The following is a 72,089-nucleotide window of genomic DNA, read 5'->3' on the forward strand; positions in this document are numbered from 1 at the left end:
TCATAATGTTCATGGAGTTCTCAAGGCAAGAATACTGAAGTGGTTTGCCATTCCCTTCTCCAGTGGACCACATTTTGTGAAAACTCTCCACCATGACCCATCTGTCTTGGGTGGCCCTACATGGCATGGCTCATAATTTCATTGAGTTAGACAAGGCTGTGGTCCATATGATTAGATTGGTTAGTTTTCTGTGATTGTGGTTTTCAGTCTGTCTTCCCTCTGATGGAGGATAAAAGGCTTATGGAAGCTTCCTGATGGGAGAAACTGACTGGGGGTGGGGGTGGGGGGATGACTGGGTCTTATTCTGATGGGTGGGGCCATGCTCAGTAGATCTTTAATTCAATTTTTTGTTTATGGGTGGAGCTGTGTTCCCTCCTTGCTATTTACCAGGGGCCAAACTACGGTGGAGGTAATGAAGACAATGGTGACCTCCTTCAAAAGATCTCATGCATGTACTTCTACATTCAGTGCCCCAAACCCTGCAGCAGGCCACCACTGACTCACGCCTCCACTGGAAACTCCTAGACAGTCACAGGCAAGTCTGGTTCAGTCTCTTGTGGAGTCACTGCTGCTTTCTCCTGGGTCCTGGTGCACACAAGGTTCTGTTTGTGCTCTCCAAGAGTCTATTTCCCAGTCCTGTGTAAGTTCTGGCAGCTCCATGGTGGGGTTAATGGTGACCTCCTCCAAGAGGGCTTATGCCATTCCCAGGCCTGCTGCACCCAGAGCCCCCATCCCTGTGGTAGTCCACTGATGACCTGTACCTCCACAAGAGATGCTCAAGCACAGTTCTGTCTCAGTCTCTGTGGGGTCCTTAGAGCATGCTCCTTAGAGCAACCAAAATTAAAGACGGAAAATGCCAACTGTTGGCAAAGATGTCAAGCAACTGTAACTATCAAGCATTGCTTATGGGGGTGTAAAATGGTACAGCCATTTTGGAAAAGAGTGTTGCAGCCTCCTAAAATGTTAAGCATCAATCTACTATGTGACTCAGCAATTACACTCCAAAGTGTTTACAAAGTAGCAGTGGAAACATATGTCTATTCAAAGAACTGTACATGAATTTTCATAACAAAGGAGACAATCCAAATGTCCATTAAGAGATAAGTGGATAATCAAAAGTGGTATATCTGGATAATGGAATATTTACACAGCAATAAAATATATACACTATGAATACATGAAACAATGTGAATGAACCTCAAAATCTTTCTGCTTGGTAAAGGAAGCTAGGCACAAAAGAGTATGTACTCTATGATTCTATCTGTAAAAACATTAGAGACTACACTGCAATCTACAGTGACAGAAAGCATATCAGTGATTAAAATGTGAGGCTTAAACAGTATTGAGTACTGCTGTGCTAGAGTTAATTGTATACAGGTTCTAGGAAAAATAAAAGATGCTGGAGGCTAAAAAAAAAAAAAAAAAGATAAAGGTGGAGGGAAAGAATTATTGCTTAGGAAATAAGGAAACTCTGGAGGTGATGGAGATATTTGGGATCTTGATTGTGGTGGTTTCACCAATGCGTATATTTACCAAAATTCATCAAATTGTACACTTTAAATAGGTGCAACTTATTATGCATAAATTATTCAATTATTTATAAACAAAATAAATGTAAAGAAAAAATTATAATAACATCTTTAATCCTAATGCCTCAATTGTTGCCTTTTGACTGAAAGTGAAAATGTTAGTTACTCAGTGGTGTCCTACTCTTTGTAACCCCATAGACTGTAGCCCGCCAGGCCTCTCTGTCTATGGGATTCTCTGCACAAGAATACCAGAGTGGATAGCCATTCCCTTCTCCAGAAGACTTTCCCAACCCAAGGATTGAAACTGGGTCTCCTGCATTGCAGGAAGAGTCTTTACCAACTAGTTGGAAACAAAATTTCCTCATGAATCTTCTCCCAAATATTCCTTAGACACTCCCTGACTACTTACAGATACTCTATCTGCCTTCCATTTGAAGGCTTGTATAAGGGAGGAATGTCTTCCATACACTGGAACTATTCCATGGGCTTAGATCCCCTCTGGTGTCCCTCTTTCTTGTTGGCATTTCCTGATTCTCTTCATCTTAGATATTGCTGTCTTTGGTGCTGCTTGCACTTCTGGCTTGTACTCCTGAAGAATGACTCTCACTATCCATGGGAAGCTACTTCAACCCTGTCTTTCTCCCTTAGGGACTTTTCCCCCTATCAAGTCAATAGAGAAAATCTGGCTTTTGCCACCACTCTTAGATGGGCTTCCACAGCTAGATCTAGTGGCATGTTCCCTTTCCCCTGTATACTTTTATTCATTCTGGAACTCAGAGTGGGGAGACATTTGGAGCAAAATTTAGGCTCAGACACAGACCTGAATTCCCTGCTCTCGCTAAAGGCCAGACATACATTATTTTGGATTGTATAGTGTACGTATTAACACAGAACAAGACATGTTAAGTCCCTCTTTCATAATAAAAATATTTATTTCCTCTTTAAGAAGGTGATCATTTTTTCCCTCAGCAAATGACCTTACTCAGTCAGTCAGTTTAGTTGCTCAGCTGTGTCTGACTCTTTGAGACCCCATGGACTACAGCATGCCAGGCTTCCCTGTCCATCACCTACTCCCAGAGTTTACTCAAACTCATGTCCATCAAGTCGGTGATGCCATCCAACCATCTCATCCTCTGTCGTCCCCTTCTCCTCCCACTCTCAATCCATCCCAGCATCAGAGCCTTTTCCAACGGGTCAACTCTTCACATCAGGTGGCCCAAGTATTGGAGTTTCAGCTTCAGCATCAGTCCTTCCAATAAGTATTCAGAATTGATTTCCTTTAGGATGGACTGGTTGGATCTCCTTGCAGTCCAAGGGACTCTCAAGAGTCTTCTCCAACACCACAGTTCAAAAGCATCAACTCTTCAGTGCTCAGCTTTCCTTATAGTCCAACTCTCACATCCATACATGACTACTGGAAAAACCATAGCTTTGACTAGACAGACCTTTGTCAGCAAAGTAATGTCTCTGCTTTTTAACATGCTGTCTAACTGGTCATGGCTTTTCTTCCAAGGAGCAAGTGTCTTTTAATTTCATTACTGTAGTCACCATCTGCAGTGATTTTGGAGCCCCCCAAAATGAAGTCTCTCAGTTTCCATTGTTTCCCCATCTATTTGCCCTTAAATGGTAGAACTGGATGCCATAATCTTAGTTTTCTGAATGTTAACTTTTAAGCCAGATTTTTACTCTACTCTTTCACTTTCATCAAGAGGCTCCTTAGTTCCTTCTCACTTTCTGCCATAAGGGTGGAGTCATCTGCATATCTGAGGTTATTGCTATTTCTCCTGGCAATCTTGATTCCAGCTTGTACTTCATCCAGCCAGGCATTTCTCATGATATACTTTGTATATGTCAAATAAGCAGGGTGACAATATACAGCTTTGACATACTCCTTTCCCGATTTGGAACCAGTCTGTTGTTCCAAGTTCTAGCTGTTGCTTCTTGACCTGCATACAGATTTCTCAGGAGGCAGGTCAGGTGGTCTGGTATTCCCATCTCTTCCAGAATTTTCCACAGTTTGTTGTGACCCACACAGTTAAAGGCTTTGGCATGGTCAATAAAACAGAAATAGATGTTTTCTGGAACTCTCTTGCTTTTTCAATGATCCAGCAGATGTTGGCAATTTGATCTCTGGCTCCTCTGCCTTTTCTAAAGCCAGCTTGAACATCTGGAAGTTCATGGTTCACTTACTGCTGAATCCTGGCTTGGAGAATTTTGAGCATTACTTTTCTAGCATATGAGATGAGTGCAATTGTGTGGTAGTTTGAGCATTCTTTGGCATTGCCTTTCTTTGGGATTGGAATGAAAACTGATCTTTTCTGGTCCTGCGGCCACTGCTGAGTTTTCCAAATTTGCTGGCATATTGAGTGCAGCACTTTTACAGCATTATCTTTTAGGATTTGAAATAGCTCAGGTGGAATTCCATCACTTCCACTAGCTTTGTTCATAGTGATGCTTCCTAAGGCCCACTTGAATTTGCACTCCAGGATGAATGTGAAGATCCCCTTCTTCAGGGGCTCTTCCCAACCCAGGGATGGAACCCAGGCCTCCTGAATTGCAGGCAGATTCTTTACCAGCTGAGCCACAAGGGAAGCCCAATGATCCTGCTAGTTGAATTCATTCAGCTCAGTTCAGTCACTCAGTCGTGTCCGACTCTTTGCAACCCCATGAATCACAGCACACCAGGCCTCCCTGTCCATCACAAACACCCGGAGTTTACTCAAACTCATAACCATCGAATCAATGATGCCATCCAGCCATTTCATCCTCTGTTGTCCCCTTCTCCTCCTGCCCCCAATCCCTCCCAGTATCAGGGTCTTTTCCAATGAGTCAACTCTTAGCATGAGGTGGCCAAAGTATTGGAGTTTCAGCTTCAGTATCAGTCCTTCCAATGAACACCCAGGACTGATCTCGTTTAGGATGGACTGGTTGGATCTCCTTGAATTCATTGGTTGAGGATGAAAGCCTCAAGGCAGATTGTATTCTGATATATCTTATACTTTATGATGTCTAAGCTTCTGACACCCATGGGGAAAAACATAAAATTTGAAATACACAATACTTTTATGCTTGAATTGTTTTCAAATTTACTAAGTGTAGTTGCATTATTTATTTACAGTTATCAACAATGGCTGGTGTAAAATCAACAATGCCCATAAATCGTATCAGTTGAGGTGCATCAGTCCTCAGTGACCTTCTAGCTTCTTAAGTTCTGATTTTTTGTTTTAGAGGTAAAAAAACATTTCAGTATAACACTAGGTAATAGAAGCTAACAATTTTATTTATCCTTTTTCTGCCTCAGCAGGACTCATGCTAAAAGTGCTTCTGCCATTTTTTTCTAACATACTTAAAAAGATGTTTTATTCTTCATTGGTAGACACCCAAAGCCTGTCAGTCAATTGAGGAATTGATTAGGAGTCACTGAGAATGCAAAGACTGTCCGCCTTTGAGCCTGCTAATTACCTTCCATCTCTACACACGCTGCCAGCTCAGCTCAAGAGGGCTCCTGATTGTCACTAAACTTTCTCATCTGAGTCATGTGAATCACTGGCTCTAATGACTTTCCAAGATTGGTGCTGATGCTTCTGTAGACATCAAATAGGGGAAGCTGAATAATCAAACAATAAAATTGAGCTGCTACTGGTAGGAGGAATATTTAGTCTTATGAGAGAGGAAGTATCTTGAAGACCACAAATTCTGTGTGGGTTGGGCTGCACAAACACTGTCACACACCAGCATCGATCTTATCTATGTATCTAACTATTATCTGTCTATCTACCATAATTATCATCCTCAATCATCTTTCATCTATCTATGTATAAATCTGTGCTAGTCTGCTCTGGCTGTCACAACAAAATATCACAGACTTGGTGGCTTAAACATCAAAAATCTAGTTTATCATAATTCTAGAAGCCCAAGATCAGGTGCTGGCAAACTTGGCTTCTGCTGAGATCTCTCCTCCTGCCCTCCCTGGCTTTATAGATTCCTGTCCTCTTGTTTGTCTCCACATGGCCTTTCCTCTGTGTGCATGAAGAAAGAGAGGACTCTGTTGTCTCCTCTTCTTCTTGCAAAGACACCTGTCCACTTCGATTAGGGGCCACCCTTAAAATCTCGTTTAACAGTAGGTACCTCCTAAAAGGTCCTATCTCCAAGAATGTTCACACTGAACTTTGAGAGAATATAATTGGTCCATAATACTGTTTAATCAGACAGTTTGGAAGCTCTTGCCCATTAAACTGAAGAAGGAAATGGCAACCCACTCCAGTATTCTTGCCAAAAGAATCCCGTAGACAGAGGAGCCTGGTAGGCTACTGTCCATGGGGTCACACAGAGTTGGGCATGACTGAAGTAACTTAGCAGCAGCAGCAGCAGCCCACTAAACAGAATGGGTTGTTTTTGAACATCTTAACACTGATGTATATTTCATGAAGAGATAGCATATCTGTGGACAGAATGAAGCTTTTTGGTCATTTGCACTGGGTAGCTGGAACAATGCATGTGCACCAGAACATCATCAATGATACTATCAACAAAAAAGGAAAGAGAAACAATATGTTTAGAACAAACAAACTGTTTGTGTAGAGACAGTACCCTAAAAGTTTTTGATCCCTCTCAGATCAACTTTCAATGATTGCATCCTTGTGATCCTGGCTAGACTGCTTTTCCCTTCTCTTTAACAGGCTTAGGAGCTGAAGGCCTACCTGTCTTGCATTTACAAGTATTCCTATTGTGAAAAGACTGCAGAATTCACTCAAATGCTGCTCACTCTATTCCTAGAGAACACACAGACTTGGGCGCAGAGAAAGTTGGCAGAACTTTCACAGTCTCACGTCCCCCATTGTCCAGTCTTTTGGGATGCTGAGCACTGGAGGGAAAGAAGTATGGCTGAAAATAACCAAGAGAATGGCACAGGCTGCTTCACAGGGTCTCTGTGAGCCACTGTGGGTACAGAGCTAGTGGTCTAAGGCTGGTAATATGCATGGAACATTCTCATAGTTTTCTGCAGCATCTTCAAGGTCACTATCTCCAATGCTGGCTTGCCCTGCAGAGTCATCTGGATATGCCCTCTTCACATCTGAATAGATGACTGTGGGCTCCTAGTGGGAAGGGGAAAAGTACAAACAGTTAGTACCAAAATGTAAGTACGGAAGAGCAGAGGGGAAAGAAAGCCAGGAAATGTGACTCACTTTATCTTCCCGATGTTTCCTTGGTGAATTTGCTGTCGAATTGGAAGAGGAAAGAAAAGTATTAAATTGTGGGTAACATATTGTAACTTACAACATACTCATAAAGCATTCTAAACCAATTTTTCCTCTGCTGACTCATTTCCTAACTGTCTCCTCTGATTAATTCATTCAAGCCCTCACAGACCAAGTATTCTATCCTCACACACACACAATAAAGCCTTTCCTCTGCCCTTAAAATGTCCATAATGACTTTCCTCAATATATCTTTCTTTCTCCACTGCTCATCACAACTATAGCAGAGAAGCCCTGCTATTTCCACCTCCCTACCTCTATCCAGTGCCTCTATGCCTTCCAACAACACAAGAGATGACTCTACACATGGACATCACCAGATGGTCATTATGGAAATCAGATTAATTATATTCTTTGCAGTTGAAGATGGAGAAGCACTATACAGTCTTCAAAAATAAGACCTGGCGCTGACTGTGGCTCATATCGTCAGCTGCTTATTGCAAAATTCAGGCTCAAATTGAAGGAAGTAGGGAAAACCACTAGGCCATTCCTGTTTGACCTAAATCAAATCCCTGTGATTACACAGTGAAGGTGATGAACAGATTCAAGGGACTAGATCTGGTAGACAAAGTGCCTGAAAAACTATGGATGGAGGTTCATAACACTGTACAGGAGGCAGTGACCAAAACCATACCCAAGAAAAAGAAATGCAAGAGGCAAGGTGGTTGTCTGAGGAGGCCTTACAAATAGCTGAGGAAAAAAAGAGAAACAAAAGGAAAGAATACAAAGAAACAAAAGCAGATATACTCAACTGAATGCAGAGTTTCAGAGAATAGCAAGTAGAGATAAGGAAGCCTTCTAAAGTGAACAATGCAAAGAAATAGAGGGAAACAAGAGAATGGGGAAGACTAGCAATCTCTTTAAGAAAATTGGAGATACCAAAGGAACATTTCATGCAAAGACAGGCACAATAAAGGACAAAAATGGCAAGGACTTAACAGAAGCAGAAGAGATTAAGAAGAGGAGGCACTACACAGAATACACAGAAGAACTGTACAAAAAAAGCTCTTAATACCCCCCAGATAACCATGATGGTATGGTCACTGACCTAGAGCCAGACATTCTGGAGTGCAAAGTCAAGTGGGCCTTAGGAAAGATTGCTACAAACAAAGCTAACGCAGTTGATGGAATTCCAGCCAAGCTATTTCAAATCCTAAAAGATGGTGCTGTTAAAGCTCTGCAGTCAATATACCAGCAAATTTGGAAAACTCAGCAGTGGCCACGGGACTGGAAAAGGTGAGTTTTCATTCCAATGTTAAAGAAAGACAATGCCAAAGAACGTTCAAATTACTATACAATTGCACTCATTTCATATGCTAGCAAGACTTTGCTCAAAATCCTTCAAGCTAGACTTCAGCAGTAAATGAACCAAGAAGTTCCATATGTACAAGCTGGATTTAGAAAAGGCAGAGGAACAAGAGATCAAATTGCCAACATATGCTGGATCATAGAAAAAGCAATGGAATTCCAAAAAAAATCTACTTCTGTTTCACAGACTATGCTAAAGCCTTTGACTGTGTGGATCACAACAAGCTGTGGAATATTCTTAAAGAGATGGGAATACCAGACCACATTACCTGCCTCCTGAGAGAGCTGTATGCAGGACAAGAAGCAACAGTTAGAACTGTACATGGAACAGTGGACTGGTTCAAAATTGGAAAAGGAATACATGAAGTTTGTATATTGTCAGTCTGCTTATTTAACTTACATGCAGAGTACATCATACAAAATGCTGGGCTGGATGACTCACAAGCTGGAATCAAGATTGCTGGGAGAAATATCAATAACCTCAGATATGCAGGTGATACCATTTAGTGGCAGAAAGTGAAGAGGAACTAAAAGCCTCTTGATGAAGGTGAAAGAGGAGAGTGAAAAAGCTGGCTTACAACTCAACCAACATTCAAAAACTGAAGCTCATGGAATCTGGTCCCATCACTTCGTGGCAAATAGAAAGAGGGAAAGTGGAAGCAGTGACAGATTTCATTTTCCTGGGCTCCAAAATCACTGGGGATGGTGACTGCAGCTATGAAATAAAAAGATGTTTGCTCCCTGGAAGAAAAGCTGTGATGAACCTAGATAAGTGTATTAAAAAGCAAAGACATCACTTTGCTAACAAAGGTCCATTTAGTCAAAGCTATGGGTTTTTTTTAGTAGTCTTGTATAGATGTGAGAGTTGGACCATAAAGCAATTCTCTGGACACTGAAGAATTGATGCTTTCAAACTGTAGTACTGGAGAAGACTCTTGAGAGTCCTTGAACAGCAAGGAGATCAAATCAGTCAATCCTAAAGGAAATCAGTCAATCCTAAAGGAAATCAGTCCTGAATATTTATTGGAAGGACTGATGCTGAAGATGAAGCTGCAAAACTTTGGCTACCTGATGAGAAGAGCTGACTCATTGGAAAAGACCCCAATGCTGGGAGAGATTGAGGACAGAAGGAGAAGGGGGCAACCAAGGATGAGATTGTTGGATGGCATCACCAACTCAATGGCCATGAGTTTGAGCAAACTCAGGGAAATAGTGAAGGGCAGGGAAATCTGGTCTACCTCAGTCCATGGGGTCACACGGAGTTGGACACAACTTAACAGCTAAGCAACAACAACAGTGTCTATATTGGTCTTTTGGGAGAAGGAAGTAAATATGATTCATTTCTCTGCACAGAGAAATTGGAGGAGGCTTCTCCAATGGCAGCTTAGGATTCTAAGACCACAAAGAAAATTCCCAGTAAGCCAAAGATTTGCAGTGTTAACACAGAAAATTCAATGTGTGTATTTCTTCTATCCTCCCAAGAGATTATTTGGATTTCTTTCATTTACTTAATCACCCAGTGAGCATTCAATGAATAATGACCTACTATTAAGCATTAGTAATCTATAAGAAGGCAAAATTGACACAAACTCAGTGCATATGATCAGGAATCTTACCATTAAGGAGAAAAATAGAGATGAAAACAAATTCAACAAGTATTATTAGCACCAAGATAAAAATGCATATTAAACTATGCTGCTGCCCCTAAGAGTAATCAGTTCCTCTCATGTTTGGAGGTAGGGAAGACTGATAGGAATCATTTTGAGTTTCGCAGTGATAACTGAATTATGCCTTGAAATGTGACTAAGGGTTATAGGCCAACTAGAGGCAAGAACATTACAAGACAGATAAGAAGCACAAAATAGCTCATTTGATCAAGGAAATGCTGAGAGTCTAACATGGGTAAAGGAAGGACAGAAGGCAGAGCTTAGAGGAAGGACAAAAGCATGCAGGGAGGCAAAGGTCATGCTTTAAAGTGAAGAATCATTGAGGGCAGTTAATCTAGACAATGATGTGATCAACTGCGCATCTCAGAGGGATCATGCCGGAAACAGATTGTTAGAAGGTTGGAAAGTTAATGTCACTCAGTCGTGTCCGACTCTTTGCAGCCCCATGGACTATGCATTCTATGAAATTCTCCAGGCCAGAATACTGTAGTGGGTAGCCTTTTCCTCCTCCAGGGGATCTTCCCAACCCAGGAACCCAGGGATCAAACACAAGATTGGAAGGAGAACAATATTGGAAATAAAGAGACCAGTTAAAAGAATTACAATTGTTTACTCATTAGATAATAAAAGGCTTAATTTAGTTATTATGTGCATTCATTCACTAAAAGAAAATATTTGAGGAGACCTATAGTTTTCTAAGCATAACACTAGATGCTATTGACATATTAGCAAAGAAATACAGTATCTGTCCTTAAAGAATTTATGGGGTAATGACGGCAGCGTACACAAGTAAGAACAAATAGATATGATTATAGGATTTATGATATAAGAAGAGTAGTTAATGCCTTTCATATTGGATTCATATTTGAGATGATTCTTTGATCAAAACTCGCTTGCTGGATCTGATAAGACACTGCCACCTTACCTCTACTTATTTCAAGTTTGTCTTACCTGAATTTTCTTTTGTATGTTGGGTGCTCCAGATCTCAGAATAAACCAGGTCGCTATCTCTAGGATTCACTGTGAAAGAATAGATTACAGATGGCTGTAGTCAAGACCTCACACTACAGACTCTTCTTTCAGTCACCAAGTTTATAATCACCTTCTATTCCTGACATAGGGCCAGAAATGACATTTTAAAATTGAATGTGACTGAACTATGGACTATTGCTCAGTCTCTCTTCCCTCCCTGATTCAGTCCTGGAGCTCTCTGTCCCTTAGGAAGTCCTCACCATTGTCGTATACTGGCTGCAGTTGCACTGGGTCTGGTGGCTCTTGGGGATTTGTGTTGGAGGTTCTGGAAGGTTCCTGAAATTCCCTGGGACTGCAACTGTGATGAGAGGATGAGAGAAAAAAAGAGAAATGTATTTGTGGATTATATAGAATTTCAGGAAAATCAATATGCAGGGAGAGGCCAGCATGGTTATGTAAAATATCATGGCTGCTTACTCTAAAAGTCTGCATGGCTCTTTTGAGAAAATGTCAGAAGTATGATGCAAGATATAGCCAGGGCAACATTACAGAGAAGACCAGCTGAGGCAAGGTCAGAAGGCAAAGACTACACAGATCAAGATCCCTTTGATAGAGTAAGCACTTGTATTTACCTAATTTTAAAATTATTTTCAAAAGTTGAAATGCTTCAGCATCAATTAACAGAGGCTTCTACATTACCTCAGAAATTGGCCTTTGTCTTTTTTTTTAAGTTCCCTTTCAGTTTTCTACCTCATATTATAATGATCTACCTTTCCTGTAAAATACTATGAAAGCTCTTCAGGAAGAGTATTTTTTTCCAATTTCATTTCATTCCACAGTTAACATTGTGAGTTGAACACAGCCAGCATTCAATCATAGTCTTGTGAATAAGTATATGAGTGGGAAAATGAACAATAAGGGAACAAATAAATATAGCCTTAAGAAAGATGATGTCATTAAGTGGTCAGTTCTCTGCTGGAGCACACTTAAGGAAGAAGATAAATTAAGATGGATGGATAGTAAATAACATTAATTCCATATATAAGTAAGTATTTTGTTGTTCAGTTGCTCAGTCATGTCTGACTCTTTGCAACCCCATGGACTGCAGCATGCCAGGCTTCTCCACCCTTCACCATCTATTAGAATTTGCTCAAACTCATGTCTATTAAGTTGGTGATGTCATCCAACCATCTCATCCTCTGTTGTCCCCTTTTCCTCCTGCCTTCAGTCTTTCCCAGCATCAGGTCTTTTCTAATGAGTCAGCTCTTCACATCAGGTGGCCAAAGTATTGGAGCTTCAGCTTCAGCACCAGTCCTTCCAATGAGTATTCAGAATTGATTTCCTTTAGGATGGACTGGTTTGATCTCCTTGTAGTCCAAGGGACTCTCAAGAGTCTTCTCAAGCACCACGGTTCAAAACTATCAATTCTATGGCACTTAGTCTTCTTTATAGTCCAAGTATAAGTATGCTCATTCACAACTACGATTGAAAGTAGCCTTCCTAACCACATTTCAGTTCAGTTCAGTTCAGTCGCTCAGTCGTGTCTGACTCCTTACAATCTCATGGACTGAACCATGCCAGGCCTCCCTGTCCAGCACCAACTCCAAGAGTTTACCCAAACTCATGTCCATTGAGTCGGTGATGCCATCCAACCATCTCATTCTCTGTTGTCCCCTTCTCCTCCTGCCTTCAATCTTTCCCAGCATCAGGGTCTTTTCCAAGGAGTCAGTTTTTCGCATCAGGTGGCCAGAGTATTGGAGTTTCAGCTTCAGCATCAGTCCTTCCAATGAACACTCAGGACTGATTTCCTTTAGGATGGACTTGTTGGATCTCCTTGCAATCCAAGGGGCTCAAGAGTCTTCTCCAACACCACAGTTCAAAAGCATCAATTCTTCGGCGATCAGCTTTCTTTATAGTCCAACTCTCGCATCCATACATGACCACTGGAAAACCCATAGCCTTGACTAGACGGACCTTTGTTGGCAAAGTAACGTCTCTGTTTTTTAATATGCTGTCTAGATTGGTGATAACTTTCCTTCCAAGGAGTAAGCATCTTTTAATTTCATGGCTTCAGTCACCATCTGTAGTACCACATTTGTGTCATAAGAATTTGAAACTAAAAAAAAAATATTGGGATATAATCTGCAATGTTGTGTTAGTTTCAGATATACAGCAAAGTGAATCTGTTATAACATATACATATATCTATCCTTTTTTAGCTTCTTTTTCCATGTAGGCCATCACAGAATATTGAGTAGAGTTCCCTGTGCTATACAGTAGGTCCTTATTAGGTGTCTATCTTATTGATATATATTGTAACATGTGTGTGTCAATCCTGTTCTGATTTCTCCCTCCCCACCAAGCATTTGAAAATTTTAATAGGAAATCCAGCAAAAATACTTTTAAGTGCACATAGTTTCATGTTCTATCCTGGAAACATAAATAAAATGAAAAGGCTGGCAGCACCAGAAGCAGAAACCTTACCTAGGTGTCCCAGTGATGGAAGGTCTTTCTGAAAAACAGCAAAGGAACATTGATGATAAGTGATCTGTGTGGACAATGTGCTATATGTTAGAATGTCCTTTCCCAGAAATCAAATTCATTCTAGATTTCAGCTATGGCAAATCTGGCTCCACCCCTTAGGTCATGTTATAGAGAAGGAAGGTGGGATCTGAAGAGATGTTTGCACAGAATCACAATTATTCTCAGTCATTCAATCAATAGAATGAACTCTACATAGTTTGTAACTGAGTGGCAGAAGAGAGACAACTTAATGTTTAACTCTAGGCCAAGTGCTACCCCTCTTCCAATTCTCTATTCTGACTGCAGCCCCATGAGGGGGTGACTGTGGCCTACAGAGGGGTTAAAATTAATACTGAATTGTTACACAAGTATGGTTCAATGGGGCTACAAGACTCTTGTAGTCAGACCTTCCTTTGTCTATGACCTTGCAAGTCCATTTCAACAGCATTTGTTGCGTATCATTTTCTCCATATCCCTTCTTTCCTTCCTTTTCACCTAATCCCAATTTATCCTTCCTCCTCCAGAGCTTCCCCTGATGCACATAGAACCCTGCTATATTAAAATTACCATATTGCATTGTAATTATCAATTTCTGTGTTTGCCTCTAACACTGCTTCATGAAAGGGTGTGTTACTTGAGAGTATAAAACTCATCTTAATTATTTTTGTATTTCCTGTGCTTAGAAGTTTGAAAATATTTAATAAAGATTTGTTAAACAACTGAACAAATCAAACTATGTACTACAAGGACTAAAAAACAACAGTTGACAATTACCTGAAATGAAGTGAAGTGAAGTCGCTCAGTTGTGTCTAACTCTTTGCGACCCCACAGACTGTAGCCTGCCAGACTTCTTCATCCATGGGATTTCCCAGACAAGAATACTTGAGTGGGTTGCCATTTCCTTCTCCAGGGAATCTTCCTGACCCAGAGACCAAACCCATGTTTCCTGTGTCTCCTGCATTGGCAGGTGGATTCTTTATCACTGAGCCACCTTTACATACCACAAAAAATGACTGATTCATGCCTTCAAACCCTGTCTTTGGGAACCAGGTGTCCTGACTTAAACTAAAGGTGTGTAAGTGTGATCCTGGCCTGTATCTCTCTCCTCTGGAATTGTAACCTCATCAATCAACAACCAATATTCTTACTTGTAGACAGGTTATCTAAGTTCAGGGTGCATCTGAGAGTCAGACTATCTCTTCATTTGCCTGAAGGAAAACAGACCCCAAAAGTGGCTATTTATAATATAAGCTAATATTCACTGAAGATATTTTGGCCAGGCACTGTGCTAAGCAGTTTACATAGATTGTCTCATACTGCCTAAAATGTAGATACTATTATCATGACCATCACAGAGCTAAGGAGACTGGGGTTTGGAGGGCGTTACATTACCAGAATGCTAATCCAAGCAGTTACAGAGCTAATAAATATACCGCTCCTTTTGGTAACTTGGAGGAAACAATCAGGCTTAAGAAGCAGAATACTCCATTTTTAGAAGAATTTGGAAGGCCTGAGCTCTTCCCTGAGAAGACTGGTCAATAATGAGATGGAAGACTTTGCTTGGAGGGAAGTACAGTAGGTAAGATTTTGAGTTGTGATAGGCAGAGACCCTCTGATTGGTAGCCTGTCAGAATTTCTTAGTCGTGTTTGACCTTTAAAAAAATGATTTCCCCTAAATCTGGAGGACAGAACCCCCTGGGCCTCTGACCGCATAAAACAATGATTGGTAGTCTTTCCTTCTCTTGTGTTATTTGGTGTTGTACTGACAGCAATCTGTTTTTGTTTTTTAATATTATAAACTGCAATACTGAGTTTCTCATGTCTGCATGTCTAGTATATTATTGATTAATAAATGAAATCCAGACAGGCAATGATATAGAAAAGTAACTTTTTAAAGTAGGAGATACAACCAGCATTTTACAAGTCACCAAGATGTAATGGGGGCTTCCCTGGTAGCCCAGTTGGTAAAGAATCCAGGAGATCCCAGTTCGATTCCTAGGTTGGAAAGATCCCCTGGAGAAGGGATAGGCTACCCACACCAGTATTCTTGGGCTTCCCTTGTGGCTCAGCTGGTAAAGAATCCATTTGCAATGCAGGAGACCTGGGTTCAATCCCTGGGTTGGGAAGATCCCCTGGAGAAGGGAAAGGCTACCCACTCCAGTATTCTGGCCTGGAGAATTCCATGGACTGTATAGGCCATGGGGTTTCAAAGAGTCAGACATGACTGAGTGACTTTAAAAAGAAGAAAAAAGATGTTAAAGGAGAAAATATGGACTTAAGGGCTAGGGAAACCCCAGTTATGCCCTAACTCTGACTCTTACTAGATATATATGAATCTGGAAAGGTTGCTAACTTTCCGAATTCTTCATTACTTCATCTTCAATATAGTTATAATAATAGTGGTTGAATTGAAGTTAAATGTACACAAAACTGGACACCTTAAAAAATCACATGTAATAGATTCCAAATGAATGGTAGATGTTATGATGAGTACTATCAGGGTTAGACTCCTTGCATTGGTCATAGCAAATGCCCTCTTCCAGCAACCCAGAGAAGATTCTACACATGGACATCACCAAATGGCCAATACCAAAATCAGATTGATTATATTCTTTGCAGCCAAAGATGGAGAAGCTCTATACAATCATCAAAAACAAGACTGGGTGTTGACAGTGGCTCAGATAAACAACTCTTTATTGCAAAACTCAGACTTAAATTGAAGAAAGTAGGGAAAACCACTAGACCATTCAGGTATGACCTAAAACAAATCCCTTACAATTATACAGTGGAAATGACAAATAGATTCAAGGGATTAGATCTGATAGAAGGGGTGCCTGAAGAACTATGGACATGGAGGTTTGAGATATGGTACAGGAGGCAGGGATCAAGACCATCCCCAAGAAAAAGACATACAAAAAGGCAAAATGGTTGTCTGAGGAGACCTTACAAACAGCTGAGAAAAGAAGAGAAGTGAAAGGTAAAGGAGAAAAGAAAAGATATTCCCATTTGAAAGCAGATTTTCAAAGAATAGCAAGGAGAGATAAGAAAGCCTTCCTCAGTGATCAATGCAAAGAAATAGAGGAAAAGAATAGAATGGGAAGACTAGAGATCTCTTCAAGAAAATTGGAGATAACAAGGGAACATTTCATGCAAAGATGGGCTCAATAAAGGACAGAAATTGTATGGACCTAACAGAAGCAGAAGATATTAAGAAGACCTGGCAAGAACACAGAAGGACTATACAAAAAAGATTTTAATGACCCAGATAACCATGATGGTGTGATCACTGGACTAGATCTAGACATCCTGGAATGTGAAGTCAAGTGGGCCTTAGGAAGCATCACTACAAACAAAGCTAGTGGAGGTGATGGAATTCCAACTGAGCTATTTCAAATCCTAAAAGAAAAGATGATGCTGTGAAAGTGCTGCACTCAATATGCCAGCAAATTTGGAAAACTCAGCAGTGCCCACAGGACTGGAAAAGGTCAGTTTTCATTCCAATCCCAAAGAAAGGCAATGCCAAAGAATGTTCAAACTACCACACAATTGCACTCATCACACGCTAGCAAAGTAATGCTCAAAATTCTCCAAGCCAGGCTTCAACAATATGTGAACCGTGAACTTCCAGATATTCAAGCTGGATTTAGAAAAGGCAGGGGAACAGGAGATCAAATTGCCAACATCTGTTGGATCATCAAAAAAGCAAGAGAGTTCCAGAAAAAACATCTATTTCTGCTTTATTGACTATGCCAAAGCCTTTGACTGAGTGGATCACAACAAACTGTGGAAAATTCTTAAAGAGATGGGAATACCAGACCATCTTACCTATCTCCTCAGAAATCTGTATGCAGGTCAAGAAGCAACAGTTAGAACTGGACATGGAACAACAGACTGGTTCCAAATTGGGAAAAGAGTATGTTGAGGCTGTATTTTGTCACCCTGCTTTTTTAACTTATATGCAAAGTACATCATGCGAAATGCCAAGCTGGATGAAGCACAAGCTGGAATCAAGATTGCCAGGAGAAACAGCAGAAACCTCAGATATGCAGATGACACCACCCTTATGGCAAAAAGAGCCTCCTGATGAAAGTGAAAGAAGAGAGTGAAAAAGTTGGCTTAAAGCCTAGCATTCAGAAAACTAAGATCATGGCACCTGGTCCCATCACTTTATGGTACATAAATGGGGAAACAGTGGAAAGAGTGAGAGGCTTTATTTTGGGGGGTTCCAAAATCACTGTAGATGGTGACTGCAGCCATAAAATTAAAAGATGCTTGCTCCTTGGAAGAAAAGCTATGACGTAGACATCATATTAAAAAGCAGACATTACTAGGACAAAGGTCCATCTAGTCAAAGCTACGGTTTTTCCAGTAGTCATGTATGGATGTGAGAGTTGAACTATAAAGAAAGCTGAACATCGAACAATTGATGCTTTTGAATTGTGGTGTTAGAGAATTGAGAGGCCCTTTGACTGCAAGGAGATTCAACCAGTCCATCCTAAAGGAAATCAGTTCTGAACATTCACTGCAAGGACTGATGCTGAAGCTGAAACTCCAATACTTTGGCCAAGTGATGCAGAGAACTGATTCATTTGAAAAGACCCTGGTCCTGGGAAAGATTGAGGGCAGGAGGAGAAGGGGATGACAGAAGATGAGATGGTTGGATGGCATCACTGACTCGGTGGACATGAGTTTGAGTAAGCTCTGGAGTTGGTGATGGACAGGGAGGCCTGGCGTGCTATAGTCCATGGGGTCACAGAGTTGGACATGACTGAGCGACTGAACTGAACTGATCAGGGTTAGTGCTGCACAAAAATTGTATACATAATATTATTTGATATTAGGTGGCTGTAAATATCAGTCACAAAATGATGTGAAATGGTGCCATTTTTCATACAAAGAAGCAGAAAGATAAAAGACCATTGATTGACCTGAGAGTAGAAGAAGACATGCTTAACCACCATCAAGATGGTTTTCATTAAATTGAGATCCAGTTATTTGTTTATTTGCTTTTCAGTATAAGCCCTAAAAAAAGGAAAATAGAATCATTTGGCCTGATAGAAAAGGAGAGCTTGTGTTATACCACAGAGAAAGACAGAAAGTAAAGAATTAGTAATTCCAAATATAAAGTCTTAAAACCTTATAAGCACCCAAAGCACTGAATAAAACAGTCCATACATCCCAAGATTTCTGATCCATGAAAAGCATTCAGAGAGAAAAATTAAAGCAGTCACATAAGAACAAAGTCAAGGATGATGGCAGATTCCCTGTCAGAAGCCATGCACACAGGAAGACAGTACAGCAACATCTTTACATATTGAAAGAAAAAAAATTTTTTTTTCAACTTAGGATTCTATGCCAGTAAAAATATTTCTCATAAATGAATGCAAAATAAAGACTTTTATAGTCATACAGAAGCTGAGATAATCAATCACTAGCAGACCCATCCTACAAGAAATCTTTTAAGCAGAAAAGAAATGATATCAGATGAAAATATGGATACACACAAAAGAATGAAGAACACTGAGTGTTAACTGTATAAGTAAATGTATAATATTTTTTAATTATATATAAGTTTCTTTTAAAAATAACTGATTGTTTACAAAAGCAATAACAATGTACCATCAAAAGGGGAAATAGAGTACACATTGATAATATTCTTATGCTAGACACGCAGTGATGCAATGTCACTTGTAAGTAGACTGATAGATATGTATACCATATACCTTAAAATAACCACTAAAATAACAAAACAGAGAGTTATATAGCTAATAAACCAACAAAGGAAATAAAATTGAATCACAAAAATACCCAAGAGGGTAGACAAAAAAAGGAAATGGAAAACAAAGAACAGATGAGACAAGCAGAGAGCAAATAGGAAAATAATAGACATAGGAACCTAGTTGTATCGACAATCATATTAATGCAAATGGTCAAAGTTCTTAAAGTTAGAAAGTAGAAAGAGACTGCCATATTAGGTAAAAAACAGAATTAACTATATGCTATCTATAAAAATATGCTTTAAATATAGAAGCACAAATAGGTTAAAATTTTAAAGAGTGGAAAAAAGAAATATCAAGCTAATGTTAATTATATGCATACATGCTCAGCTGTGTCCAACTCTTTGTCACCTCACGGACTGTAACCCTCCAGGCCCCTCTGTGCATGGGCTTCTCCAGGCAACAATACTGGAGCAAGTTGCCATTTCCTCCTCCAGGGGACCTTCCCAACCCAGGGATCAAGCCCACATCTCTTGTGTCCCCTGCTTTGGCAGGCAGATTCTTTACCACTGAGCCACCTGGGAAGCCCAACATTAACTATATAATTTTTTATTCCTGGTAGTATAATTTACCTCAAAATATTATTTGATATAAATATATTAATATAGGCTCCTCTTTCCATGGGATTCTCTAGGCCAGAATATTGGAGTGGGTAGCCATTCCTTTCTCCAGGGGGTTCTTCCCAAACCAGGGATCCAACCTGGGTCTTCTGCATTACAGGCAGATTCTTTACTATCTGAGCAACCAGGGAAGCCCTATAGTTAATACAACATCAATTAATTTTTTGTTAATATCAAATAGTGTTTCAGGGTTAAATGGTACCACCAGGAATAAAAAGGTCATAAGTTCATAGAGTCATAAAGGATGATGTGGTCATTTCATCAAAAACACATAACAGTGATAAATATTTGTGCACCTAATAATAGTTTCAAAATACATGAAGTAAATCTGATAGAATTGCAAGAAAAAATGAAAAAACCCACAATTATTGTTGAAGATTTTAATATCCCTCTCTCAATAATCAATACAGTAAGAGAAAAATCAGTACAGATATCAAAGACTTCAGCAACACTATCAATCAAATTCACCAACAAACTCATACTATAAGAAATGTTAAAAAGAAATCCTTTAGGCAGAGAGAAAATGATACCATGTGGATGTATATATATACAAAGAGGAATAACACATATATATGGACTTTAGAAAGATGGTAACGATAACCCTATATGCAAAACAGAAAAAGAGACTCAGATGTATAGAACAGACTTGTGGACTCTGGGAGAAGGCGAGGGTGGGATGTTTCAAGAGAACAGCATTGAAACATGTATATTATCTAGGGTGAAACGGACTGGAGGTCATAATTAAATGGGTATTACCTTGACATCCAGCCAGAAAAAGAAATGATAAGAAATAAAGCTACCAAACCAATATCCCTTATGAACATAGGTGCAAATATTCTTAACAAAATTTTAGCAAATCAAATTCAAAAATTATAACCAAGGAAGGTTAAGCCTAGAAATGCAAAGCTGTTTCAACATTTAACATTCAAAATCCAAAATCTGTATCAGTAGACTAGAAAATAAAATCATATGATTTTCTCAACATAGAAAAAGCATTTGTCATTGTTCTATAAAAACTGTTAGTAAATTACAATTTGTAGGGATTTCTTCAGCCTAATAAACAGTAGCTACAAGAAATCCACAGCCAAGATTATCATACGTAAATGATGAAAGTTCAAATACTTGCCCCTCCCTAAGCTCAAGAACAAGACAACGATGTCTGTTCTCTTAACACTTCTGTTCAACATAGTGCAGGAGGTTCTAGGCAGTACACTAAGGAAAAAGAAAAAAGGAATCAAGATTGGAAAGGAAGGCATAAAATTATCTTTATTCATAGATGACTTGGTCATCTATGTAGAAAATCTGATGAAATCGTCAAAACTAATACTGGAACTAGTAAGTGTGCTTAGCAAAGTTGTAGGATATGAGACCAATATAGAAAAATCAATTGAATTTCTATATACTAGCAACAAGGGGCTTCCTTAATGGCTCAGAAGTTAAACAGTCTGCCTGCAATGTGGGAAACCCGTTCAATCCCTGGGTTGGGAAGATACCCTGGAGAAGGAACTGGTAATCCATTCCAGTATTCTTGCCTGGAGGATCCCACGGACAGAGGAGCCTGGCAGGCTAGAGTCCACAGGGTCACAAAGAGTTGGACATGGCTGAGCTACTAACACACACATAATAGCAACAATCAGAAACTGAAATTTTAATTTCATTCTCAGAATTTCTTAATTTTATCTAAATATCACTGAATTTAATGGTATTTAAATATATATGAGTTTATGGATTGTACCTATGGCTATTGTTTATTTCTGTTGTTTTTACAGATGAAGGGCTTTCTCTTTCATTCTTTTTATTTTCAGTAAGCTTTGGACTGAGGTTGGAACAGTAAATACTTAACTTTCTAATTTTTAAATGGAAACAAAACTCTACTCTCTGATTTAAAATTCAAATGAAACACATGGAATAACAACTTCATTAAGAAATTTGTTCTGCCTTTTTATCTCTACCAATCTGTGTGATCAGTACTTGGAAAAGAATAATCAACCTTTGTAGGATAGACTACACAAGTCGAAATAGTAATAGCAATGGCAAAAGTCACAACATGGAAGAGTAAGATATAGCCACTTACCTGAATTCCTTCGGGTCCTGAAGTGATGCACCAGAGCAGCAGTAGCAGCAAGGCCAAGGATGCTCAGTAGCCCTGCGGTGACTCCCACAGTGATAAGGAATGTTTTGTTACTGGGTGGTCCTAAGTGAAGAGACCTGTATTTGAGTTCAGTGCCAAATACATTTCATCCAGACAAAAACTATGTAGGTGGGGGACTAGCTATATATTAGGACAGGTTTTTGCCAGGTTCTGATTTCTCAACTGGAATCATTTCCAGTATAATTTGCATTTTCAAAATAATAACATAGGGAGAGTGATTACCAGAATCTAGTATTAAAAGTTATTTCTTTTCTCTCCCCTGTCCCCACGAAATCAGTACCAATCTCCAGAAGCCCCAAGCCTTGGTTTCATGTTAATAACTCTTTGACATTGGGAGGATTTGTACAGCCTATTGGAGAAATATTTTGTTGACTATAAATGTAACCTGTAGCCCGGGTACCACCAACCTACCTATGATGCTGAGTATCACCATCTCACTGTGCTGTACCCCTAGGCCATTGTCAGCCCCACAAGAGAAGTTTCCGGAATGCTCTGCCATCAGAGTGAGGTTGAAGGATGCTCCTCCTCCAAAGGGGGCCTCTCTGCTCCCCAGCGTGACATTCTTGTAATAAAACCAATACAGGATTGGAGGAGAGCCTCTTTGGGCCTCACAGTGAAGCTCTAACACATCTCCCACCACAGCCTCGGTCCCAGCAGGACTGAAGGTGACAACAGGATGGGACACTGGAACTGAAAAAGGCAGCACAGCTTATGAGCAGTCTTGGTTAAGTAAGTGCAAAATAATTTAATAAAGGAAATATCCAGCATCGTTCAGTACTAGTAGCATGGACTTGGAATTCAGGAAAACCTGAACTTAAATCCCATCTCTGCTCTTTATTAATGGCAGAGAAAGGATTTAAACTCAAGTTCCTTGGTGACTCAGATGGTAAAGAATCTGCCAGCAGTGCAGGAGACCCAGGTTCAATCCCTGGGCCTGGAGAAGGGAATGGCTACCCACTCCAGTATTCTTACCTGGAGAATTCCATGGACAGAGGAACCTGGCGGGCTACAGTCCATGGGGTCACAAAGAGTCAGACACAGCTGAGTGAATAACACTTTCACTGCCCTTTATTAGCCCTGTGATCTTGATGTTTTAAAACATTTTACCTTCTCCAAGTCTCAGTTTATTCCTTTGTAAAGTGGAGGTAATAGTAAGAATCACGTACGTAAAGCGCTCAATAAATACTAGCTACTGTTGCTGATAGGAATAATTACTAGAAGCAAGGTTTTTTGCTCCATATTATTAATTTCTGAGACTTAACTTTAAACCTAGACATCCACACCTGTTTGAAGTATCCTCTACTCAGTTACCTTGCTTTATTTTTCTACTTATCATTAGCACTAACATCTATCAATCTGTTTCCTATGTATCTATCTATTTATCATTGTTATATATCTGATTCCCCCAATAGAATGTAAGCTTCATAAGAATGAGGACTTAACTCTTTGTTCATTTTTGTATTTCCAACTGCTAGAATTTTGCCTTGGCATGTAATAATTTATCAATAATTAGTGAATAAGTGGATAAGTAAATTAATCTGTATTTGGCCCCAAAATATCCAGATACAGAAATAGCAACAAAGATTTCCATTTTAATTTCTTATTATAGAAATAGGGAAGCCAGAAAACACAGAAAATCATTATGTTTTAAATTAATATATGGAATTATTCATCAATAATTAATTAACGTGAAATGTGAACTGTAAGATTGCTGATTCTGTTAAGTTGTGAGGAAACCCAGGTAAACCAGGCTGTGTGCAGTGCTTTAGATATAAATGGTGTGCTTCATTGGCAAGAGAAGTTTGGCAAGGATCTAGAGCTTAGCTTTGCATCTGAGATAGGGTAAAGGAGAGGGGTAATGGAGACAATCAGTTGAATGGGTATAATTCAACTCAAAAATGCACCATCTGCTGGCTATAAGGCAGGTGGCATCAGTGGTCTCATTTGGGTAGAAATGCCAAGTCATGCTTTTGTAAAATTCAAACAGATAGCTTGAGTTTTGCCCTTCTGTATATCCTTTACCATATACAATGACTTGGGCCAAATGCTAAGGGTCTCAGGGGTAAGTCTTTATATGTCTGTGCACCTCAGTTTGCGTTTTCAACCATGTCACCACTTCATATATTTTTATTCAATTTTTATTGCTGTAAAATATACATACATACCTTAAAATATTCCACCATAAACTTTTTAAGTGTATAGTGAAGTGATATAAATACTTTCATAACAATGTGAAACCAACACCATCATCAATTTCCGTAACTTTTTTCTTGTAAAACTGAAATTACATACCCATTAAACAATAAGTCCTTATGCTCCTTCTCCTCAGCTCCTGACAAACATCAGTCTACTTTCTATTTCTATGATTTTGATTACTCTGAATATATTATATAAGTGGGATCATATAGTATTTGTTACTTTTGACTGGTTTATTTCACTTACAATAATGACCTCAAGATTCATCCATGTTGTTGCATGTATCTGAATTTTCTTTCTTTATAAGTCTGAATAAATTCCATGTCATGTGTATACCATATTTTGATTACCATTTATCTTTTAATGGACACCTGGGGTGTTTCCGTGTTTTAGCTATTATGAATAATGTTCTGTACATGAGTATACAAATGTCTTTGTGAGAATATATTTTCAATTTTTTTCTTTTTTGTGGAGGGTGAGCAGTATTCAGAAGAACAATAGAAAGGGGATGACTAGAGATCTCTTTAAGGAAACTGGAGCTACCAAGGTAATATTTCATACAAAGATAGGCACAATAAAGGATGAAAATGGCAAGGACTTAACAAAAACAGAAGAGATTAAGAAAATGTAGCAAGAATACACAAAAGAACTATACAAAAAAGGTCTTAATGACCCAGATAACCATGATGGTGTAGTCACTCACCTAGAACCAGACATCCTGAACTGCGAAGTCAAATGGATCTTAGGAAGCATCACTACAAACAAAGCTAGTGGAGGTGATATTATTCTGGCTGAGCTATTTCAAATCTTAATAGATGATCCTGTTAATGCACTGCACTCTTTATGCCTGCAAATTTGGAAAACTCAACAGTGGCCACAGAACTGGAAAAGGTCAGTTTTCATTCCAATCCCAAAGAAAGGCAAGGCCAAAAATGTTCAAATTACTGTACAATTGCACTCATTTCACATGCTAGCAAGATTTTGCTCAAAATCCTTCAAGCTGGGCTTCAGCAGTACATGAACCAAGAACTTCCAGATGTACAAGCTGGATTTAGAAAAGGCAGAGGAACCAGAGATCAAACTCCCAGCATAGACTGGATCATAGAAAAAGAAAGGAAATAAAAACAAAAAATCTCCTTCTGCTTCACTGACTATGCTAAAGCCTTTGACTTTGTGGATCACAGCAAATTGTGAAATATTCTTAATGAGATGAAATACCAGTCCACATCACCTGCCTCCTGAGAAAACTGTACACAGGAAAACAAGCAGCAGTTAGAACTGGACATGGAATAATGGACTGCTTCAAAATTGGGAAAGAAGTACATTGAGGCTGCATATTATCACACTGCCTATTTAACTCATATGCAGAGGACACCACATGAAGTGCTGGGCTACATGAATCTCAAGCTGCAATCAAGATTGCTGGAAGAAATATCAACAACTTCAGATATGCAAATGATACCACTTTACTGGCAGAAAGTGAAGAGGAACTAAAGAGCCTCTTGATGAAGGTGAAAGAAGAGAGTGGGAAAGTTGGCTTAACACTCAACATTCAACAAACTAAGATCATGGCATCCAGTGCCATCACTTTATGGCAAATAGATGGGAAAATGAGGAAACAGTGTCAGATTTCATTTTCTTGGGCTGTGAAATCACTTCAGACAATAATTGCAGCTATGAAATTAAAAGATGCTTACTCCTTGGAAGAATAACAATGACAAGCCTAGACAATGTATTAAAAAGCAGATACATCATCTTGCCAACAAAGGTCCATATAGTCAAAGCTATGGTTTTTCCAGTAGTCTTGTACAGATGTGAGAGGTGGACCACAAAGAAGGCTGAGCACCTAAGAATTGATTCTTTCAAACTGTGGTGCTGGAGAAGACTCTTGGAGAGTAAGGAGATCAAACCAATCAATCCCAAAGGAAATCAGTCCTGAATATTCATTGGAAGGATTGATGCTGAAGCTGAAGCTCCAATACTTTGGCCACCTGATTCAAAGAGCTGACTCACTGGAAAAGACCCTGATGCTGGGGGAGACTAAGGGCAAAAGGTGAAGGGGGTGACAGGATGAGATGGTTGGATGGCATCACTGCCACAATGGACATGGGTTTGAGCAAACTCAGGGAGATAGTGAAGGTCAGAGAAGGCTGATGTGATGCAGTCTATGGGGTCACAAAGAGTCAGACATGACTTAGAGACTGAACAACAACAACAACTCACAAGTGGAATTTCTGCGTCATATGGTAGCTCTATTATTAATTTTCTTAGGCGCTTCCATAGTGGTCTCAATAGTGATTTCATCATTTTACATTCCCACCAAAATTACACAACATTTAGAATCAAACTCCATACCCACCAGAGATGCTCAGAGGGCTCAAGCAAAACCTTGTGTGCACCAGGACCCAGAAACCCCACAGAGACTGAGCCAGAGCTGCCTTTGAGAGTTTGAGTATCTCCTGTGGAGGCATGGGTCAGTAGTTGCCTGCTGCGGGGACAGGGACTCTGGCTGGCTGCAGCAGATCTGGGTCATGCAGCATGTGGCATAAGCCCTCTTGAAGGTCACCATTAGGCCCACCATAGAGCTGCTGAGCAGATGACCCACAAACTGCAGGACAATTATACCAAAGAAATTCTTGCACTGTTAAGAAAGTTCTAGGACCCACAACAGATTTCCCAACCTGGGGATCCTGCAAAGGGACTGAGAACCCCCAGGGAATTTGACTTTGGAGGACAGTGGGATTTGATTACAGAACTTCCACAAGATTGGGGAAATAGGCTCTTGGAGGGCACAAATGAAACCTTGTGTGCACCAGGAGAAAGGCAGTGTTTGCCCCACTCCCCTGTCTTGTTCCCCACAAGAGACTGAGCCAGACTTGCCTGTGAGTGTCCAGGAGTCTGTGGTGGAGGTGTGGGTCGACAGTTTGGCCTCAAGCCAAACAACAGAGAGGGAACACAGCCTTGCGCATCAACAGAAAGTAGGATTAGAGATTTGCTGAACATGGCACCACCCATCAGAATAAGACCAGTTTCCCCCACAGTCAGTCTCTCCCATCAAGAAGCTCCCATAAGCCTCTTATCCTCATTCATCAGAGGGCAGACAGAATGAAAACCACAAGTACAGAAAACTAGCCAATCTGATCACATGGACCACAGCCTTGTCTAACACAATGAAACTATGAGTCGTGCTGTGTAGGGCCACCCAAGACAGACGGGTCATGGTGGAGAGTTCTGACAAAACATGGCCCACTGGAGAAGGGAATGGCAAACCACTTGAGAACCCCATGAACAGTATGAAAAGGCAAACAATATGACACTGAAAGATGAACTCCCTGGGTCAGTAGGTACCCAAAATACTACTGAAGAAGAGTGGAGAAATAACTCTAGAAAGAATATGAAGAGATGGTGCCAAATTGTGGATGTGACTGGTGATGGCAGTTAAGTCTGATACTGTAAAGAACAATATTGCATAGGAACCTGGAATGTTAGGTCCATGAATCAAAGTAAATTGGAAGTGGTCACACAGGAGATGGCAAGAGTGAACATTGGCATTTTAGGAATCAGTGAACTAAAATGGACCATCATGGTTGAATTTAAGTCAGATGATCATTATATCTACTACTTTGGGCTAGAATCCCTTAGAAGAAATGGAGTAACCCTCATAGCCAACAGAAGAGTCTGAAATGTAGTACTTGGGTGCAATCTCAAAAATGACAGAATGATCTCTGTTTGTTTCCAAGGCAAGTGAAAGTCGCCCAGTCATGTCCGACTCTTTGCGACCTCATGGACTATACAGTCCGAGGAATTCTCCAGGCGATAATACTCGAGTGGGTAGCCTTTCCTTCTCCAGGGGATCTTCCCAACTCAGGGATCAAACCTAGGTCTTCCACATTGCAGGTGGATTCTCTACCAGCTGAGCCACAAGGGAAGCCCAAGAATACTGGAGTGGGTAGACTTTCCCTTCTCCAGAAGATCTTCCCAACCTAGGAATCAAACTGGGGTCTCCTGCCTTGCAGGTAGATTCTTTACCAACAGAGCTATCAGGGAAGCCCAACCATTCAATATCACAAAAATCCAAGTCTATGCCCCAACCACTAATGCCAAAGAAGCTGAAGTTGAACGGTTCTATGAAGACCTACAAGATCTTCTAGAACTAACAGCCAAAAAAGATGTCCTTTTCATCATAGGGGGACTGGAATGCAAAAGTAGGAAGTCAAGAGATACCTGGAGTAATAGGCAAGTTTGGCCTTGGAATACAAAATGAAGCAGGGCAAAGGCTAACAGAGTTTTGCCAAGAGAATGCACTGCCATAGCAAACACCCTCTTCCAACAACACTAAAGACTACTCTACTCATGGACATCACCAGATGGTCAACACCGAAATCAGATTGATTATATACTTTGCAGCCGAAGATGGAGAAGCTCTATACAGTCAGAAAAAAAAAAAAAAAAAAAGACTGGGAACTGACTGTGGCTCAGTTCATGAACTGCTTATTGCAAAATTCAGACTTAAATTGAAGAAAGTAGGGAAAACCACTAGATCATTCATGTATGACCTAAATCAAACTCCTTGTGACTATACAGTGGAAGTGAGAAATAGATTCAAAGGATTAGATCTGATAGACAAGGTGCCCGAAGAACTATGGATGGAGGTTTGTGACATTGTACAGGGGGCAGTGATCAAGACCATCCCCAAGAAAAAGGAAAAAGACATGCAAAAAGGCAAAATGGTTGTCTGAGGAGTCCTTACAAATGGCTGAGAAAGAAGAGAAGTGAAAAGCAAAAGAGAAAAGGAAAGATATACCCATCTGAATGTAGACTTCCAAAGAATAGCAAGAAGAGATAAGAAAGCCTTCTTTAGTCATGAATGCAAAGAAATAGAAGAAAACAATAGAATGGGAAAGACTAGAGATCTCTTCAAGAAAATTAGAGATACCAAGGGAACATTTCATGCAAAGATGAGTTCAATAAAGGACAGAAATAGTATGGACCTAACAGAAGCAGAAGATATTAAGAAGAGGTGACAAGAATACACAGAAGAACTATACAAAAAAGATCTTCATGACCCAAATAACCATGACGATGTGATCACTCACAAGGATTACACAAGGACTCCAATTTCTCCACATCCTGGCCAATACTTGTTATTTTCTGTTTTGTTTTGTTTTTATAGTATCCATCCTAATGAGTATAGGTAGTATTTCATTGTAGCTTTTTTTTTGGTTTGAATTTCCCTAATAATGAATAATGTTGAGCACGTGCGCACCGTGTGTGTGTGTGTGTGTGTGTGTGTCTGTGTGTGTGTGTGTGTGTGTGTATTTACAGCCATTTATATATCTTCTTTGGAGAGATGCCTATTCAAGTCCTTTACTCATTTTTTAATGGGTTCCCCATGAACCCAGTTCTGGCCCCTACCTCTTAACCTGCAGCATCAGAGTCCACAAACTTTCTAACAAGAGACAAGGCAGAGGAGCCAGTCTCACCCTGGCTCCTCTCCTACCCTTTCTTTCTCCCTGCGTTGGTGAAACGATGACTCAGGGGATGACATGAGGGAAGAGCCCTCCACCCTGAGGCCCCAGGTGACAATAATGCATCACTTCCAGGGGCAAAGCGGCACTAACCCCAGAGACACAAGAAGTGATACCAGAGCCACACCTTTTGCAGAGACGTGGGAGGATGGAAAGGGACTATATAACCAGAGCAAGCCTAGGTGTGAGAAAACAAAACTTATGCCATAGCACCAACTACTGGAAAACAAAAGAAAGGCCTCTAATTTCTAACACAACATCAAACGAACCAGCGGAGGAAAAACTCAAGTACCATGAAGAATCACAGTAACGCTGTACCACAAAAAGAAAATGGCAGTTCTCCAGAAACCAAACTTACTGTCATAAAATATTATGATCTAACTGAGAAAGAATTCAAAATGGCTTTCATGAAGAAACTCAGCAAGCTGCAAGAAAAATCAGAAAGCCAAACTAACGAGCTCAGAAATAAAACTAGCAAACAGAAAAAGAAAAAACCAGAGACACTAAAACTCTAAAAAAAGAGCCAAACAGAAACTTTGGAATTGAAGAACTCAGTAAATGTTAAGAATAATGCCTTGGAAAGCTTTGGAAATAGATTAGACTGTATGAAAGAGAGAATTAACAGGCTTGATGATAGAAATTTAGAAATGCTACAAGTATTTGAGGAGAGAGAAGTAAGATAATTTAAAAATGAAGGAATTCTCCAGAAGCTATATGACTCAGAAAAGGCAACATTAGAGTAAGGGGTATCCCAGGAGAATACAGGGGAAGGGGAAGTCTCTCAGTTATATTTAAACAAATAATAACTGAGAGAGTATATTTAAACAAATAATAGCTGAGAACTTCCCAAACCTGGGAAAGAAATTGGGTATACAAATTGATGAAGCTAACACCTAATTATCTCAATGCAAAAAGACCTTGCACAAGACATATTATGTTAAAATTGTCAAAAGTCAATGACAAAGAAAGGATTTTTAAGGCAGCCAGGAGGAAAAAAAGATGGTACCTACATGAGAATCCCCATGAGCCTATGATCAGGTTTCTCAACAGAAACTCTACAGGACAAGAGGGAATAGAGTGACATTCTCAAAATACTGAAAAATAAAAAGTGTCACTCAAGACTATTTTTTCTAGCAAAGTTATTATTCGTATGTGAAGGAAAAACAAAGCTCTGCCCAGACAAATGAAAGCTGAGGGAATTCATCAACACTGGTTCTGCTTATAACAAATGTTTAAAGAAGCTCTCTACTAAAAACAAAAGGGCAAAAATATACAATACTTTGAAGAAAGTTATATATAGAATCAGAAAATTGGAACTCAGAAAAGGCTTTAAATACTTTATTATAGCATAAAGGTAAAAGGGGGAAGCAAAAAAAAAAAAAAAAAAAAAAACAACTATTGCTTACTTTAATTTTGTAGTAATCTCACAACATAAAAAGAGATAATTTGAGAGAAAAATATAAAAAAGGAAGAGGGAAAGAATAGAACTCACATAGGTAAAGGAGAATAAAATGTTGTTAGCAGTGTGTGCAGCAGTTGTGTCCAACTCTTTGTGACCCTATGGACTGTAGCCCACCAAGGCTCCTCTTTCCATGGGATTCTCCAGGCCAGAATACAGAAAATGGACTACTTTATCTATGAGAGGTTTTATGCAAACTTCAAGGTAGCCACATAACATAAATCTAAAGCAGCGATACAAAAAAAAAAAAAAAAAAAAAAAGAGGAAATTGAGAAAAATATCATAGAAAGCCACAAAACCAAGATGACATGCAAAACCTTAAGAGGAGAAAAAAGAGATATAGAGCAACCAGAAAATAAAAGATAAAGTGGACAGCACTAAAGTTCTCCTTTATCAATAATCCCCTTAAATGTAAATGGATTGAATTCACCAATCAAAAGACATAGAGTGGCTAGACAGAGTAATAGAAGATGATACTCCATGTATATGGCAACCAAAATAAAGTGGGTGTAGTCATACTCATATTAAATGAAATAGGCCTCAAACCAAGAAAGGTAACAAAGGAAAAAAATTGATATTATGTAATGGTAAAGGGGACAATTCACCAAGAAGATATAACAGTGATAAACACACATGTAGCTAACATAGCAGCACCCAAATATACAAAGCAATTATTAACAGACCTAAGGGGAGAATTGGAGAGCAACACAATAATAATAGGGAACTATAACACCTCACCTACATTAATGAACAGATCATACAGACAAAAAGTCAACAAGGAAATAACAGCCTTAAAAGAAACATTAGACCAGGGAGTCTTGATAAATTTATATAGAACATTCCATTCAAATGCAGTACAATAAACATACTTAGTTGCTCATGAAACTTTCTCAACGATTGACCATATATTGGAACACAAAGCAAGTCTCAATGACTTTAAGATTGAAATCATATCAACCATCTTTCTTGATTACAATGGTATGAAACTGGAGATCAACCACAAAAAGAAATCTGGAAAATCACAAATATGTGAAGACTAAATAACATGCTGAGGAACAACTATTGGGTCAAACAAGACAGCAAAGGAGAAATGAAAAAAATGAAGACAAATGAAAATGAAAATATGACATAAAAAATCTAACTTTACATATAAAGGAACTAAGAAAAGAACAAATAAAGCCCAGAGTCAGTATGAGGAAGGAAATGATAAAGATTAGAAGAGAAATGACATATACACTAGAAGCAAAATACAAAAGATTGATAAAAACTAAGACCTGCTTCTTCTAAAAGATGGACAAAAATTGACAAACCTTTTGCTAGATTCACTAAGAAAAATGAAACAAAGCTTTGATAAATAAAATCAGAAGCAAAAGAGGAGCTATAACAATGAATGTCCAAAAATACAGAGGATATAAGAATATTATGAACAGTTATATATGCTGGAATCAAGATTGCTGGGAGAAATATCAATAACTTCAGATATGCAGATGACACCACTCTTATGGCAGAAAGTGAAGAGGAACTAAAGAGCCTCTCAATGAAAGTGAAAGAGGAGAGTGGAAAAGTTGGCTTAAAGCTCAACATTCAGAAAACTAAGATCATGGCATCCGATCCCATCATTTCATGGCAAATAGATGGGGAAAACAGTGGAAACAGTGGCTGACTTTATTTTTGGGGGCTCCAAAATCACTGCAGATGGTGATTGCAGCCATGAAATTAAAAGATGCTTACTCCTTGGAAGGAAAGTTATGACCAACCTAGACAGCATATTAAAAAGCAGAGACATTATTTTGCCAACAAAGGTCCATCTAGTCAAGGCTATGGTTTTTCCAGTGGTCATGTATGGATGTGAGAGTTGGACTGTGAAGAAAGCTGAGGGCTGAAAAATTGATGCTTTTGAACTGTGGTGTTGGAGAAGACTCTTGAGAGTCCCTTGGACTGCAAGGAGATCCAACCAGTCCATCCTAAAGGAGATCAGTCCTGGGTGTTCATTGGAAGGACTGATGTTGAAGCTGAAACTCCAATACTTTGGTCACCTGATGCTAAGAGCTGACTCATTGGAAAAGACCCTGATGCTGGGAGGGATTTGGGGCAGGAGAAGAAGGGGACAACAGAGGATGAGATGGTTGGATGGCATCACTGACTCAATGGACATGGATTTGGGTGGACTCCGGGAGTTGGTGATGGACAGGGAGTCCTGATGTGCTGTGGTTCATGGGATCGCAAAGAGTTGGACACGACTGAGTGACTGAACTGAACTAAACTGATATGCCAACAAATTGGGCAACCTAGAATAAATGGACAAATTCTTAGAATCATGCAACCTTCAAGACTGAACCATAAAAAGTGAAATTTGAATGACCAATCACTGGTAAAGAGGAAAACAGTAATCAAAAACTCCCAAGAATAAAAAAACACAGGATCAGATGACTTCTCAGGTTCATTCAGTCAGTCAGTCAGTTCAGTCACTCAGTCATGTCCGACTCTTTCAACCCCATGAATCGCAGCATGCCAGGCCTCCCTGTCCATCACCAGCTCCTGGAGTTTACTCAAGCTCATGCCCATTGACTTCACAGGTTAAATTCTACCAAATAGTCAAAAAGATTTAAACCCTATTCTCCTCAAAATATTTTTTAAAAAACTGAAGAGAATGGATTTCTTCCTGACATTTTACAAAGCCAGCATTCTGATACCAAAACCAGACAAAGAAAATTATAGGCCATTATCTCACATAACATAGACACAAAAAATCCTCAACAAGCTATTAGTAAACCAAACACAACAATACTTTAAAAAGATCGCACCCTATAATCAAGTGGGACTTATTCCATGTATGCAAGGATGGTTCATTTTCAAACCAATCAACATGATATGCCATATTAATAAAGTGAAGAATACAAACCATATGATCATCTCAAGAAATGTAGGAAAAACATTAGGAATGGCCTAACTTCCTGAATGTATTGTCAGAAGAAAGAATCCCAGGACTCTCCAGTAGAGGCAGAAAAACAAGGCATCTGATGGAATGTCACACCAGCAAATAGCCCAAAGGAAAGGACATACTCTGTTCTTGTCTGTAACTGCTGTAGACATATCCTACTCACCTGTGACACTGATAATCACCCTGTCACTGTGCTGGACCCCCAGGCTATTCTCAGCCTCACAGGAGTAGTTTCCAGAATGTTCCACAGTCAGAGAAAATTTGAAGGCTGCTCTTCCAGAGGGAACTGAGCTGCTTCCAAGGGTGACATTCTCATGATAAAATCGGTACAAGATAGGAGGAGAGCCACTTTGGGACTCACAGTGAAGCTCCACCACATCCCCCACCATAGCCTTCATCCTAGGAGACATGACGGTGAGGACAGGGCGAGATACTGGAACTGAAAGATACAAAAGAGTTGTCAGAGGACTCTGATACTGTGCCAGACTCGTAACCAAACCCAAGAAGCCTGGTGGTGGTTTAGTTGCTAAGTTGTGTCTAACTCTTATGACCCCATGGACTAGCCTGCCAGGCTCCTTTATCCATGGGATTTTTCAGGCAATAATACTGGACAGCATTGCCATTTCCTTCTCCAGGGGATCTTTCCAACCCAGGGATCAAACCCTGGTCTCCTGCATTGCAGGGCAGATTCTTTACCAACTAAGCTACCAGGGAAGTCTAAATATAGATATACCGACTGAACCATGATGAGTAATCTTAGATGATTTTGCTTTCATCACTACTACTGTTTTCAGTTTGCTCCACAAGACATAAGATGTCTTCAGCTTTTGTCATCTTTGCCATTCATTAGTTAGCTTCTAAATCTTTATACCTCTATTCCTTTGCCTCCTTCCAAAGAGCTTCATGGCAAATTGATAAGCTAAATCCTGGCTGTGAACTGAGGCTGAAAGAAGGAATTGAAAACTTACTGCTCAGTGTAACTCTGACCAGTTTACTGAGGACAGGACCGTGAATGTTGTCAGCAGCACAATAGTATCTCCCAGCATCGCTCTCCTTCACAGTGAGTATCTGCAGCTCCGCCGACAAGGAACGCTGGGTCTTTCTTCCCAAACTTCTTACTGTGCCCTCTCTGTGCCAGGAGAATGTGACAGTCCCTGTTCCCTTGGCTACTGAGCAGATAAGGAGCAGATTTTCTCCTTCAGTAAGCTGCCCCTCAGGGGGCTGGATCTCTAGATTTACATCAGACACAGGGATTCCTGGGAGGACACAAGATGACACATGAAGATTCTCATGGCAGAAACTTCAGGGTCAAGGAGAAGGCTGGTTCTGCCATGAATAAGTCAACAGCAGCAGACACAATAAGCAGGGGGCCAAAGTGAGAAACAGGGAATTAATCGTGTATGTTATTATAAAAGTACCCTTGCACCACACACAACAGTTCCCATCCTTGGAGAATGCGGAGATGGGTTCTTGATCTTAAACCTAATATTGACAGCAGTCACATTTTATGGACATTTATACTTAAGGACTCTTTGGTGCACCAATGACCACAAAATAAAAGTGGTCTTACTTCTGTTCAAAAGAAACAGAACTCTGAGAATATTACTTCTGTGCTGAAATTCAAATCCCTCTCCTATCCTTCAAGACTCTTCTCCGGTCTCACCCGCATCTTCCCACGTTTTCTTCTGATTACACCAGTTCATGTTTAACGTCCTCTTTTCCTTTTGGAATATGTTTAGGTCAACAAATGGAAGAAGCATAGGAACCTTTAAAGACTGCATGTGGTCATCTGTGCTTCTAATTATCTGTGACTCTTGAGGGAACATATGCTATATGGCTCTGTCACCCCCAAAGGGCTGGGGACCCAGCAGTTGATCAACAATTGCTATTAACTGAGTTAGATGGAAGAGAGTGTTCTAGGGACATTAGGCCAGTGTTGAACCTGACATGAGAAAGACATCAGGATAGCAGAAAGCTCCTCTCAGTTATGTTCACTGTCCCAGAGAGCAGGAAACATCATTGCTCTGCTCTCATCTCCCCAGCTCTGACTCTGGAAGAGCAACTCCATAAATACTCACTCTGCACATATAACTGGGATCTCAAGCTTCTTTTTCTGATATGTGGAGTCACTGTCTCTGCCTGGCACCAGTAAGACTCTGCATCTTCACTCCACACAGTGGGTAACTTGAGCTCTGGAGAGCTGTTCCAGCCTGACCCCAAAGCCTCATCTTTTCTGAAGAAGCAGAATCGAAGCTGAATGTCTGACCTCTGTGGAGGTAGCCACGTCTCACATTTCAGGGTCACCGGGCTCCCCTCTATGGGTGAGAAGGGTCTGGATATCAGCATAGGAGGGGGAAACAGCTCTAGAGGGAAGAACAAACACAGTTCTCAGAGTAGCACAGCTCAGGCATCCTGGAAAGATGCATATGAGCACTCAGCATCAGCCAGTAGAACACAGGGACCCAAGCAGGTGGAAGCACCTCCCATCTCCCTCCTAGAACAGGAGGCGTTTCATGAAATCCCCATTGATGAACCACTCCCTAAATCATCACACACAGTTTCCCCGCTGAGTCATATTACCCACCGGAGGGCAGCCATTACCTTGAATTTGAATCGTTAGATGTTTTGAATTTTCTTTCTTCCATCCCCAAAATCCTCTCATAAGAGCAGAACAGTGATATTTGTCATCGTTCCTGGAGACTGACTTTAGAGTGAAGTTTGGTTGAATTTGATATTCATTTCTGTAAAAATGTATTTCTCTTGCTTCTCCTCTCGCCTGGCATCTGAGAACAACCTCATCTCCTTCAAAGACAGAGTGTGGAGCCTGAAGAGTCAGCTTGTCTGCAAAAAGTAGAGGAATACACTCAGTTTATTCCTTGATGCTTCTTTCTTCAAACTCTAGTTTTCTCATAAAGAAAGAGCTACAATCCTGTACCCCTGAAAATATCCTCCATCAATATTTCTACATGGTCCCCAAATCCAACTCTCCCTTATCCTAGGGAGAAAATGTCCTTAAGAAATCCTCATGCATATTGTTAAAAGAGGAATTTTATACCTCATCTTTCTTCAGACTTGAATCCCTTTTACCTGGTGATTTCTGACTTATACTTCTCTGGATGGAAAAGATGGACAAGACAGCATCCTGTTGCTGCCTTATCTCCTTATTTTCCCCACTGGGATCAGTACATCAAGTATTCTCATGCCTATTTACAATCTTATCTTAGCTCCCTGCATTTGCCCAGCCCTTAGACATACTGCCCAGGGGTTTAGGTTCAGCAACCGCCCCCTTTCCTTTCTCACCAAGTGAAAAATCCACATGTGTGGGGTCACTGGGAGAAGATCTTTGGGTCTCGCATTTGTAATATCCAGTCTTGTCTATTTGGGTCTCTTCAGATTTTTTATTCAACAAATTCTCATTACAATACCAAGATATGTCTCCTTGGGGTAGAGAAAGGGAACCCCTGCATGTGAGAGTCATTTTGTCTTTGTGGAAGTTTGTAGACCATGGAGGGTTGAGGAGAAAGAAAGCTTTTAGAGTTACTCCTAAAGAGGAACTAGGAAGATGAAGGCCTGTGAAGGTGAATAGGAGGTGGGTGGAACATAGGGAAAGGCCCAGCTGCAACTAGAAGTTTTTCTGGGCTAATTCCTATCAGGGACAGGATTGGAAATGGAGTAATACCTCCATGTGGAGGTATTAACTTGGAGAAATACTTCATACAGAATCTGTGGTTTTTTTTTTTTTTTTTTGCCTAGTGGTAGTGGGGGGTAGGTTCCTGGAATGGGCTCAGAAAAGTTCAGGAGATATGATTTATAGATGGGTGAAGACTGAGCTATAGTTGAGGGCCTCTGTAAGTCGGCTGATTATGAAAGCTCTTGTCCTACACATTCTTGTCAAGGTAAAATGAACCTGGGATGTATATACCTCAGAAGCAGTTTCTAGACTGAAAAATCAGTTCCTCCTTGGTTGCTAATATTTAATGAGCAAGATTTTTTCACTTACAATTCTTTTAAACCTTGCTTAATTTTAGATTCTATGGAGAGGGCAATGTTTTTCAACTCTCCACCTAAAGTGAACATAATCAGCAATTGACACATGACACACAAAAAAAGATTAAACAAAGGGGCATGGACTGCTTGCATAATCATATTTGTGTATATAATTGCAAATGACCAATGGGACCAGAAATTGGAACAATTCAGTGACATGAGTTTCTTTTGGAGATATATAAAGATTTGACCTCTGTGAATAGGAGCTATTTCTGTGTTCTTTGATAGTGGCACCAGCTTGGACATACAGAGGGTGGGGTCTTAGGGAATAGAGATTAGATCTGAGGTTCTTTAAACCTCAGTTTCCTGCCTCTGTCATTCCTTCTGCAAACATTTTCTCCCCTTTTACACTATGGCATTCAGTAATAGGGAAAGAACTGAAGATAGGAAAGATCAGAGGAGGATTTGCTCACCCACTATCACAACAGGGGTGACCTCAGAGTAGCAACATCACTGATGTTGATTCATTACCACAGGCCTCATTTATGGGGACAGGTAGTGCTGGCTCGGAGGACCAATGCCCAGAGACCAGGAGGAACAGAGAAAAGGGAAAACTGACCTGATTGATCTCTTCCAGGAGCTGTGAGGGAGCCAAGATTTAAAGATTAGCACAGAGCAAAATTTTTCAAACATTTTCACTTAGACAATTTAAGAAATGTTCCAATAACACAGCCACCACCACTCTTTTCATTTTTCTTCCCATTTCTTTGCCCCCATTCTATGATTCCCATAGTCCTCAAACAAACAAAAGAAGAATAGCCTGTAACTTGCTTTATAAATATGAATGACTTGTATCCACAATCCTCTTAGCAGCTTCATAGTTCATTCCTTTCCGCTCTTCTCTAGCCTGAACTCAGCAATGAAGAGAAGGGCTTGTAGAAATGGTTTATTCTCCCCTCATTTCTTGGGCATTGTTCCTCCTCCTTTTTTGACCTCTGGTTAAATTATGGCTTCAAGTCTCAAGAAGGGAGCCATATTTCTCAGTAGATCTTCCCTTGTCACCTAAATTTTGAAAATAATTATTTATTTGAGGGATATAGAGGGGATTTGACAGAAAGAAACATCCAAACTTCCTATGAAATTAAAAAAAAAAATTGGTTGAGGAACCAAGGGTAATATACTTGATTTGCCATCTTGGTTATGTGTAGAGTCTTTTAGTTTTCCTGGGACCCAACTCTGCTCATTTTCCATCTCTTGTATAAAGAAAAAAAAAAATGTTGCCTACCATTCCCGTTTGTACAAGGATCAAGCTATTAGCCACCACAGTTGCCCAGAGACAGTGTACTCTGAAGGGGATTCAGGATAAAGAAAGACAGGAAACATTCTGTGCTTTGGGTATATTGGCTCCTTAGATAGTTAAGACACATATCTAAGGGAAATTTTCAAATGACCCCAGATTCTTACATTTTCCCATACAGAGAAAAGCACTAAAATTATTATAAATCTTATAAAATTATAAGATTTCTCTTCCATGTGATTAGCAGTAACCTTTTGATGCTTGACTACATGTTTTTCCCACCAAAAAAGTTTGTGTGTATGTCCTGGCTCCTGCCTTACTTCTTCAGACCAGTTCCTCTGAGCTGTCTGAGAGGCTATCTTCCGGACTATAGTCCTCAGTAAGGTCACAAATAAAACTTGACTTGAATTTTACATTGTGAGCTTCTCTTTCCTTCAATGGCATTGGTGATCACAAAGGGACCCAGAGCAGACTTCATTCCTTTGCCTGAACTCTACAAAGATCTGGAGCCCTGATACCATCAAGGACTCTTGTCCCATTCTTCTCCTCTGTGAACTTAGACAAATTTGGATGAGTCCCTCCTAGTTCTTGGATCTCCCAATTATTGGCTGATGTCCTGAGTTTTATTCTGTGGTATACAACAGGGATCTAGCCTCCGCCTCCCCTGACCCCAGTTTAAAGATACTGGGGGAGCCTGGTTGAAAGCCATGAGGATTTACTCAGTTGAAAGACACTGAGTGGTCTAGACTGGGTGAAATGAGGGGCAACAGAAAGTCAGCCTCCAACTAACACTCAAGCCTTGTTTGTGTACCTATGTAATTTATTCTTCTTATTTTTTTTTCCATTTATTTTTATTAGTTGGAGGCTAATTACTTTACAACATTGCAGTGGTTTTTGTCATACATTGAAATGAATTAGCCATGGATTTACATGTATTCCCCATCCCGGTCCCCCCTCCCACCTCCCTCTCCACCCGATCCCTCTGGGTCATCCCAGTGCACCAGGCCCGAGCACTTGTCTCATGCAGAATTTATTCTTATAGGTACTTGCTTAATTGGAAATCAAAGGAAATTTTGTCCTAAAGTGGCCAAGATAAGCTTCTTTTGACATTTCAAGACTGATTAAAAGAAAGTCAGCCTGATAAAACATCTTTTCAAACTTCTGACCTTAAAGGAACAAAGCCCATCCAGGGGGAACTTGCATTTCTCTCCTTGTGCCTTTGAGATGTAAATGTTATATCTTGACTTCTTAGGCACTTGATTCTGTGTTTTGAGAGCTAAGTCTCTGCCATGGGAAGATATACATATGGTGTACATTTGGCAGGCAGTTGAATCAACTGGGATTTCAAGCATTTTGTCTGGCTATGCCAGCTCTTGGAAAAATTTGTCATAAAGAATCCTAGCCCACATGAAAAGATACTCACCATCGCTCATTATCAGAGAAATGCAAATCAAAACCACAATGAAGTACCATCTCACACTGGTCAGAATGGCTGCTATCAAAAAGCCTACAAACAATAAATGATGGAGAGGGTGCAGAGAAAAGGGAACCCTCTTATACTGTTGATGGAAATGCAAACTAGTACAGCCACTATGGAAAACAGTGTGGGGATTCCTTTAAAAACTGGAAATAGAACTGCCATACAACCCAGCAATCCCACTGCTGGGCATACACACCGAGGAAACCAGAATTGAAAGAGACACGTGTACCCCAATGTTCATCTCAGCCTCGTTTACAATAGCCAAGAAATGGATCAACCTAGACAGACAACCATCGGCAGACAAATGGATAAGAAAGCTGTGGTACATATACATGGTGGAATATTACTCAGCTATTAAAAAGAATGCATTTGAATCAGTTCTAATGAGGTGGATGAAACTGGAGCCTATTATAGAGAGTGAAGTAAGTCAGAAAGAAAAATGCCAATACAGTGTATTAACACATATACATGGAATTTAGAAAGATGGTAACGATGACCCTATATGCGAGATAGCAGAAGAGACACAGAAGTAAAGAACAGACTTTTGGAGAAGGCGATGGTGGGGTGATTTGAGAGAATAGCATTGAAACATGTATATTATCATATGTGAAATAAATCACCAGTCCAGGTTAGGTGCATGAAACAGGGTGCTCAGGGCTGGTGCACTGGGACGACCCTGAGGGATGGGATGGGGAGGGATGTGGGAGGGGTTTCAGGATGGGGAACACACGTAAACCCATGGCTGATTCATGTCAATGTATGGAAAAAAAACCACCACAATATTGTAAAGTAATTAGCCTCCAATTAAAAGAAAGGGGAAAAAAAAAACAATCCTAGCCCATAAAGGGCCTTTGTCATTTCAATCTTTGCTGTGTCTACCTGTACAACAAAGGCATTAGTTTCTTAGACTATTTTGGGGAATAAGCTTTCTGTATCTTGTGAAGGTGGCATTCTTTGCATTCTCTTCTGAGAATGCCTCTTGTGTCTTATTAGTTTGAATCAGTATTTAGATACTATTCAGGGCTTCTCTGGTGTCACTAGTGGTAAAGAACCAACCTATCAATGCAGGAGATGTAAGAGATGAGGATTCAACCCCTAGATTGGGAAGATCACCCTGGAGGAGGCCATGGCAACCAACTCCAGTATTCTTGCCTGAAAAATCCCATGGACAGAGGAACCTGGCAGGCTACAGTCCAGAAGGTCATAGAGTAGGACACAACTAAAGCAACTTAGCATGCTCACAAGATAATATTCATCAATGGCCAGACAATGCATTCTTGAAATAGGAGAAACTTCTCAACTGGTAAATTTTTAGAGAACTCTGAAATTAAAGAGCTGTTCTTATCCATTCGTCTGCTGATAGGCATCTAGGTCGCTTCCATGTCCTGGCTGATTCATGTCAATGTATGGCAAAAACCACTAAAATATTGTAAAGTAATTAGCCTCCAATTAATAAAAATAAAAGGAAAAAATAAAAATGCTAGTCAAAGATTAAAATAAATAAATAAATAAATAAATAAATAGCGAGCTGTTCTATTGTTGCCTATGAAAAATAGTACACATCAGTTCAGCCGCTCAGTCGTGTCTGACTCTTTACAACCCCATGAATCGCAGCATGCCAGGCCTCACCGTCCACCACAAACTCCCAGAGTTTACTCAAACCCATGCCCATCGAGTCAGTGATGCCATCCAGCCATCTCATCCTCTGTTGTCCCCTTCTCCTCCTGCCCAAATTCCTCCCAGCATCAGGGTATTTGCCAATGAGTCAGCTCTTAGCATCAGGTGGCCAAAGTATTGGAGTTTCAGCTTCAACATCAGTCCTTCCAATGAACACCCAGGACTGATCTCCTTTAGGATGGACTGGATGGATCTCCTTGCAGTCCAAGGGACTCTCGAGAGTCTTCTCCAAAACTACACTTCAAAAGCATCAATTTTTTTCGGTGCTCAGCTTTCTTCACAGTCCAACTCTCACATCCATACATGACCACTGGAAAAACCATAGCCTTGACCAGACGGACCTTTGTTGGCAAAGTAATGTCTCTGCTTTTTAATATGTTGTCTAGGTTGGTCATAACTTTCCTTCCAAGAAGTAGGCGTCTTTTAATTTCATGGCTGCAGTCACCATTTGCAGTGATTCTGGAGCCCCCAAAAATAAAGTCTGACACTGTTTCCACTGTCTCCCCATCTATTTCCCATGACGTAATGGGACCAGATGCCATGATCATATTTTTCTGAATGTTAAGCTTTAAACCAACTTTTTCACTCTCCTCTGTCACTTTCATCCAAAGGCTTTTTAGTTCCTCTTCACTTTCTGCCATAAGGGTGGTGTCATATGCATATCTGAGGTTATCGATATTTCTCCCAGCAATCTTGATTCCAGCTTGTGCTTCTTCCAGCTCAGTGTTTCTCATGATGTACTCTGCATATAAGTTAAACAAGCAGGGAGACAATATACAGCCTTGACGTACTCCTTTTCCAATTTGGAACCAGTCTGTTGTCCCATGTCCAGTTCTAACTGTTGCTTCCTGACCTGCATACAGGTTTCTCAAGAGGCAGGTCAGATGGTCTGGTATTCCTATCTCCTTCAGAATTTTCCACACAGTCGAAGGCTTTGGCGTAGTCGATAAAGCAGAAATAGATGTTTTTCTGGAACTCTCTTGCTTTTTGATGATCCAGCGAATATTGGCAACTTGATCTCTGGTTCTTCTGCCTTTTCTAAAGCCAGCTTTAACATCTGGAAGCTCACGATTCACGTATTACTGAAGCCTGGCTTGGAGAATTTTGAGCATTACTTTACTAGCATGTGAGATGAGTGCAATTGTGTAGTAGTTTGAGCATTCTTTGGGATTGCCTTTCTTAGGGATTGGAATGAAAACGGACCTTTTCCAGTCCTGTGGCCACTGCTGAATTTTCCAAATACTACACATATGTAACAGCTAATCTTAAAAACTCCCTTAGTTTAAAAAAAACAAACAAAACTTTTTTTGGAGAAGCTTTATTTGTGGTATCAGGTTCCCTTCAATAAGCCTTAAAGATGCTAATAAAACATTTGCTTAATTAATGTAAAATAGGTAGATTAACAGATAAATAAGAAACTGAGGGAAGTCAAGAGACTTCTTTCTAACAATGTGGAAATTTTAAAGGGGCTTATCTCAATAGGACGGAAATCTTTAGATGGTTATCGGGAAATGAGATAAATAAAATAGCTGCTGATGGGATTAAAACAAAGGTTTTGAGTTAACACTACCTGAGGATGAATAGTGAAAAGCAAAGGAGAAAAGGAAAGATATTCCCATTTGGATGCAGAGTTCCAAAGAATAGCAAGGAGAGATAAGAAAGCCTTTCTAACACCATACACAAAAATAAACTCAAAATGGATTAAAGATCTAAATGTAAGACCAGAAACTATAAAACTCCTAGAGGAGAACATAGGCAAAACACTCTCTGACATAAATCACAGCAGGATCCTCTATGACCCACATCCCAGAATATTAGAAACAAAAGCAAAAATAAACAAATGGGACCTAATGAAACTTAAAAGCTTTTGCTCAACAAAGGGAACTATAATCAAGGTGAAAAGACAGCCCTCAGACTGGGAGAAAATAATAGCAAACGAAGCAACAGACAAAGGATTAATCTCAAAAATATACAAGCAACTCCTCAAGCTCAACTCCAGAAAAATAAATGACCCAATCAAAAAATGGGCCAAAGAACTAAACAGACATTTCTCCAAGGAAGACATACAGATGGCTAAAAATCACATGAAAAGATGCTCAACATCACTCATTATCAGAGAAATGCAAATCAAAACCACAATGAGGTACCATTACACGCCAGTCAGGATGGCTGCTATCCAAAAGTCTACAAGCAATAAATGCTGGAGAGGGTGTGGAGAAAAGGGAACCCTCTTACACTGTTGGTGGGAATGCAAACTAGTACAGCCGCTATGGAAAACAGTGTGGAGATTTCTTAAAAAACTGGAAATAGAACTGCCATATGACCCAGCAATCCCACTTCTGGGCATACACACTGAGGAAATCAGATTCTGAAAGAGACATGTGCACCCCAATGTTCATCGCAGCACTGTTTATAATAGCCAGGTCATGGAAGCAACCTAGATGCCAATCAGCAGATGAATGGATAAGGAAGCTGTACATATACACTATGGAATATTACTCAGCCATTAAAAAGAATTCATTTGAATCAGTTCTAATGAGATGGATGAAACTGGAGCCCATTATACAGAGTGAAGTAAGCCAGAAAGATAAAGATCATTACAGTATACTAACACATATATATGGAATTTAGAAAGATGTTAACGATAACCCTATATGCAAAACAGAAAAAGAGACTCAGATGTATAGAACAGACTTGTGGACTCTGTGGGAGAAGGTGAGGGTGGGATGTTTCAAGAGAACAGCATCGAAACATGTATATTATCTAGGGTGAAACAGATCACCAGCCCAGGTTGGATGCATGAGACAAGTGCTCAGGCCTGGTGCACTGGGAAGACCCAGAGGGATAGGGTGGAGAGGGAGGTGGGAGGGGGGACCGGGATGGGGAATACATGTAAATCCATGGCTAATTCATTTCAATGTATGACAAAAACCACTGCAATGTTGTAAAGAAATTAGCCTCCTACTAATAAAAATAAATGAAAAAAAAAAAAAAAGAAGTGAATTAAAAAAAAAAAAAAAAGAAAGCCTTCCTCAGCAATCAATGCAAAGAAATAGAGGAAAACAACAGAATGGGAAAGACTAGAGATCTCTTCAAGAAAATTATAGATACCAAGAGAACATTTCATGCAAAAATAGTTTCGATAAATGAAAGAAATGGTATGGATCTAACAGAAGCAGAATATATAAAGAAGAGGAGGCAAGAATACACAGAAGAACTGTACAAAAAAGATCTTCATGACCCAAATAATCACGATGGTGTGATCACTCACCTAGAGCCAGACATCCTGGACAGTCAAGTGGGCCTTAGAAAGCATCACTATGAACAAAGTTAGTGGAGGTGATGGAATTTCAGTTGAGCTATTTCAAATCCTGAAAGATGATGCTGTGAAAGTGCTGCACTCAATATGCCAGCAAATTTGGAAAACTGAGTAGTGGCCACAGGACTGGAAAAGGTCAGTTTTCATTCCAATCCCAAAGAAAGGCAATCCCAAAGAATGCTTAAACTACCACACGACTGCACTCATCTCACACGCTAGTAAGTTATGCTCAAAATTCTCCAAGCCAGGCTCAAAATTCTCCAAGCCATGGTTCATATGTGAACCATGAACTTCCAGATGTTCAAGCTGGCTTTATAAAAGGCAGAGAAACCAGAGATCAAATTGTCAACATCCTCTGGATCATTGAAAAAGCAAGAGAGTTCCAGAAAAACATCTATTTCTGCTTTATTGACTCTGCCAAAGCTTTGATTGTGTGGATCACAATAAACTGTGGAAAATTCTGAAGGAGATGGGAATACCAGACCATCTGACCTGCCTCTTGAGAAACCCATATGCATGTCAGCAAGCAACAGTTAGAACTGGACATGGGACAACAGACTTGTTCCAAATTGGAGAAGGAGTACGTCAAGGTTGTATATTGTCACCCTGCTTGTTTAACTTATATGCAGAGTACATCATGAGAAACACTGAGCTGGAAGAAGCGCAAGCTGGGATCAATATTTCCGGGAGAAATATCGATAACCTCAGATATGCATATGACACCACCCTTATGGCAGAAAGTGAAGAGGAACTAAAAAGCCTCTTGATGAAAGTGAAAGAGGAGAATAAAAAGTTTCCTTGAAATTCAACATTCAGAAAACTAAGGTCATGCCATCCGGTCCCATCACTTCATGGGAAATAGATAGATAGGGAAACAGTGGAAACAGTGGCTGACTTTATTTTGGGGGGCTTCAGCATCACTGCAGATGGTGACTGCAGCCATGAAATTAAAAGACGCTTACTTCTTGGAAGGGAAGTTATGACCAACCTAGACAGCATATTAAAAAGCAGAGACATTACTTTGCCAGCAAAGGTCCACCTAGTCAAGGCTATGGTTTTTCCAGTGGTCATGTATGGATGTGAGAGTTGGACTGTGAAGAAAGCTGAGCACCAAAAAATTGATGCTTTTGAAGTGTAGTGTTGGAGAAGACTCTTGAGAGTCTCTTGGACTGCAAGGAGATCCAACCAGTCCATCCCAAAGGAGATCAGTCCTGGGTGTTCATTGGAAGGACTGATGCTGAAACTGAGACTCCAGTACTTTGGCCACCTCATGCGAAGAGTTGACTCATTGGCAAAGACCCTGACGCTGGGAGGGATTTGGGGCAGGAGGAGAAGGGGACGACAGAGGATGAGATGGCTGGATGGCATCACTGACTCGATGGACATGAGTTTGAGTAAACTCCGGGAGTTGGTGATGGACAGGGAGGCCTGGTGTGCTGCGATTCATGGGGTTGCAAAGAGTCGGACACGACTGAGTGACTGAACTGAAGTGAGCTGAACTGAGGTTGGATAGACCAAAGGGACCCCCCAGTTGGTCCCTGCAACAGTGTAATTCACTCTACCTATCCCTATTTTAAAACTGTCAGGAAGCATTTAGCAAGAGGCTTCCTCTGTGCTGTTTTGGATCTGTCAGGAACCCTCTGACCCATTCAGGAATTAAGAGGAGAGGCACGCCTTTCCCAGGGCTGAGGAATCCAGGCATTTCTCATTACAGTGATAAGTACCCTCTTCCTTCTTATGAAAAAGTGATTGTTTGCAACTCTCTCTTTAATAGGAATCGACTTATGTTTTGTAAGTCTGGAATTTTAATCTTTATCTTTGCTGAAAATAACCACCTTGTAAGACAGTATATATGCCCATGCCATGTTGATTAAAACACCTTTGCTCCATCAGAGCTTAGGTCCTGTGTCTTTCTTTCTTTCTTCTTCTCTTTCTCTCTCTATATATGTCTCTATTTCTGGCTAATTCCTTGGAGAGCGGAGGCCCACTGAGCTCACTTTCTTCCCCGGGTTCTAAGACCCTCTCGAGAAGGCTCACTGTGCCTTCACCCACTCGAGAGGGCGCCCGGTGCCTACGTGCAGCAGCGCGAGCCCTAAGAATAGGACTCTATTGGCTTTCCGCGTAAACCAGGGGATATCAGCCTATTTCTCTCTCTTACTTTCTAATCGTCGACTCTGGACCACCAGGTTCCGGTCCATTAAAGGACCAACAAAAACAAAATTTAAAGGCTGGAAGAAAATTACACTGAGATACCTGACTAGCATTTACTTGGAACAATATTGAGATCAATTAATCAAGTTAAGACTGTCAAAAGGGCCTGTGTCCCTGGGCTTGACCCCTCACTGGTGACCCAAAAACATTTTACACACAAATGGATTAAATGGCCAGGGTGATAAAAAGGAAAGTTTCAGGACTCCCTTTAAGACCGAGACTTGTTGATGGGGTCCTGATGGAGGGAAACTAAAGTTAAAAGTATAGGAGTTATAAAACTGAGATGAAATCTTGTAAAAATTGGAGTATTTAAATGAGCTTTCAAGAAGATGGTTACATCTCTTTCACCTAATTGTAATGTGGAATAGACATTACATCTCTGAGCAATGCTTCCCTTGCCTCATATTATAAGACAGGGCATAAACATCTGCCCCTTGGGCAGTATTAGTTAAATATACTATAAGAACCCAATATAGTTACCTGAGACCACACAGTATAAAGTAAAAACTGGGGCTAATATTCAGGAACTAATAAAAGCAACAATTTTTTTTTTTTCTCTCTAGGATAAATTGCTATGTTTAACTTGTCAACTCACAAAGAGTGTCTTTATTGAATATTTTGTATACACTTTTGAAGACATAATAAATTTAATCCTAAAGTTCTAAAATATAGAACTCTTGACTTTCAGTTTAGCTGAATATCATCTTATTGATAAAAAAAAAAGTAAATTAAAGAAAATATAGCTGGATATAACTGGGTAAATCAGCTTTTTAAAATCATTTACGCAGCAGACCAGTTCTTTGGGGAATTAAAATCAACAGTCTTCATCCCTCAGATGGCTACAAATCAGAAAATACAACTAATAATGACCTCAGACTGAGCCTAATTAACTTAATCATGTTGAATCTGAAGTGAAGAGGGAAAAAAGGAAAAAAAGAGACCTCTTAAAACTCAAACTGCTGGCACTCTCATCTCCTGAGATGGCTTGCTCTCTGGAAGTAAAGCTATTATCAACCTAGACAGCGTATTAGAAAGCAGAGACATTTCTTTACCAACAAAGGTCACTCTAGTCAAAGTTATGGTTTTTCCAGCAGTTGTAAGTGGATGTGAGAGTTGGACTATAAAGAAAGCTGAGCACCGAAGAATTGATGCTTTTGAGCTATAGTGTTGGAGAAGACTCTTGAGAGTCCCTTGGACTGCAAGGAGATGCAACCAGTCCATCCTAAAGGAAATCAGTCCTGAATGTTCATTGGAAGGACTGATGCTGAAGCTGAAGCTCCAATACTTTGGCCATCTGATATGAAGGACTGACTCCTTTGGAAAGACTCTGATGCTGTAAAAGATTGAAGGCTGGAGGAGAAGGGGACAACAGAGGATGAGATGGTTGGATGGCATCACCGACTTGATGGACATGAGTTTGAGCAAGCTCCAGGAATTGGTGATGGATAGGGGAGCCTGGTGTGCAGCAGTCCATGTGGTCGCAAAGAGTCACACACGACTGAGTGACTGAACTGAATTATGTTATACAGATGATATATCTTTACCTTCAGATAATATTATCAAAATTAAATTTATAACAGATCTCTATTTAATTGGCTTAAAAGTAGATACTTACTAATTAAATATTTTTAAATGTTTTAGAAACTTACCCAAGTTAATTTAAAATTCACACTATCTGGGAAATATTCAATATTAAATTAATATTAGGTATTATATTCAAGTTTGTTGGTTTAATTAATACAGACATGTCTTATTTTTATTACACTTAGTTTTACTAAAATTCAAATAAGTTCATATTATCTCATAAAATTTATCAGCAAGAAAAATAGCTTGGGATGATGGATGACTTGGTCTCATATCTCATAAAGTTTTCATGCATAAGCTAAACCGAATTGTTGAAAACAAATTAATTTAATAGATACAAATTGGGTAAGAATTTTGAGGTGAACACTTAAGAAATAATTGTGTTTTATGGTACATCTACTTGAAAATATTTTTTCCAGATTTTTGATATCTTTAAAGCTTTAGAATTTTTCTAAGTGAATTCAAATGATGAAAATTTATTAAATGTCAGATCATTTGCAAATAAAATAATGAAAATTGATTACTAAATATAGGCTTTATTTTACTGAGAAACTAAAGATACTTGGAACTATTAATAAAATTTTGATGCCACACTAAAAAAAAAATCCTATAAAAAGCACAAATTTTTAGGAATCATAAATAATATTTATGCTTTCCAATCTACTGAATGCTAATATAAAAGACAGTTAATCATTTCTTACTTCTTAGTGTTTACTAGAAATTAAGGTACTTACAAGTTAAGAATTCTAATTTATATAAAATCTAAAGTACTAAAATTATTAAGGGCAATATCTTTGTGTAAAAGGGAAAGGACATAAAGAATGGAAATTCATTTTGTTATGGGAAAAAATAGTCATTTTATTCTGGAGAGAAAAAAAGAAAGAAAAATCCCAGGACAAAATCTGAAAGCAAAAAAGAAAGTTATAGAAAGTTTGTGGGAAAGGAGCTTTAAAAGAGTTTTGTGCATGGTCACAACTGGCTAAGATTAAAATAAAACTTGAGTAAATAAATTTAAATATTAAAAGTAAGCTGGTACAAAGCTAGAATTTTTTTTTTTTTTATGTTCAGAGAACAAAGTTTTTTTGGAATATTGATCTGCTTTTGTTAACGGATTGTAAACTTTCTTTACCTTTTAAGTAATTTGTTGTAACTTTCTGTATTTGCCTTTAAAAATCTTTTCTTATCACTTTAGTTGGGTGAATAAGTATTGTTTCACAGTGACCTATGGTCCTACTTAACCAAATATTTTTAAACATTTTTAATATCTTTAATGAACTTCCCACGTCAAATTCCAAATGAAGTTCTTTAGACATCTAGCTAACTGTGAGATGTTTCAAAGTAAAGAGAGATATTAAACTAATTAGGTTTGTTGGGTATGTTAAATTATTAACACATGGGAAATATTGTCAAAGAAGTGATGATAAAACTTCTTAGGTTTTATTATTTGGATGTATGTCATTAACATAGAGATTCCAAAAGCTATATGAAATTTCTAAAAATTTGGTATATCCTGGTATAATGTTATTAGTTATCATTCTATTATCTCAAAATGTTGTATGTGGCAAAATATTGTATATTTTTTGTCAATTACATTGCAATCACATATTTAACCATGCCATTTAAAATCTATTGTCTTTTATAGGCAGTCATTGTTTTACTCTGATGGTTTTACAAAATGAAGATCTTTAAGAAGATTCACAAAAAGGACTTTCTAACAAATAAGTTTTCTAATGACTTTTAGATCATACCACTGAACTGGGTAAGAAATTGCAAAATGAAAAAAAATAATGATGATTTCATCCAGATCAATAAGAATCAATTTATGGGACTGAAATAGCTAATAAATATATATATATTTTAAATTTGACTGCCATGTACCATGTGGGATCTTAGTTCCCTAGCCAGGGATCAAACCTGCACCACTTGCACTGGAAGTGTGGACTCCTAACCACTGGAATGCCAGGGAAGTCCCTATAATTTATATTTTTTCTGAAGTATTACTGACTTTTAATCCTTATTTTTCCAGAAAACCTTTCCTTTAATACTATGACTTACAACCAATTGATAACGTATACCTTTGTAAACAAATATAAAACATTTATATTTTTCTCTCTACCTGATCCTCCAGAATTTGGCTTTTGCAGCTGGTCCCCCTCTGGACTTCATGACTTATTGTGATCCGGTTATACCTAGTTATACGAATCATTTTAATCTGTTCTCCCTTTGTTGTTTTCAAACTATGCTTTGTATCTCTTTCTGCTCTAGTCTGACCCTATTAATGTTCCTAGTTCTATTATTTATACTTTGTCTATTTTGTAAAATTGTTGTCCCTTGACAACAATACCTAATGTGTATAGTTAAGCCTCCAACAAAATTAATGATGGCTAAAAGTCTTGAAGCAATGATCACACATATAACTCTATACAGAACAATTGTAATCGTGCAACTCTAGACAAGGGGAAAAGTAACAAGGGAAAAAAATTTCCTGGATCATAATAGACTAGTAAGATAGATGATCTAGAGAACTTTAAGTTACTAACAGGGCCTAATACAGATATAGTACATGCATGGCCTATCATGGAGATCTTTGCCTTACTTAGGAATAAGCGTTCTTAGCACCATGGGATAAATCTATCATGAAACACCTCCCAATCTTGGTCAAATTTATGACCAACAAAATGCACTGTAAGGAAAAAACTGTTGCTTGCTATTCCAGGTCTACAAGGATCAAGCCATTAGCTGCTGTGCTTGCCCATTGGCAGTAGGCTCAAAGGAAAATTCAGGATGAAAAATAAATAAATAAAAACAGAAAATATTATGTGCTTTGGATTTAGTAATCTTTAGATAGTTAAGATGCATACTAAGAAAAAAAATTCAAATGACTCGACTTTTTCATCTTCCCATATATTGAAAAGCATTTCAGTTGCTAACTTGAGATTCCTGTTCTTTGTGATCAGCAGTGACCTTTTGATGCTTGACTACATGTTTTTCCCAGCAAAAAAGTTTACATATATCCTGGTTTCTGCCTTACTTCTTCAGAGCAGTTCCTCCAATCTATCTGAGAGGCTGTCTCCTGGTTGATGGTCCTCAGTAAGTTTCCCAAATAAATCTTAATTCACTTTTACATTGTACCTTCTTCTTTTGGTTGACACTTGCTATATGTCTCTGAACCCTGAGTAGAAGCAGAGACAGAAGTCCCTTGTTTTTTCCCTGGCTGATATTAGGAACAGAGGCCCCTGTCCAGTCCAACCCATCTACTCACCCAGGATCAGCAGCAGCAGCAGCCACAGAAGCATGGGGAACTGGCGTGGCTGAGGGCAGAGCAAATCTGTCTCACCAAAGCTGGGCTTATTTTCCATCCACAAAGAAGACATAGGGAAGTACTCAGAGAAGATCTGCAAGAATTAGAAAAGGGGAATTGAAAGAATCATATTTCAGCTTGAGTTCTGAAAAATTAACATAGCTACCTTCTTTAATGTTGTTTGTATTTCAACCCCGGCAGCTGTGCATTTTCAGATGTTGACAGTCATCTTTCAACAGTTCAGCTCTCTTAGGAGAATTGTCTCCAAGTTTGTGCTGGGTTCTTTAGTCATGCTATGGATTTGCTAGTATTTAAATAACTTTTTTTTTTCCATTTTTTAAAGGGAAAAACCCTCATTACCTTGAATTCATACAACTCCTGGTTCTGCATAAGGCTCCTAATATAGATTGTAGTGTCTCACTATGATTTGTGGTGTGAGTCACAAAGAGTCAAAATGTCAAAGCAGACATGAAAACCTTTTGGCGAATTGGCATAAAGTTTTTGAAGAGGAATCTTTTTTTTTTTTAATTCACAGACTAGCTAAAGGGTCTGTCCCTAAATTCCTCCCAGATCTGTGCAAATTAGGAGATAAATGAACAAGAATTAAATAGGAAATAGTTTTGTGCCCACCTCAGCCTATAACTGGGCTTCCCAGGTGGCACTAGTGGTAAAAAAAAAAAAACACAGCTGCCAATGCAGGAGACATAAGAGACACAGATTCCTTGGTCAGGAAGACCTCCTGGAGGAGGGCATGGCAACCCACTCCAGTATTCTTGCCTGGAGAATCCCATGGATAGAGGAGCCTGATGGGCTACAGTCCACAGGGTCTCAAAGAGTCAGAGGCAACTGAAGGGACTTAGCACTCAAACACCCAGCCTATATAACGAGTGGTGTGGCTGGGCAGAACATTGTGGTTCTGATTATGATCTCAAGACACACTGTTGACTTAGAAAAAAGTGCAATGTGAAAATTGTGAGCTAAGCTTTATTTGGGGGCAAAATAAGGACTGCAGCCCAGGAGACAGCATGTCAGATAGCTCTGAGAAACTTCTCCAAAGAGGCAGTGGGGAAAGGTCAGTATATATGTGATTTTGGTGAAGGGGGAATATCTACAATCAAGCACACATTTTTCCAGAAGATTTCTACTAGTCTCGTGAAGCTTTCTGCTAGTTGTAAGGAATAGTCATCATCATGTGCTTTTCTAGATATGAGCAGATATAAGAATTAGGCTCAAAAAATTGGCTCCTGAAAATATCTAACTATCTGAAGACCTGTCCAGCCAGTCTCACCCCCATTGAGCACAGAGTGCCTCATTTCTGATCTCCACCCTGAGCTCCTTTCAGAGGGTATTGAAAATTGGCAACTGCAGCAGCACGTGATTTGATCCTCATAGAGGTAGATGGCAAGTGCCAATTTGTAATTGACAATCCTCAGCAATAAGCATGAAGAAACTTTGAAAAAAAAAAAGTTTATTACTCACAGATCTGGGAGAGCACATGGCACGCCTGAGACTATACTATGAGGTCAAGTGCCTGGGGTTCTGCTTTTATTAACGGGGAGGAGGGAGCCTAGTGTTTCTGAGGGCTCCGTCCTTATTGGTGAATTTAAAACATAAAAGCCAGAATTTAAAGCACAAGAAGAGAGAGGAAAAAAAAGCAAACCCAAATTGTCAGTTATGAAAATCAACCAATGTCTCTAAAACTAAGAAGTCTGGGATTGGGGGATGGGCTTTCATGCTGCCTTTTTATCCAGTGGCTGGAAACATGTTTATTCAAAGTAGTTCTTTGAAGTGGATGCCTCAGCAGACAAAGTTTAAATTAGGCGTTTGCCTTACAAAGGAAAGACCAGGTGTTCGGCCTCAGACTGAAACTTCTGTTTTTAAAGCCAGAGCCCTTATCAGAGAGACCTTCCCTAAATTTTCAAAGAGATCTCAGCTGTTTATTTTCTTTTTTTTTTTTTTTTTTAATTTTTATTAGTTGGAGGCTAATTACTTTACATCATTACAGTAGTTTTTGTTATACATTGATATGAATTAGCCATGGATTTACATGTATTCCCCATCCCAGTCCCCCCTCCCACCTCCCTCTCCACCCGATCCCTCTGGGTCTTCCCAGTGCACCAGGCCCGAGCACTTGTCTCATGTACCCAACCTGAGCTGGTTATCCGTTTCACCCTAGATAATACACATGTTTCTATTTCAGGCCTCTGTACTCTTTTTTTCATAGCATTTATCATAATTTGTAATTATTTCCTGTTTTCTTGCTTGCTTTTTTGTCTTTTCCTCAGCTAACATTTAAGGCCCCATGCTTATCTTACCCGGCATTATATCCCCTATGCCGCTACCAATTCTCTCTTGCAGGGAAGCATTTAATAATTATTTTTTAAAGAAATTATGAAAAACTCTAGACCAGGATTTCTTGACATTTATTTCATTAGCACATCTCAAAGGGCCTATTTAGAATTTTTTTTTCCTAACCACCTCCCTACTGTATGAAACAATAGCACAGATATGCTGTATATCTTTATATTTATTATATATGCTTTATACATAAAAAATAAGATTTTTTTTTTTCACCTCTACAAGGACCAGTTTTTGCTGCCTTGAGGTTGATATCACCTCTGCTGGGAAAGCATGCTGTACACATAGAGACGGCCATTTTCAGTAGGATAGAAAGTTATGACCATTCAAAGACATTTTTATATTAGAAACAAAGAAATCTCTGATCAAGTTTCCCTTCTTTGAGGAGGCCATCCTGAAGCTACAAAGGAAAGAAGTCCTCTTTAAACAAATGTTTTTCTACTCTTTCCCCCCATGACAGTTACCAAATTTTGTCTTTCTGTATGTATTTATGTGATTGCATTGTTGAGGCAGTCCAAGTGCCGGTTGGAAAAGAATTTCCAGGCACAGAGTACTGCAGAAAGGAGTAAATTTATTAAGAATAAAGAACAGAGATAAAGTGGGCGCTGTGAGCACAGAGGGCCGACCTCCTGACAGACCAGGGAGAGCATACAGTTTTTGTGGGTTAATGGTTAATTCTTATGGCCTCAAGACAAAGAAAATTCCTGCTGGAAGGTTGGCATTAGGTGATTGGTTGGTGTTTCTTGGAGTGGACATCTTTGCCTAACTAGGAGTCAGGATGCTTCCTACTGATAATCAAGGGCTTTTGGCAACGGTTACTGTGGGTCTCAGTCAGCTTCAGAGATGACCTTGGGCTCTGCTTCTGTGGCCTTGCAAGGCATCTCACCTGTGGCCTGGGGCAGGACTCAACATGTACGATGTTCCTTTCTCTCCTTAAACTATAGTATCACAGGAGCTGAAAGGAGTCTGATGTGTTCTCCATGTTTTCTTTATTTTCTTCTTCCTTTCTCTTCTTTCCTCCTTCCTTTCTTCCTCCTTTCCTTTCTTTTTCTATTATAGAAAGAACACTTTACATGATGGCTATCTTCTTAATGAATTTTTAATTATATGACACATTGTTTTTGACAATGGATGCAACAGTTATGCAGCAGGGCTCTATAGCTTGGGCACTAGTAATAATTTCTGGCTAGTAGAGTATGAGTGAGGATCAGTATGATATATCATTTAGAGAAATTCTTTAAATTCTTGGACTTACAACTAATAGACTACAAAGAAATATAGTTATGTTGAAAATGCTAAAAACACAACACCTTTATGAAACTGTTGGTTAATAAATGGTGCATGCTTTTATACTTCTAGTAAGCAGGTCAAGAAGCAACAGTTAGAACCTGAAACACTGGACTGGTTCCAAACAAGGAAAGGAGTAGGTCAAAGCTATATATTGTCATCCTGCTTATTTACCTTATATGCAGAGTACATCATCTGAAATGCTGGGCTTGGTGAATCACAAGCTGGAATCAAGATTGCTGAGAGAAATATCAATAACCTCAGATGTGCAGATGACACCACCCTTATGGTAGAAAGCAAAGAGGAAATAAAGAGCCTCTTGACGAGTGTGAAAGAGGAGAGTCAAAAAGCTGGCTTAAAAGTCAACATTCAAAAATTAAAGATCATGTCATCTGGCCCCATTAATTCATGGCAAATAGATGAGGAAACAATGGAAACAATGACAGACTTTATTTTCTTGGGTTCCAAAATCACTGCAGATGGTGACTGCAGTCATGAAATTAAAAGATCCTTGGGAGAAAAGCTGTGACCAAACTAGACAGCATATTAAAAAGCAGAGACATTACTTTGCCAACAAAGGTCCATCTAGTCAAAGCTATGGTTTTTCCAGTAGTCATGTATGGATGCAAGAGTTGGACCACAAAGAAAGCTGAGCACTGCAGAACTGATGCTTTTGAACTGTGGTGTGGCAGAAGACTCTTGAGAGTCCCTTCGACTGCAAGGAAACCAAACTAGGCCATCCTAAAGGAAATCAGTCCTGAATATTCATTGGAAGGACTGATGCTGAAGCTGAAACTTTAATACTTTGGCCATCTGATGCGGAGTACTGACTCATTAGAAAAGACCCTGATGCTGGAAAAGATTGAAGGCAGGAGTAGGGAATGACAGACGATGAGATAAACGGATGGCATTACCAACTCGATGGACATGAGTTTGAGCAAGCTCCAGGAGTTGTTGGTGGATAGGAAAGCCTGGTGTACTGCAGTCTTTGGGGTCAAAAAGAGTCAGACACGACTGCACGACTCGGCTATGAGGTTGGGAGGCATGGATTGGAATTCATGTTGGTGAGTGTGTGGAGATGTTTAAAATATGAGTGTAATATAAAAAAGAATAAAATACTGCCATTTGCAGTGACATGGATTGATCTGGAGAATACTACACTTAGTGAAATGTCTGACCAAGACAAATTATATCACTTATACATCTAATCTAAAAAATAATACAAAGTAATCTATACCAAACAAGAAAGAGGGACGGAAGGATAAACTAGGAGTATGGGATTAATATATACAAACTATTTAATAGTTAAGCAATAAGAATTTACTGTATAGTATGGGAATTACACTCAATATCTGGTGATAATTTATAATGGAATATAATCTGCAAAACAAAAACAAATCACTGTGTTGTACACCTGAAATTAATGCAATATTGTAAACCATCTATAATTCAATTAAAAAATACATATGGTTGTAAAATTTTTGACAGTTCCTTTATTTAGAAGTGAAATCTATACTCCCTCTCTTTGCATCCAGACAAGTTTGTTGGACACTATTGTTGTTATTGTTTAATCAGTAAGTTGTGTCCAATTCTTTCAACCCCATGGACTGTAGCCCACCAGGCTCCTCTGTCCATGGTATTTTCCAGGCAAGGAGACTGGAGTGGGTTGCCATTTCCTTCTCCAGGGGATATTCCTGACCCAGGGATTGAACCCGGGTCTCCTGCATTGGCAGGCAGATTCTTTACCACTGAGCCACCTGGGAAGCCCTTGTTGGGCACTGTGCTCCGTTGCCCAGTCATATCTGACTCTTTTCGACCCCATAGACCATGGTCTGCCAGGCTCCTCTGTCCATGGGATTTTTCAGGCAAGAATACTAGTGTGGGTTGCCATGTCCTCCTCCAGGGTATCCTCCCCACCCAGAGATCAAATTGGCATCTCCTGCATTTCCAGTGAAATTGTGGTGGAAGTGACACTGGTAATTTTTAAATTAGTTGATGAGATGTTGTAGATTCACTATCACGCTTTTTTTTTTTTTTTTTTTTTGGAAGCGTAAGCCAACATGTACAAAGGCCTACCCTGAGGCCTACCCTGAGGCCACCACACTACCCAAGAATCCAGATCATATTTACATTCACTCTCTAATTGACTATTCTGGTCGAGGTCCCAACCCATACCCAGTGTCAACCACCAGACATGTATGTGTGGATGGCCACTTATGATCTGTAAAATAAATTCATGTATTCATAAAGGAGTCTCTGTTCTTGTAATGAGAAGGGTAACTGAAAAGAAATGGATAAGTAAAAGAGAAAATATTGTACAAAGTTGTTTTAATTTATTTAAATATAACTCCTTATTATATCCTACTCCATTGAGTATAAACTAATTTTGTCTATTGAAATTGTTAAATTACATTTAATAATTGGACTTTTTATTTAAAAATCAAGCATGGAAGAATGTGTTAATGATTTTAGTCTCAAGTGACTACATACAGGGGAAAATGACATACTGCAAAATTAGTAATATAGCAACATTGCCCACTGCATGGAACCTTAGAAAATTGTGAAGCATAAAAATAATTGAGCAAATTTTTGAAGGTTTTCTTCTTTCTTTTCTCTTTTTTTTTTCAAATCCAATCTATATCAGTAATGGGCCCTGGAATCCTTGCTGATACTATGCAGGAACAGTAAATATAAATTCATGTAATTTTATCTAAATATAGTGTGTACTTTTCAGGTTAGTGCAGAGAGAATAAAAGCAGTCAGACATGGAATGAGCTCATTTTCTCCAACTCCTCCCACTTAGCCAACATCACCTAGATACTTTCACCTCTTTTCTGAAGTTCCTATGTATTACCAATAAAAAGTCATTGATTATAATACTATCCCTGCATCTGGGGATTCCCTGATAGCTCAGTTGGTAAAGAACCTGCCTGCAGTGCCGGAGACCCCGGTTCAATTCCTGGGATGGGAGGATCCACTGGAGAAGAGTAGGCTATCAACTCCAGTATTCTTCGGCTTCCCTTGTGGCTCAGCTGATAAAGAATCCATCTGCAATGTGGGAGACCTGGGTTCGATCCCTGAGTTGGGAAAGTCCCTTGGAGAAGGGAAAGGCTACCCACTCCAGTATCCTGGCCTGGAGAATTCCATTGACTGTAAAGTCCATGGGGTCGCAAAGAGTCGGACACGACTGAGCAAATTTCACTTTCATTTTCTGTATCCAGGGACCATCAACCTACCTGCGACAAACAGTCGGGCCAGTTCACTGAGCTGGACCCCCAGGCCTCCGTCGGCCTTATGGTAGTTTCCAGAATGTTCGGTGGTCAGGGAGAGGTTGAGAAATGCTCCTCCTCCAGAGGGTGCTAAGTTGTTCCTCAGATTGATGTCCTCATGATAAAGTCAGTACAGGACTGGGAAGATGTGGGAGCAGCTTCAAACCTGACAGCAAAGTTCCACCACATCCCCCAGGACAGGCTGGGTCCTGGGAACCCTGAGAGTGAGGACAGGACAAGACACTGGAATTAACAGACCCAAAGTGGGGCTATCAGAGAGAACTGGTGATGCCCATTAGACTCACAAATTCCCATACCAAGATCTCAGCGAGGAGCCTGGCTCTCGGTCATTGTGTATTCCTTCCATTCCCTCATCCCCACTAGTGTTATCAGAGGTTGTTTCCTCAACAGTATCTTTAGAAATTTGGGGAAATATAATTCTGGGTATGGTCTAGAGACATGATCATTTGTCCTTCTCATCTTATTTGTTTCTAATACCAAGCCAGCCCTCTTTGTGTTTTCTTCCATGGAAAGAAAGATGTCAGCAGTTGAACTTGTAAAGGAAACCCATCCTCAAATTGTTGTTGGTTCTCCACAGCACTGATTTCTGGGATCTCCTGGAATTTCCTCATGACTCCTGGCTCTTGGTTTGGAGATTTCTGTCTGACATGAATGAGCGTGAAATTTACTTCTCACAGGGATATTCATCACCTTGCTCTGGATAGGATTGTGGCCATTGTCAGCTCCACAGTAATACTGGCCACCTTGGTGGCCCTTCACAGCTGGGATCTCCAGGTCTGCTGATGGGGAATGCTGGGCTCCTGTCCCAGACAGGTTCCTGTGGGCTCTCTGTGTTAGGAAAATGTGATGTTTCCTATACCTTCAGTCCTTGAGCAGAACAGAACGAGATCTCCTCCTTTAATTTCTTGTCCTTTAGGGACCTGAGTATCTTAGCTTACATCACAGACTAGGACTTTTATCTGAATAGAAGATGACATGTAAGAACCTTGACTATGAAAAACTCTGGGACCAGAAGGTAGATTTATTTCACTCTCTAATGCAATGAGGAGTAATATGGGTATTGCCTATGTAACATATAATAAGTACACAATGGTATGGAATCCATGGTAATATTCTTGAAGTATGCGGATACCTATGCTTGCATGACCTGACCCAGATCTTAGCTAATTTCTTGGGGGGCAATCATTAAGTAACTGCTGATGAATCCACTCCATGAGAGAAGAAACATTTTTTTAGATGAGTCACTGTGCAGACACTGTTTTTGCGTAGAATGAAGAGGGTCACTGGTAGCCTCAATTCTACCTTGAAAAAGACACTTTTCCTAATAATAATAATAACATTTCCTGTATTATTCCCAATTCTAAGGCACAATACAAATCGTCACCTCTCCTCTGACTACTCCTGTTCACTTTGATTTCTGCTTTCTCTGATACTTCATTTAGCTAAATATGTGTTGCAGTTGAGCACATGGAGCCATTTGGAGAGTAGGAGCCTTGCCTTTTAAAGTCCCCAGCCCACTGCTAAATGCCAGGGCACACAATGAGTGATCGATGAAGATTCGACTGATGACATTACTTTCATGAAAAATAGAAAGATTATAAGGAGCTTAGTGCATTTGTTATTCTTATGAAATGCCAACAGCAACTTGCAGAGTGTCTCTAGTCCAACTCCTACTTTCCACAAGGACAGGAATTGCACAAAGAAACAGAAGATTAGCAATCCATGCTGAAGCTACCGTGTTCACATTTTCCCCCATGCTCAGCTCCACTAATACTTATTCTGCTCATGAATTTAGGATTGGAGTCTCCGATTTCTGACACTGTGAATCACTGTCTGCCTGCGTGAGTCTTCATTCCGTGTGGTGGATATCTGGAGCTCTGAGTTGCTGCTCAAGTCTGACCCCAGGGTCCTGCTGTCTCTTAAGAAGCAAATTAGAGTTGGGAATCTGAGCTCTGCAAAAAGGACTAGGTCTCTCAAGTGAGGTCAGGGTCACTGGGCCGCTGTCACTGGGCCCAGAGGAGCTAAATGTCAGCCTGAGACATGGAAACAACTCCGAAAAGAGGGATCACAATGGTTTTCAGAACAGTGCAACTTGCGGTTCCTGCTGAAAAGGATCTAGTGAAAAGCAATCCCAGCAAACAGGGCATTCATAACAAGACATGTATCATCTACCCTGTCTCCCTTGTATGGTCACACCAAAGGACTCCAATTTGTATTTGATATATGGTTAGGCTTCCACTAGGAGGTTTTCACCTGCTCTGCTCACTGTCTCCTGTCCAGTCCAGCTTCCACGAGAGTGATGATTTTACCTAAGATAGTAATCTTTGCTATTATTATTATTATTATTGGTCGTGCCAGGTCTGAGTTGTGGCATGCAATGAGATCTTCAACCTTTGTTACAGCACGTGAACTCTTTTTTTTTTTTTTTGGTAACACGAGAACTCTTAGTTGAGGTTCGTGGCATCTAGTTCCCTGATCAGGAATTGAACCTGGGCCCCCTGAATTGGGAGCTCAGACTCTTAACCACTGGACCACCAGGGAAGTCCCCCTAGTATTTTTTTTTTTTTTACTATTTCTTTCTTTAGAATTTTCTCCCAGTAAGAGTACGGTAATATTTGCCAGTGTCACTCACAACTGCCAATTTTGGACAGGGAAGTTTAAGACTTCATTTGTGAAAAATAACTCTTTTCACAAGATAACTCTTGTGAGGTACTCACAAAATACCTCTTTTCTTTTGTTTGTGGAAAACAAAACTCTTTTCCAGTTTTGTCATAAGTTACAGTCTTTGTTTTCCAGGCCTTTTCTCTCTGGAGTACCAGAATCACACTATTTCATTCAAAGACGGAAGAAGGAGCCAAGAAGGTGAGACAGTCTGAAAAAGAAGGGAGGGGTGGGGACTGGGATTTTCACTTCTGCAGAGAATCTAATGTCTAACCTGCTCCCTTACTCTTAGGCAGTGCAATTGTACTGGGGATAATCTCTCCACCTTTAGACAAGATGGTAGTTGCAACCCATTAGTCACACAGAGGTGCATCTTATTTTTCCTGAGAGAATATCTTAGTCAATTTGGGCTGACTTCCCCGGTGGCTCAGATGGTAAGCATCTGCCTATAATGCAGGAGACCTGGGTTCAATCCCTGGGTTGGGAAGATCTCCTGGAGAAGGAAATGGCAACCAATTCCAGTATTCTTGCCTGGAAAATCCCATAGACAAAGGAGCCTGGTAGACTACAGTCCATGGGGTCGCAGAGAGTCGGACACGACTGAGCGACTTCACTTAGCACTTAACAAAATATCATAAACCATAATACTGGAGTGGTTGCCATTCCCTTCTCCAGGGATCTTCCCAACCTGTGGTTCGAACCCAGTCTCCTGCATTGCAGGCAGATTCTTTACTCTCTGAGCCACCAAGTTGCCAGGGTAAATAGCCTTAACTTCCCATTAGGGAAGACCCCATCATAAACCAGGGGGCCTATCAATAACACAAATATTTCTCACAGTTCTAGAGCCTGAAAGCCCTGTCTTGGTGCCAGCATGGTCTGATTCTGCTGAGGCCCCTTTTCCGGGTTGCAGACTGCTGACTTTTTTCTCATACAGCAGGAAGAAAACTAACCAGTTCTGACCTCTTCATATAAGGGCACTAATCCCATTCATGAAGACTCTACCCTTATAATCTATTTACCTCACAAAGGTCCCACCTCCAAATACTATCACTTTGGGAAGATGGTTTTAACACATGAATGGGTAACTGACTAAAACATTTAGTCCATTGCAGGGAACAACTTTTTACATGGATAAAGAGTATTCTGCTAAAGCTTCTACTTCTTAGCTTTCTCCATTGGTGACATCACACAGGGGACCATTGTCCTTAGTGGGCATTTGCTTTCCCATAGTTTATGCTTTCTTCTGATCTTTTAAGGCTCTGTGCCATATTATAAATTCATGTTCTGTTCCTTCTTCTTAAGTAGCTAGGTGAAACCACAAAATGGCCTGGATAACTGCAGAATAAGCTGGTTACTAGAATAAGATCCAATAATTTTAATTCTCAGAACTTTCTTCTTAAATGCTTCCAAAATTTTTTGTCCAATCATTGAATGTATAATGAGGAAGATATGAGTTTAAATCCAAGGCTCAGTTCTTAGGTGACTGATAATTATGAAAAAAAAAAATGTCTTTGCCAAATACAAATGTCCTGCCCCAGGGCTGCTCTTCTTAGATTGGTCATGGATTATCTAATTTTCACCCTGTGTCTTCACTTATTTATGTACCAAACTATGTTTTGTGTTTGTCACACCTGCATTGTATTTTAGGATTATAGTTGAGGATTTTGATCCCATGGTGAGGAACTAAGCTATTTCTCAAATGAAAATATTCTCCCTACCACTGTCCAGTTACACCATGATTACCAGAATTTGGATGTATGGTGTAAGGAAGAGAGGTCAGTCATATAAGAGATGTCATACCTCCTGAAGTATCACTATAAATCTAGAGCCAAATGCCACAAGAAGCTTATGGAATTTAGAATTATAATTTTTGAGAAAAATGTGTGGTTTGTTACTGAATTATATAGGTGGAAAATCAGACTTACCAGTTGAATATTGTAGGACAACCTGTTGTTTAATAAAATTATAAAGCAGAAAAGGTGCATTGCAGGAACAATAGCTTAATTCAAGAATTTTGCTCTCCTTTATAGATGGAGACTAGGTCCCATGGGGACTTGGCCCTGACACTTACAATGAAGCCAATCTTTAAACCATTACTAGAGTCTTCACCTAGAAGTTGGAAAAAATTCCCAGGGATAATGTTTTCCAAGATAAGAAGGAAATATTCTAAGTCATGAGTAGAAATGCTATTGAAAGGGCTCATGATGAGCAACTTCACAGGTTTGGGGCTATAGTTGACTAACTAAACCTTTGAGTCGGTCACTAAGAATTGTTCAAAGGATAGAGTGAATGCAAGAGATGAGTTTTGCTCCTGAGGAAGCTGAAAGCCAAAACTCCTGTAGGTGTCGCTATACATTCCTGTTCCATTAATGTCTCACAGTTAAAGGTGAGACAGGGATCTGTTTATCCCAGTGCAATTCCTTAGAGCCCACAGAGACCCTCCCATTTGGTGGTTATCATTGGATAAGAAAGGGGACTATTCTCCAGCTCCTCAGATTTAGTCTTGGCTCATGTGGATTTTCTGTGTCTAGAATAAAACATTGTCTTAATTTACCTCCTTTGTTTAGCACAGTTTTAAATCAAGCAGTAAGATGAAATTATATTTATTCATACAATGTTAGAAAAGAATCACACATATGGAGAAATTCAGAATTGCATAATGGCCCAAAGTCAGAACTAGCAGACAGTGCCTTGTGAGCTGATCAGCTGCCTGTTCTGGTAAATGAATTATAATTGAGACAAAGTTGTGCCCATTCATTTATATATGGTCCATAGTGACTTTTCTGCTACAATGACAGAGTTTACAAAGTTACAACAGAGACCTGAAAGGCCTGAACTATTTACTCTCTGGCCTGTTACAGAGAAAGTTTTCCGACTCCTGATCCAGAGTCAGAGAAGCAATGATAGACACATGGTCATTCTGAAGAATTATCAGCAACAGGAGATGCAGGGCAAGCACATTCACACCTCTGAAAGTTCACAGCTTGAAGGTTCATATGTAGGGGACTTACTGAATTTAGTGCCTACTGAATGTAGAAAAAAAGGAATCTTGCTTCTCAGCAGCAGCCCTCTTCTCCCCCATTGCCCATGATTAAGCAAAGGAACATTAGCTAAAGGTACCAATACATCTTTTAAGCCAAAATTTTGTTGATACCTATCTAAATACTTTTCAAGGAGAGGTATTAAGCATTATGAAATTTTGAAATAATGAAAATTTTATTTATGAGAACATATTACTCTCTGAGATCTAAGATAAAAAATATTCATTCATTCACTCCAATCATGGTCAACAAATGGTTAAGGGGCCTGCCCTGAACATTTAGAATTAGGATGTATTGCAACAGGATTTTCCTGGGGCCACTGTTTTACACCTGCCTTTGAAATCTAAGCTGGAAGCAGAGACCCACGCATTTCTATTGGTTCCAGGGCTCTGAGAAATCCTTAGACCTTTCAGGAGCTGGAGATCTCATCTTGCTTCCACATTAGTTCTAAATTCATGTTAACTCACCAAAGATTATCAGCAATGACCATAACAGTGTGAAGGCCTGGTTCAGCTATTTGAGATGTTCCCGCAACCACCAGCTGAATTCCATGATCAGGAAATGAAAACTACTTTTCAAAGTAAGTTTTGCACAATTAGCTAAAAAGGAAGTAGAAGAGCTCTTCAGTGTCTCACCACTATCTTCTTTTCTGTAGGTACCAAGAGAATTAAAGATGATCCTCTCAATGGCAGAGAAATTCCACATCTTAACACTGATGATAACTAACACTTATATATGGTTATTAATAAACTGAATACATTCAAAGTGCTTTATGCTCACAAAGTTATTTTTAATACTCAGTAAACTTGCAAAGTCCATGCTGTACCTTTCATGCAATTGAGGTAACTGAGGGAAAAAAGCCATCAAGATCAACATGGTCAATTTCTAGTAGTAACAACTGGGAGTCAAATCCAGGCAGTCCAGTTCCATAGCCTGCCTTTTAAACACTTTGATGTCTTACTATGAAGTATTGTCTCTCAATCTTCCCTTAAGATAGCAGGGCATTGTTAAAATGGCTCAGGTTTCATAGGTGAGATTTTCCTAAGTCAGTTTCTAAGTTTGTAGAATGAGATTTTCACTGAGATTCAAATCATTTGCTCTATATCATTGCAAACATTGTCCCCTTCCCTATTTCTAAACCATATTGCTTTTTGTACCACAGTTCAGTTCAGTTCAGTTCAGTTGCTCAGTCGTGTATGACTCTTTGCACACCCATGAATCACAGCACGCCAGGCCTCCCTGTTTATCACCAGCTCCCAGAGTTTACTCAAACTCACTCCCATCGAGTCAGTGATACCATCCAGCCATCTCATCCTCTGTCATCCCCTTCTCCTCCTGCCCCCAATCCCTCCCAGCATCAGGGCCTTTTCCAATGAGTCAACTCTTTGCATGAGGTGGCCAAAGTATTGGAGTTTCAGATTCAGCATCAGTCCTTTCAATGAACACCCAGGACTGATCTCCTTTAGGATGGACTGGTTGGATCTCCTTGCAGTCCAAGAGACTCTCAAGAGTCTTCTCCAACATCATAGTTCAAAAGCATTATTTCTTTGGTGCTCAGCTTTCTTTATAGTCCAACTCTCACACCCATACATGACCCCTGGAAAAACCACAGCCTTGACTAGACAGACCTTTGTTGGCAAAGTATTGTCTCTGCTTTTTAATGTACTATCTAGGTTGGTCATAACTTTCCTTCCAAGGAGTAAGTGTCTTTTAAGTTCATGGCAACAGTCACTGTCTGCAGTGATTTTGGAGCCCAAAAAATAAAGTCTGACACTGTTTCCACTGTTTCCCCATCTATTTCCTATGAAGTGATGGGACCGGATGGCATGACCTTAGTTTTCTGAATGTTGAGTTTAAGCAAACTTTTTCACTCTCCTCTTTCACTTTCATCAAGACACTTTTTAGTTCATCTTCACTTTCTGCCATAAGGGTGGTGTCATCTGCATATCTGAGGTTATTGATATTTCTCCCGGCAATCTTGATTCCAGCTTGTGCTTCTTCCAGCCCAGTGTTTCCCATGATGTACTCTGCATATAAGTGAAATAAGCAGGGTGACAATATACAGCCTTGACGTACTCCTTTTCCAATTTGGAACCAGTCTGTTGGTCCATGTCCAGTTCTAACTCTTGCCCTGACCTGCATATAGGTTTCTCAAGAGGCAGGTCAGGTGGTCTGGTATTCCCATCTCTTTCAGTATTTTGTACCACAGACTGGTCTTAATATTGCTGTACCCTACAGAGCATGCATCATGTTAAAGCCTACTGTCATTCTCATTCTGATAAAATGTAGTCCTCATAAATGTTATATAGAACAATCTGCTAGGTGTCCATGCAGATGGAAGTCGTGTTTTTGGGCTTTATGCAACATGAAACTTTAAATCACAAAATCATAGATGTTTGTAACCTGGAGACAGACTGATAGTGAAATAATAATCATAGACTCAATGTTATCTGTTCAGGTGAATACTTAATATCATTCACTATAAATGTAGTTTTATTTTGGGAAATGCTGATGTATATATGTGATGTTATGAACCATTATAATCATGTAAAAAGAAAATGCTAAAAACACCTAACAAAGGCAGTTTGAAAATAAATTATACACATACTACCAATCTGCCATTAAAATGATTCTGCAGAAGAATATTTTATAGGAATAAAAGATGTTTATAATATATTGCTAAGTGGAAAGTGAAACGAAAGTGAAAGTTGCTCAGTTGTGTCCAACTCTTTGCAACCCCATGGACCACAGAGTCCATGGAATTCTCTAGGCCAGAATACTCGAGTGGGTAACCTTTCCCTTTTCCAGGGGATCTTCCCAACCCAAGGATCGAACCCAGGTCTCCCACATTGCAGGTGGATTCTTTACCAGCTGAGCCACAAGCGAAATCCAAGAATTCTGGAGTGGGAAGCCTATACCTTCTCCAGCAGATCTTCCTAACCCAGGAATCAAACCTGAGTCTCCTGCATTGCAGGCAGAGTCTTTACCAAGTGAGCTATCAGAGAAGCCATCCAATGCTACTTTAGCTATCTGCATAAATGGTTTATTATTTGTGTTTCAAACAGGGTAAGTTTTGCTTCCCTGAGATCAGAGCTGATCATCAAGTCCTTACCTGCTGGAAGTATTCCTAGTTGGCCTATAATTCCTCCTCTTCTTGACCAATGTTGATGGGTGGAAGCAAATTAGGGAAGAGAGTAGAGAGAGGAGAAAGTAAAAGACGGTGGAAGAGTTAGTGGTAGGTGTAAGTTTTCATAAACATTTGAGGAAATTTTTCAAAATATTCACAACCTTTCATTAATTCCAATATGTCCTGTACAGAAATGTAGCCTGTTTGGTTGGAAATTAATATTGCCTAAGGTGCTACCAAATGGTGTGGGATAGAGTTCATGGTTTGTGTGAAGGTGAGTGTTGTAGGTGGAAAGGAGAAGTAATGAGTTGTTAGAGACAATCATTGTCACAGTGAGGTGGATGGACCACAAGGTGGCAACAAGTCCTCTTAGATGATTGACATGCTCCATCTGGGTGCTGATTTTTTTTAAAATATGCATTTATTTATTTGGCTGCAACAGATCTCAGTTGAAGCATGCAGAATCTTTTAGTTGTGGCTTGTGAACTCTTAGTTGCAGCATGTGGGATTTAGTTCCCCAACTAAGGACCAAACCTAGACCCCCTGCATAGGGAGTGTGGAGAGTTAGTCACTGGACCATCAGGGAAGTTCCTAGATGCTGTTTTGTATTTGACAGATGGCAGACACTTGCCTGTGGAAAGACACAGACAGAAAGCATACCTAAACTTGGAAGCAAGCTAGGGACCACAGCCAGAGATTAGGAAGCTAAGTAATACAGTGGAAGAAAAAGTAACTTAATGTTTAAGATAGTAATGGCAAAAGTGAAATTGCTGGGGTGGGCGGGGAGGTTAACCCAAGTGAAAGATTAAAAAAATTCCCTTGTGCAGAGATAATTAGCCACCAGCAAGATGGAGTCAAGGGTACCAGAGGAAAGCAGATTTACTCATAGATAGAAAAGCTTCTTGGCACAACCACATAGATGCTTGACTTGGAGATTCCACAGGTGGTAATGTACAGAAAGACACTTTCTCAGATGCAGAGCAAAAGCAGTCTCTGTAAATTCTGTTCAACATCTTGAATAAGACACAAAGTACAGTCCCAAACCAAGATGGAGTATGCCAGAATTGAAACCAAGAGTACTTTCATGAAATGCAACTAAGAAGGGAAAAACATAGCCTCTCCCATTTCAGGAAGTTGACTACTAGGATAGTTAGGATAGAAAAGATAAACTTTTTAGGATAGAAAAGATAAACTTCTCTAGGCTGGTAAACTTCAGAGATCTCTGGACGTATCTGGTTGAATGTGGGGCTCCAAGGTCACTCTGACAGATTAAACGTCATTATACACACACACACACACACACACACACACACACGGCTATAGAAGTAGTCATTGGCAAGGTCATCGTCATTGTATGGTGGTAGCTGTGGTAGTAATTTTAACAGTTACTATAATTATTTTGGACATCATGATATGTTTTTCTTGAAAAGTCTTGACTTAGGAATTTTATGTCCAGGCTAATAAATACATACTTTTGGAGGTATGGAAATGGTAAGGAAATGACAACCCACTCCAGTATTCTTGCATGGAGAATCCCATGGACAGAGGAATCTGGCAGGCCACAGTCCATAAGGTCACAGAGTCAGACACGACTGAAACTACTTTGCACGCATGCACAGAGGTAATGTTTGTTGGAGACTTTCTGGAGAAGAATTGCCTAGTAGAAATATTGATGTTGTCTATACAGACAACATCCTGATGTTATTAAGGCAGAAACAGACCCCTCTGCCCAACAGATTCTCTACAATTCAGTTAATTAATTTCTAGAAATCTACTGGGGCCCTATATAGGTCAAATAGAATGACACAGAATTCAGACTAAGAATGCCTGGAACTTGTTCTCTATTACCTCCTTGAAAGATGTAAAGATGGAGATACTCCAGGGATTTTCCTACTGATGGTCCAGTGGGTAAGACTCAGCACTCCCAATGTAGAGGGCCTGGGTTCAAATCCCTGGTCAGGGAACTAGATCCTACATGCTGCAACTAAAGATCCTGTGTACCACAACTAAGACTTAGCACAACCAAATACTTAAAAAAAAAAAAAAAAAAAAAAGGATGCTCCAGAGATCCAGCTTCTAAAAGAGTTATCCCCACATTTGCTCAATTAGAGAAGAGCAGAAGTAAGTTTTGGCTTCAGATAATGATTGTTTTAAGATACTGAAGTTTTACAGAGCTCAATTTTTTCTTCACAAAGAGTACCAGTTTCCTCAATATTAGTAGAAGTTGCTATAAACCCCTTCTACAGAAGGCATTGCCATTCTTGTGGTGGGGAGTAGAGGTAAACCTAGCCTTGGGGTCTGAGGGGAGACAGAGGCACAGGATGACTTACTGAGGCTCTTGACAGATGTCTGAATAGCATCTGCAACAGGGAGCTGCCCTTCTTCCATGTGTAAAAATACCACCTGGTAAGTGGCCTAGACTCCCTGGGGATGGTAGGTGCAGAGGGTCCCCCAAGAATCAAACAATTCAATTTGAAGCTTTCTACTTTCTATTTTAATTGTATGTTCGTGGATTTTCCAAAAGAGGAATGGGTTATGACTTTCATGTGGGAAGGACAATTACTGAGAACTGTGGACCATGGGTCATTGACTATCCCATCCCTTAATAGCATCACCTACAGTGGCTTTCTATGGGTATCTTCCTGGCAGCTAAACATCAGTTTGTGACAGAAAAATAAATAAGCACTAAGATCCAAATTATATACTGGCTTTCAATTTTGATGTCCCTTCAGAGGTTTTTGCTCACTCTTCTAACATGCTCTCCTAGCAACTATTTGGGTTGCTAGGTATAATAGGTATAATCCCCAGTCAGAAAAAGCATTCATACATTCATTCAGGGATGGAAAATTTTACCTAATTTTTAAAATGCATAGCCAAACAGGTAAGAAGGGAAATTCCCGTATTATAGATTTTAAAAAAAGAAGTGAAAATATAGTGTTAAACATGTAAATTACATTACTGTTTCCCCTGGGGAGGAGTAGGGGAGAAAATATTACACTAAATAATTTTTATGGGCTTCACACTTAAACTCCAAATTGAATCAGGAGACAAAATCTTGTTCTTTACATCTGTGTCTCCATTCCTACCCTGCGAATAGGTTCATCAATACCATTTTTCTAGATTATATATATATATATGTGTGTGTGTGTGTGTTAATATAAGATATTTGTTTTTCTCGTTCTGACTTACTTCACTATCTATCACAGGCTCTCAGTTCATTCACCTCACAGTTTTGCATTTGTACCTTTTGGACAAATGAACTCACAGACTGTAGCAAAAAGAACTAGAAAGCAAAAATTCATGAAGAAAGAAACTGGACCAGAGTGATATTATCATCATAGGAGAATAAGAATTTTCTTCTGTCTTTCCTTTAAGACCACCAACTCAGACAATCACCAAAGAACAAGAGAGCCTTGTGGAAATCCAGGAGTCAGGCAGAGAATTTCCAACACACTATTGGAGCAAAACTCAGATGTTAGATAGACTGAAGGGGAATGTTTAGGTGTGCTGTGTGACAGTGGTGGGGAGCAACACAGACA

At 39.7% G+C, this 72,089-nt stretch overlaps 1 protein-coding gene across 6 annotated transcripts; it reads right to left on the reverse strand.

Annotated features, from left to right (window-relative positions):
* Positions 1 to 4,590: 4,590 nt before the first annotated feature.
* On the reverse strand, positions 4,591 to 54,366 carry LOC110146462 (Fc receptor-like protein 3). Of its 6 annotated transcripts, none has more exons than XM_070467567.1 (14): positions 54,266 to 54,365; positions 52,748 to 52,880; positions 38,537 to 38,557; positions 36,532 to 36,771; positions 36,009 to 36,293; positions 34,899 to 35,186; positions 34,094 to 34,369; positions 22,218 to 22,496; positions 21,729 to 21,848; positions 13,219 to 13,246; positions 10,995 to 11,092; positions 10,714 to 10,782; positions 6,716 to 6,747; positions 4,591 to 6,625 (listed from the first exon to the last, which is right to left on the reverse strand). In XM_070467567.1, the coding sequence occupies exons 1-14, from the start codon at positions 54,281 to 54,283 to the stop codon at positions 6,482 to 6,484; spliced, it is 2,031 nt and encodes a 676-aa protein (XP_070323668.1). In that variant the 5' UTR covers positions 54,284 to 54,365; the 3' UTR covers positions 4,591 to 6,481. The 6 variants fall into 6 exon arrangements, with proteins under 6 accessions (XP_070323668.1, XP_070323670.1, XP_070323669.1 ...); XM_070467569.1 differs by lacking the exon at positions 54,266 to 54,365 and adding an exon at positions 52,953 to 53,020; XM_070467568.1 differs by lacking the exon at positions 38,537 to 38,557 and having other exon boundaries at positions 54,266 to 54,366.
* Positions 54,367 to 72,089: the final 17,723 nt, after the last annotated feature.

Source organism: Odocoileus virginianus, chromosome 5 (genome assembly GCF_023699985.2).
Source record: "Odocoileus virginianus isolate 20LAN1187 ecotype Illinois chromosome 5, Ovbor_1.2, whole genome shotgun sequence".
Taxonomy (NCBI): domain Eukaryota; kingdom Metazoa; phylum Chordata; class Mammalia; order Artiodactyla; family Cervidae; genus Odocoileus; species Odocoileus virginianus.

What these genes read in the sequence shown, in the direction of transcription:
- LOC110146462 (XM_070467567.1), bottom strand. An exon ending in GGTCAGAGTTACACTGAGCA is followed by an intron (nt 34,370 to 34,898) that starts GTAAGTTTTCAA and finishes TGTATCTTTCAG; the next exon opens with TTCCAGTATCTCGCCCTGTC. An exon ending in ACATACAAAAGAAAATTCAG is followed by an intron (nt 6,748 to 10,713) that starts GTAAGACAAACT and finishes CCAATTCGACAG; the next exon opens with CAAATTCACCAAGGAAACAT.